At 44.6% G+C, this 72,089-nt stretch overlaps 2 pseudogenes; one reads left to right on the forward strand and one right to left on the reverse strand.

The window, feature by feature from the left end:
* Positions 1 to 20,132: 20,132 nt before the first annotated feature.
* Positions 20,133 to 21,989, forward strand: LOC149979865 (uncharacterized; annotated as a pseudogene).
* A 6,507-nt stretch (positions 21,990 to 28,496) lies between these two features.
* On the reverse strand, positions 28,497 to 31,269 carry LOC149979866 (uncharacterized; annotated as a pseudogene).
* Between the last annotated feature and the right edge of the window lie 40,820 nt (positions 31,270 to 72,089).

Below are 72,089 nucleotides of genomic sequence, written 5' to 3' on the forward strand. Positions count from 1 at the left end.
AGGATTTTGCCTGTGTTTATAGCTGTTTTACATTTATTTTTATCCCCAAAAACATCCTAGTTCTTACCAATGACAAGCATACCCATAACATGATGCAGCCACCACAATGCTTCAAAATATGAAGAATGGTACTCAGTGATGTGTAGTGTAGGATTCGCCCCAAACATAACGCTTTGTATTCAGGACAAAAATTTCTTTGACAATTTTTTTTCAGTATTACTTAAAAACCTCTTAATGATCGGACCCTTTTTTTCAATTTTCGCCTAAAATGACATACCCAAATCTAACTGCCTGTAGTTCAGGACCTGAAGCAAGGATTTGCATATTCTCAATACCATTTTAAAGGAAACACTTTGAGGTTTGTGAAAATGTGAATTAAATGTAGGAGAATATAACACATTATATCTGGTAAAAGATAATACAAAGAAACGTTTTTTTTTGTACCATCATCTTTGAAGTGCAAGGCCATAATGTATTTTTCCAGCCCAGGCGCAATTTTGGCAACTAGATGACAGCAGTGTATGTGCACTTTTTTTGACTGATCCAATGAACCATTGCATTTCTGTTAAAAATGTTGAATCGAGACTGCCCAAATGTGCCTTATTTGTTTATTAATAACTTTTCAAGTTCATAATTGTGCACTCTCCTTAAACAATATTATGGTTTTCTTTCAATGTAATAGCTACTGTAAATTGGACAGTGAAGTTAGATTAAAACTTCTTCAGGCTAGGGTCTATTTTTCTCCATTTCCACCTGACTGACATTCCCAAAGTAAACTGCCTGTTGCTCAGGCCCTGAAGACAGGATATGCATATAATTGGTACCATCGGAAAGAAAACACTCTGAAGTTTGTAGAAATGTTATAATAATGTAGGAGACTATAACACAATAGATATGGTAGGAGAAAAGCCAAAGAAAAACCAACCAGAATTATTTTTTTTGAGAGCACATGCTCTTCCAATGGGGGAAAAATGTAATCTAGCTCCCAGTATGCAATTCCTATGGCTTCCACTGGGTGTCAGTAGTCTTTGTTCAAGGTTTCAGGCTTGTTTCTTCCAAAGCGAGGAAGAATAATGAGTTTTGACACAGGGACACAGACTTGGAAATTTGTGTGTGCGCACACGACGAAGAGGAAACGTACCTGCTAATATCGTTTTCCTATTGAACATACTTATTTCTGTATGAAATATTATAGTTTACTTAAATTTGAGGGTATCTGAGGATTAAATAGAAACATATTTTGACTTGTTTTAACAAAGTTTAGCGGTAGCATTTGGATTCCTTTCCCCGCATGTTGAACGAGTGGATTTTTTAAATCGATGGCGCCAACTAAATTTACTTTTTGGGATATAAAGAAGGATTTTATCTAACAAAATGACACTACATGTTGTAGCTGGGACCCTTTGGATGACATATCAGAGGAATATTTTCAAAAAGTAAGTGAATATTTAGTTGCTATTTGTGAATTTATGAAACCTGTGCCGGTGGAAAAATATTTTGATGTGGGCGCCGTCCTCAAATAATCCCATGGCCTGTTTTTGCTGTAAAGCCTACTGCAAATCGGACTATGCGGTTAGATTAACAAGAATTTAATCTTTTAACCGATAAGACACTTGTATGTACCTAAAGGTTTACTATCCATAATTTGTATGATTATTCATTTGAATTGCACGCCCTCCAGTTTCACCAGAAGTTGTCCCGCTAGCGGGATGCCTAGCCTTTACTCTGTAACTGTTTTAAAATCATCATTGGCCTCATGGTGAAATCCCTGAGCAGTTATCTTCCTGTCCGGCAAGTTAGGAATGAGGCCTGTATCTTTTTTAGTGACTGGGTGTATTGATACACCATCTAAAGTGTAATTAACAATCACCATGATCAAAGGGATATTCAGCTTCTTTTTTTGTTTGTCTTTTTTTCCATCTACCAATTGGTGCCCTTCTTTGCGAGGCATTTAAAAACCTTCCTGGTCTTTATAGTTGGATCTGTGATTAAAATTCACTACTCGGTTGAGGGAACTTACAGATAATTCTATGTGTGGGGTACAGAGATGGAATTGTATTTCAAAAATCATGTTAACCACTATTGTTGAACAGACCAAATGAGTCGATTTAACTTATTAAGCAATTTGTTAAACACATTTTTACTCCTGAACTGATTTATGCTTGCCATAACAAAGGGGTTGAATACTTATTGAATCAAGAAGTTTCAGCTCTAAAAGGGTTCTTCAGCTGTCCCTATAGGAGACCCTTTTTTGTTCCAGGTAGAACTCACTTGAGTTCCATGTAGAGACCCTCTGTGAAAAGGGTTTGACCTGGAACCAAAAAGGGTTCTTCAAAGGGTTCTCTAATGGGGACATCTGAATAACCCTTTCAGGTTTTAGATAGCACCTTGTTTCTAAGAGTGCATCATCCATCTTGGAGGTGCTCGGAAATACATAAAGTATGTTTCGTATGGCTCTGAAGCCAGGCTGAAAGTTTAAAATGTTTGTTGTCACAGTACCCAGTCCCACCACACAACACACAGCTTGTAAAGCCTGGTAAAGCCTTCCCCCTATGCCCCAAGCAGAGTACTAGCTGCCACCTGGAGCCGCACACACACACGACAGGGAGCAGGGATCTGTGAGCCAGCCGGCACACTGGCACTTATTCACAGAGCCGGAGGGCAAGGCACACACCCGCTTGACTGCTGTCATTGACAGCCTCGTGCAACACTATGCTGCCTGGTGTGGAAGTGTGTGGGATGTTCCCAGTGCCTGCCCTGCTCTCTCCTCTAAACCGCATAATGAGCGTCTCTCTCTCTCTCTCTCTCTCTCTCTCTCTCTCTGCTCTGAGCTTGACATGGAGTGAAGCTGCATGGCACCGAGAGAGAGAGACAGAGAGACAGAGAGAGACTTAGAGAGACAGAGGCAGAAAGAGAGAGAGAGAGAACCCTAACACAAATAGACAGACCAGAGAGGCGAGGCCCGGTACTTATGGAGCAATTGCATTGGGGAGGGTGGGTGGGTGGGTGGGTGTGTGTGTGTGTGTGTGTGTGTGTGTGTGTGTGTGTGTGTGTGTGTTTTTTTTGTTTCGGGGGGGTGTACCGCTTGAATGTCAACAGAAGGTAGTCCTCTATTGTTCTGAACCCATGGTTAAACCATTTGATCTATCACTCTCAACAAAATACAGTATATCCATATCCCCATATCCACACATCACATACGTATTCAAACACAAGGATGCATCATGTATGGGTTTGCTTAGGTAGTTGGAACTGAAGCACTATCTTGTGGAAAGATGGGAATATCATGGAACTAAATGTCTGTACATGGAATTTTGAGGTTTAAAAAGGCTTCTAAAGTTTGTCATTTCCACTTTGGAAAAAACAAACATTTTAGCTATCAACCTCTACAAAAATGTCCATTAATTATAATCCACATAATAATTTAAATTTCCTGTTGCTGCAGGATTATTTTCCTGCTGTAGCAAACTGCCTCAAATTAAGATCCTACATCTGTAGATGCACACAGAAGTTATGAAAGCACTTCTAATATTTTTTTTATTTTGTGTCCCTTTGTTACATAGCGTGAAATCAATTAGTCACCGACAGAACCATGACATGACATTCCAGAACCATGTCTTAATCAAAGATGACAGGGTATATGGAGAATATCTAGATTCAGCTATAAGCTGTCTCCACTTGTGGTTATAAGAGAATGCACATCTTCTGGTACTTAGCACAAGACAGAATGGGCCTGTCTATCCTAGTCTCTCAAGACAGAATGGGCCTGTCTATTCTAGTCTCTCAAGACAGAATGGGTCTGTCTATCCTAGTCTCTCAAGACAGAATGGGTCTGTCTATCCTAGTCTCACAAGACAGAATGGGTCTGTCTATCCTAGTCTCACAAGACAGAATGGGCCTGTCTATTCTAGTCTCTCAAGACAGAATGGGCCTGTCTATCCCAGTCTCTCAAGACAGAATGGGCCTGTCTATCCTAGTCTCACAAGACAGAATGGGTCTGTCTATCCTAGTCCCTCAAGACAGAATGGGCCTGTCTATTCTAGTCTCTCAAGACAGAATGGACCTGTCTATCCTAGTCTCTCAAGACAGAATGGGCCTGTCTATCCTAGTCTCACAAGACAGAATGGGTCTGTCTATCCTAGTCTCACAAGCCAGAATGGGTCTGTCTATCCTTGTCTCACAAGACAGAATGGGCCTGTCTATCCTAGTCTCTCATAACAGAATGGGCCTGTCTATTCTAGTCTCTCAAGACAGAATGGGCCTGTCTATCCTAGTCTCTCAAGACAGAATGGGCCTGTCTATCCTAGTCTCACAAGACAGAATGGGTCTGTCTATCCTAGTATCACAAGACAGAATGGGTCTGTGTATCCTAGTCTCTCAAGACAGAATGGGCCTGTCTATTCTAGTCTCTCAAGACAGAATGGGCCTGTCTATCCTAGTCTAACAAGACAGAATGGGTCTGTCTATCCTAGTATGTCTTGCCAGACTCCTGCTTCTTGGGAAGAGGCTATGTGAACAGTAGCTGGGCCTACCTCAGATGGTCCAGAAGGTAAGCCTGGCAAGTTTAGTTCTTCCGGCGTGTGCTCTCTTCTCTCCTCTCCTCAGGGTCATTTTATGGTTGAAATGGATTGCCTTGAACAATCTTAGGATAAATTCATAGAGATGAAACCTGAGATGTAAATGTAAGATCTTGTTTTTTACTCCATTTATGGCTGGCTGCACTATCCTTTCCTAAAGGACAGAATGGTGGCGTTCTGGGGAAGTGAGCGTGAAATATTGTGTCAGTTGATGGAATGCTGGGCTCTAGTAAATAAACATACAGATAGATGTAGGATCTTAATTTGAGCCAGTTTTCTACAGCAGGAAAATAATCCTGAAGCAACAGGAAATATGAATTATGTGGATTATAATTAATGGACAATTTTGTAGGTGTTGATACGTTTTTCATGAGGGAAAATCATCTAGTGAAAAAGTGAAAATTACAAACTTCAGAAGCCTTTTTAAACCTCAAATACACTACAAGTTTAAAATATCCTGCATTGCAGGAAAGTTCTCCTGCAACAGGGTGATCAAAATAAGATCCTACATCTGTAGTCTGTGGTGTAGACCTGGGTTCAAATACTATTTGAAACATTTCAAATACAATGAGCATTTCTTCTAGCTTACCTAAGAGTACCAGATGGGCAGTGTATGCAGTTTTGGGACTATTCTATTGGACATCTAAAGTACTTGAAATTATTTGAAATAGTACTTGCATCCAGGTCTGCGGTGGTGCTGTTTGTTCTTTAGAGGGGACTACTTCACCTGTGTAATTCATTGTATCTGTTATGTGATTTACCGACTGGAGCCCAGACAGGGGGCTTTATCGTTTCCTTGCCTGTTAAATGAATTCCAAATGGCACCCTGCCCAGGTATTTGTCAAGAGCATTTGTTATCACTGACAACCACAACCCTTCTTTATATAAATATAAATCAGCCGAAACAATCGCTGAGCCCGACACAGCGTAACCTTTTGAAATATCACACTGGCCATCAGTTTTTGAAACAGATCATTTACCCCAAAGACATGAAATAATGCATGCGTAAGTTATGGAAAAGAAACAAAGTATTTCCCATGTAGCTTATAGTTCCATGAATATCTGAAAGCAACGCAGCAACAAAGTCAAACCAAGACTGCAAACTCCTATACAAAAGTAGAGCAGCTGTAAGTAAAGAATACAGTAATGTATTTACATAGTAATAACACTGTAATATGTCCCTCTTGGTTAGTACACAGCATTTCTATATATTGTAATGATTATGGCATGCTTAATCTCTAAAAGTCTAAACCGCTGGGGGGAGGGGTTCCTCTAAGCTAACTTTTGGAGTTGTTTTAAGATGGTCATACTGTAAGGGGTGCGTATTGGCGGCAGGGAAGTCAGGCGCAGGAGAGCAAAAACTGTGTTACAACGGCGCAGTTTAATAATAAAAATCACCGTAAACAAAACTATAATGGGTACAACACCCGTCGCACACCAGACATAACGTGCACAAGCACTTACAATAAACAATTCCGGACAAGGACATGTAATGATGGAATTGAAACCAGGTGTGTGGGAAGACAAGACAAAACAAATGGAAAATGAAAAGTGGATCAATGATGGCTCAAAGACTGGCGACGCCGACCTCCGAATGCCGCCTGAACAAGGAGAGGAACCAACTTCGGCGGAAGTCGTGACACACACCATTTAGCTATTTGATGTAACATTTTAGGACCCCTTTAGTTATTAAAAAAAAAGTACAAATTTGATAAAATATTGAATTTGACCTTTACTACTATAGCCCATAGAAAAGCATTGAATAACACATTCATGACAAACAAAATACAGTAAAAAAGTAAATCATAAGGATAAGGAATACGGTTTTGAAGTCTGTTCATTATCTTGGAGATACAATAAAGTTCAAGATTTTTTACTTTTTCGGGGCACATTTGACCCGTCAAAAGTTTGGACACACCGACTCATTCAAGGGGTTTTCTTTATTTTTACTATTTTCTACAATGTAGAATAATAGTGAAGACATCAAAACTATGAAATAACATATGGAATCATGTAGTAACCAAAAACATGTTGAACAAATCAAAGTATATTTTATATTTTACAGTGTCTCCTGACACCTCCTGTCTCAGCCTCCAGTATTTATGCTGCAGTAGTTTATGTGTCGGGGGGCTAGGGTCAGTTTGTTATATCTGGAGTACTTCTCCTGTCCTATTCGGTGTCCTGTGTGAATCTAAGTGTGCGTTCTCTAATTCTCTCCTTCTCTCTTTCGTTCTCTCTCTCGGAGGACCTGAGCCCTAGGACCATGCCCCAGGACTACCTGACATGATGATTCCTTGCTGTCCCCAGTCCACCTGGCCGTGCTGCTGCTCCAGTTTCAACTGTTCTGCCTTATTATTATTCGACCATGCTGGTCATTTATGAACATTTGAACATCTTGGCCATGTTCTGTTATAATCTCCACCCGGCACAGCCAGAAGAGGACTGGCCATCCCACATATGCTCTCTCTAATTCTCTCTTTCTTTCTCTCTCTCGGAGGACCTGAGCCCTAGGACCATGCCCCAGGAATACCTGACATGATGACTCCTTGCTGTCCCCAGTCCACCTGACCGTGCTGCTGCTCCAGTTTCAACTGTTCTGCCTTATTATTATTCGACCATGCTGGTCATTTATGAACATTTGAACATCTTGGCCATGTTCTGTTATAATCTCCACCCGGCACAGCCAGAAGAGGACTGGCCACCCCACATAGCCTGGTTCCTCTCTAGGTTTCTTCCTAGGTTTTGGCCTTTCTAGGGAGTTTTTCCTAGCCACCGTGCTTCTACACCTGCATTGCTTGCTGTTTGGGGTTTTAGGCTGGGTTTCTGTACAGCACTTTGAGATATCAGCTGATGTACGAAGGGCTATATAAATAAATTTGATTTGATTTGATATACTTCAAAGTAGCCACCCTTTGCCTTGGTGACAGCTTTGGTCACTTTTGGCATTATCTCAACCAGCTTCATGAGGAATGCATTTCCAACAGTCTTGAAGGAGTTCCCACATATGCTGAGCACTTGTTGGCTGCTTTTCTTTCACTCTGCGGTCCAACTCATCTCATACCATCTCATTTGGGTTGAGGTCGGTATGATTGTGGAGGCCACGTCATCTGATGCAGCACTATATCACTATCCTTGGTCAAATAGCCCATACACATCCTGGAGGTGTATTTTGGATCATTGTCCTGTTGAAAAACAAATGATAGTCCCACTAAGCCCAAACCAGATGGAATGTCATATTGCTGCAGAATGCTGTAGTAGCCATGCTGGTTAAGAGTGCCTTAGATTCTAAATAAATCACTGACAGTGTCACCAGCAAACCACCCCTACACCATCACACCTCCATGTGTAGCCTGGCAAAAGTAAAACCAGCACAGGACACAAACTAATTTGGGGTTGTTTATTCTGTTGAAGCTTACATTTAAAAAAGGATAATGTAGAAGGGAAATCACCACAAGATGATGTCACCATAAAGTAAAGTTCAGTCTAAATCACCATCTAGTAAAATAAATCTGTTAGTAAAGTGCATAGAAACAATCTGAGTACCATAAGTACAAAGTGAAATGCCTTAACGGTAGTGGCTCCGCTTTATACAGAAAAACATAAGAAAATATCAGAGACCACAATCCTCACTGAATGGACTTTCTAACATTTCAAATATCTGGGTACAAGATGTCCATAAATACAATTACATTGTGCATGAAAAACAAAAATACACTTTGTCATAAAACAGTAGGAATAATTACAAACACACTGTCCAGGTGATGCCCTAACCCCACATGGAACAGTAAATCCTCATCTCTCCCATACTGCACTGGGGGTAATGTCATATCAACAGATAAGTTACAATTAAAAAATGAAACAAAAATCAACACCCTGAAGCTTTACACGAAATAGAATGTCAATCTGATAATTGCTCACACTACAAATAATGTTGTCATCAACTCCACAACCTGGTTCTGAGAGCACTGTTATTCAGCTAGCAAGGAGCAAACATCCTCATGTCAATCTGAAAGTATCAATAGGCTAACACGACCATCTGACATAAATATTACAAAATAACTCTTATACACTGCAGATTATGCAAAATATAATATATTCTGGCACAAGAGTAAGATAAAACGTATTATATACCCATCTGAAGTAACATTGGACCCACGATGGATTTCAACAGCTCTCCAGTGTAATTGCTTGCTCTCGCTCTTACACACTGCACATGCGCAACCCAATAAACACTTGCACACATTATTTATGTTTCTCTTAAAGGGACAGTGCCATTTAGTGGACATAAATGAATACAGCTATGCACTTTTACCACCTGGCAACACAAGCTTCATGGTGGGTACCACATATGCAGAGATCATCCGTTGAGATCAAAATCTCAAATTTGGACTCATCAGATCAAAGGACAGATTTCCACCGGTCTAATATCTATTGCTCATGTTTCTTGGCCCAAGCAAGTGTATTTTTATTGTTGTCCTTTAGTTGTGGTTTCTTTGCAGCAATTCAATCATGAAGGCCTGATTCACGCAGTCTCTCTAAACAGTTAATGTTGAGATGTTAACTCTAATGAATTTATTCTCTTCAGCAGAGTAACTTTCTTTCCTGTGGTGGTCCTCATGAGAGCTAATTTCATCATAGCGCTTGATGGTTTTTGCGACTGCACTTGAAGAAACTTTCAAAGTTCTTGAAATGTTCCAGATTGACTGACCTTCATGTCTTAAAGTAATGATGGACTGTCATTTCTCTTTGCTTATTTGAGTTGTTCTTGCCATAATATGGACTTGGTCTTTTACCAAACAGGGCTATCTTCTGTGTACCACCCCTACCTTGTCACAACACAACTGATTGGCTCAAATGCAGGAATAAGGAAATAAATTCCACAAATTAACTTTTAACAAGGCACACCTGTTAATTGAAATATATTCCAGGTGACGACCTCATGAAGCTGGTTGCTAGAATGCCAAGAGTGTGCAAAGCTGTCATCAAGGCAAAGAGTGGCTATTTGAAGAATCTCAAATATAAAATATATTTTGATTTGTTTAACACTTTCTTGGTTACTACATGATTCCATATGTGTTATTTCATAGTATTGATATCTTCACCATTATTCTACAATGTAGATAATAGTAAAAATAAAGAAAAACCCTTGAACGAGTAGGTGTGTCCAAACTTTTGACTGGTGCTGTATGTATTAAAATAAAAATATTTGTGGGATTGGAAATGATGCAAACAATTACATTGATAGAAGCTACAATCTATCTGCAAAATTAAAGCTGATCTACCCTCTAAAAACATAGGCGGATGTTTTGGTTTGAGACACAGCCCATGCAAAGAAAATGATATATCTAGCTTAAACTGCCGTATTTTGATGGGGATTTTTTTCATGTGTTACTTAGATTGACACACTGGTGCGTCAATAAACTCTTAAGGATTTTTAAGGATCCCAAAAATCCAATTGGTTTTCATTACGCACCTTAGGGTAACTGGGCTTTGATCACATAGTACAAACAAACAAACATCTAATCACCACCTGTAATGTATTCGCCCGCAAACAATCCAGGGACAGACTGACTTATGACAGGTGTTGTTGTGGAATGCCACACTATAGTTCCACAGTTCTAGAATGCAGCCCTGGGCAGGGAATCCATCAATCAGTCTTTCCTATGGAAAATCAGTTGCATCATATGGAATCCTGATGACGACACCAAACAGAGACCCATGGGTGGGTGGTGCTGGGCAAACCCTGGACCGGGGACCGACAGAGTCTCCCTTGATCCTCTTTAACTCATCCAACTACACAATGTTATGTAAGAGGTGATTCTCTTCTTTTTCTTTCAACTCTTTTATTATGTATAATCAAAGAGTGGATGAGAAACTATTTCAAGGTGCACAACAGAGGCTGGGGAGCATGTTCTCGTTTGACTGAGTGATTGGACCACATTTCAAGCACCAAAGAAGAAACCAAAGACAATTATGCGTAATTCAATTTTAAAAGCTCTCCCGTTTGCCAACTACACATTCCAACAAGCCCGAGGGTCTTTCTGGCTTTTGTTGGAAAAATCCCCATCAAACAAAGAAAATATAATCCCACTTTACAGTCTGGGCTGCATGCAAGTTTGAATTTCATCTGCAGCTAAATCAGAGTGAATGTAAAACCAAACAGAATGCTAAGAATGAACAAACTGGCAACGGCGGAGTGGACTAGATGGGATACATTATTCAGTGAGGCAGACGGACAGTCGATGTCTTGATAGGCATTTATCAAGTTGTTCAGAAGAGTCTCTCTCTCTATCTCTCTGTCTTTTTCTCCCTGCCTTACAGCAATGGGACTTGTTAGAGTTTATTGTGAGGCTCTGTTTTGAATTATCCCCAATGAGGACATGGCATCCTGGATAAAGATCTCCTAATCAGTGTTGGGGAAGCTACTCTGAACATATAGTTTACCAAGCTACCAATTACTTCACACTGGAATTAATTAAGCTACTCTAAAGCTACCCTTATAAAACATGTTTACTTAACTAAAGTTTACTACATCCAAACTACTTTGTGAACAATTATCATATGTAAATCTGAAATGTCATAGACAAAAGACTGCAAGAAAAACTCACCTTGGGCTCAAATGTTAACAATGTGTAATTTAGCTTAAAAACGTAAATACATTGAGAAGTGAAAATTAGGCAGGTCTGAAGTCGAAATAGAATGGAAATTATTGCTTACTTTATCCATATTTTATTTTATTTTTTGCAAAAACAGTAATTAGCTCCACATGGTAAAACAGTAGTGTGTAGTTCAAGTAGTTAGCTCCACCGCTATATGGTTAAACAGTAGTGTGAAGTTCCCGTAGTTAGCTACACCACTACATGATAAAAGAGTAGTGTGTAGTTCCAGTAGTTAGCTACACCGCTACATGTTAAAACAGTAGTGTGAAGTTCCCGTAGTTAGCAACACCGCTACATGGTAAAACAGTAGTGTGTAGTTCCAGTAGTTAGCTACACTGCTACATTGCAAAAAAGTTATTAACTACTGAAAACAGTACCTATATTTGTATTTAAATCAAATCAAATCCAATTTTATTTGGCAAATAGGAGTGGCAAAACCATGAGACAGTCATGTAGACAAAGGGGAAGTGTTCTAGCAGAGGGAGCAAGTCTCATTAGTACATTATGTGACTTTAGTTAAATGCATAGATACACAGCAATTTTTTTGCCACCATACTTGCCAATGAAAAAACAATTAAAGTAGTTGGCAATATCAGTGGGTTTTGTGATGAATGAGCCATCTGATTCAATGAATGTTGGAGCTGAGTTTGCCTTTTTGCCCAACATATCATTTAAGGTGCTCCAAAGCTTCTTACTATCATTCTTTATATCATTTGTTTCTGTTTCAAACTATATATTTTTATTCAGTTTAGTCACATGATTTTACAATGTGCAGTACGTTTGCCAGTTTGTTGTGCTGCTAGAATTATTTGCTATACCTTTTGCCTCATCCCTCTCAACCACACAATTTTTCAAATCCTCATCAATCCAAGGGGATTTAACAGTTGTTGCAATCATTTTCTTAATGGGTGCATACTTATTAGTAACTGAAATAAGTAACTTCATAAATGTGAAGAGTCTGGTTGCTCCTCATTCCACACCAAAGAACAGCAAATATTCTTTACATTCCATACTTTCCTTCCTTCCCGTGGCCTCCAATTGCTCTTAAATACAAGTAAAACTAAATGCATGCTCTTCAACCGATCGCTACCTGCACCTGCCCGCCTGTCCAACATCACTACTCTGGACGGCTCTGACTTAGAATACGTGGACAACTACAAATACTTAGGTGTCTGGTTAGACTGTAAACTCTCCTTCCAGACCCAAATCAAACATCTCCAATCCAAAGTTAAATCTAGAATTGGCTTCCTATTTCGCAACAAAGCATCCTTCACTCATGCTGCCAAACATACCCTTGTAAAACTGACCATCCTACCAATCCTCGACTTTGGCGATGTCATTTACAAAATAGCCTCCAATACCCTACTCAACAAATTGGATGCAGTCTATCACAGTGCAATCCGTTTTGTCACCAAAGCCCCATATTCAACCCACCATTGCGACCTGTACGCTCTCGTTGGCTGGCCCTCGCTTCCTACTCGTCGCCAAACCCACTGGCTCCATGTCATCTACAAGACCCTGCTAGGTAAAGTCCCCCCTTATCTCAGCTCGCTGGTCACCATAGCATCTCCCACCTGTAGCACACGCTCCAGCAGGTATATCTCTCTAGTCACCCCCAAAACCAATTCTGTCTTTGGCCGCCTCTCCTTCCAGTTCTCTGCTTCCAATGACTGGAACGAACTACAAAAATCTCTGAAACTGGAAACACTTATCTCCCTCACTAGCTTTAAGCACCAACTGTCAGAGCAGCTCACAGATTACTGCACCTGTACATAGCCCACTTATAATTTAGCCCAAACAACTACCTCTTTCCCTACTGTATTTAATTAATTTATTTATTTTGCTCCTTTGCACCCCATTATTTTTATTTCTACTTTGCACATTCTTCCATTGCAAATCTACCATTCCAGTGTTTTACTTGCTATATTGTATTTACTTTGCCACCGTGGCCTTTTTTGCCTTTACCTCCCTAATCTCACCTCATTTGCTCACATCGTATATAGACTTGTTTATACTGTATTATTGACTGTATGTTTGTTTTACTCCATGTGTAACTCTGTGTCGTTGTATGTGTCGAACTGCTTTGCTTTATCTTGGCCAGGTCGCACTTGTAAATGAGAACTTGTTCTCAACTTGCCTACCTGGTTAAATAAAGGTGAAATATTTTTTTTTTAAAATAAACATCCTCAACATAAGAATCAACACAAAATTAATTCTATGAACGACAGATTTTTACCTTGTCAGCTCGGGGATATGAACTTGCAACCTTTCGGTTACTAGGCTACCCTGCTGCCCCACTTTCTTCAGCAAAGATGACTGACAAAACATTACAGTGGAAGCAAATTTAAGTAGTTATAACATCATAACGAGTTAAGCAAAACCTTTACAATTGAGAGGAATATGTTAGTTAATGTAGAGACAAACGATTGTGCATATTTTTTTGTCAATGTTAATTTACGAAAAAAAGGCAAACTGCAGCAGCTTCCCACAAAAATGGGCTTTAGGTGAGTCAGATGAATCTGTAGCCATATTACTTTAACAGTATTTAACATGAGATCCTCTCTAAGCTTTACAGGAATCTGGGTTATAGACCACAACACTGCCCCCATTGGCATTTCTGTCTTTTCTATAGATGTTATAACCATGTATTGCTACCACTGTATCATCAAAGTTATTATCTAAGTTCGTTTTTAGAGTCAGAAGATTAATGTTATGTTACTAGCAAGTTATGGACTTCATTAACCTTGTTTCTTAGGCTACATATGTTAATTTGGGCTATTTTTAGCACTTTTCTGGAATGCTTGATGGTTTTCATTGCTTTACTGTGAAGCTTAGCAGAAGTAGATATGCTCATGCTATTTATGTAAGTGCAGGGTGAGCTGCACAATGTGGACTTCCTACTAGGCCACACCGCCTCAGTGTTAACAGTATAACTGTGGTTCAAAAGCACATGATTACTGCATACAATACTGTGGGATCAGCAGAGGCATTCAGAGCAGTTAGAGGGATATACATTAGGTAATTTACATTGTGTTTTCCAACACCCCTTGGATAATGTACATTTGCTGAAGCATTATGGTAGCTAAGTGACACAATGGTAGGGATTAACTGAGCTGGACTTGGGTCATTGATAAGGCATTGTCTCGATGCAGCCTTACAATGCTGTGAAAGGATCCAGGAACCCAAATGATTTGGGTGGCTCCCATCCTAATAAAAGCTCTGTTTCCAGAAGGTATCAAAATTGTCAATAAATGTTACATCCACAGAGCTGCAATAGTCTTGTAACCAGTTATGGAGGGATAAAAGTCTGCTGAAATGTTCAATGCCACGATTTAGGGAGGGCAGAGGCACAGATATTATGGGGCGTTTGTTGTCAAGCAGTGACCCAATCAGTTCTTTAAAATCCATCTTCAACTGTTCTGAGATGCCCTTCATCATGTAATTGAATACCACATGAACTATAATTGACTAAATTTACTGATGCTGGTTTAAAATGTTTGGGAGCAGCTTATTGATGTCCTGTGCTCATGCTCCTAGTTAGCACAACGTTTTTGCTGCAGGGACTAAGACATTTCTCACCATTGAACTGCCCACTACAATGGCTGGAGAAAGGAATGGAGAAATCCGCTTGAACCTGAGGGAACACACTTAATGTGTTGTGAAAAGTGTTATGAAATGTAATGTCATGTAATATTTGAAATTGTATATCACTGCCATAATGTTGCTGGACTCCAGGAAGAGTAGATGCTGCCAGGGGATCCTTAATAATGGGGATGCTTAATAAAAACAAATACAAATTGACCTTGACTAATGTGAGAGAAACAGGGTAGAATGCCAAATGGTACCCTATTCCCTATTTATGGCACTACTTTTGACCAGGGCCCATACGGCTCTGATCAAAAGTAGTGCACTATGTAGGGAATTGGGTGCAGTTTGGGACGCAGGCCAGACTTTGTAGGAGGTGTTTTGGAATTCATGTATTCACCTCTGGAGGAGTTTAGGTGCAGAGATGCAAGGGGTTGTGTTTGTGAAAATGACTGCATGCCGAGAGAGAGAGAGAGAGAGAGAGAGAGAGGAGAGAGAGAGAGAGAGAGAGAGAGAGAGAGAGAGAGAGAGAGAGAGAGAGAGAGAGAGAGAGAGAGAGAGAGAGAGAGAGAGAGAGAGAGAGAGAGAGAGAGAGAGAGAGAGAGAGAGAGAGAGAGAGATGAAGGCCTGGTCAGGACTACTGCTCATCCAGACAGGTGAAAGGGGTACACATAAAAACCACCATAGAAATGGTTGCCAACACCACAGCAACAGACTGACTGACTGACAGGCAGATAAGTTGAACTGGGAGTTTTGAGCTCTCTCCATTTGATTTTCTCTCAGTATGAGTACTGCATTCTGGTCTCTATTTATTGCACATCAAAGCTACAGTTTACATAACACAAATGAATGCCGTAGGCACCACAACACATTACAAACAGCAATGGAATTTATCTCCACGATACACTGATAGTCCCTTCGACATATCCCCTTATGATCCCGATACTGGAGCATTTGGTACCCTGATCCTCATTATAAAGCATGTGTGAAAAGCAAATGAGCCATGACTGACATAAATCCTGAACCTGCGTGAGTAGCGGGTTCAAGATCCAGGACCAGAGTACCAGGTATTGTGATGCGGCAGAGCGAGTTTCGTGGAACTTTTTTGCCCATTGTAAATACGCTGGCTAGATAACGGCATGTAGAATGTGTGTCTTGCTAATCACACCCTGAAACTGTTATTTTTCATTACTTGAGAAAGCAAAATGTATTCTGTAGAATTCTCACAAACTTTCCAGGAAACCGGGTACCAAATATAATATGTGAATACTACCTTATAGTGGTCAGATTGGGCATTACAACACATTGTTATTCACCACTGTGAGGTCATCCATGGTCTCGTAATAACTCTGTCTGTCAGAGGAAGGCCCAAAAAATTGTCAAAGACTCCAGTCAGCCAAGTCATTGACTGTTCTCTCTGCTACCACTCAGCAAGCTGTGCCAGAGCAGCAAGTCTAGGACCAAAAGGCTAATTTGCAGCTTCTACCCCCAAGCCAAAAGACTGCTGAACAATTAATCACACTGTTATATTCGGCACGTGATAAATAACATGTTATTTTATTTTCTTTGAACATCCTTTAACTGAGAGAGACGAACCCTTCCCAAATAACACTCTTAAAATCAAATTAAATTGTCACATGCGCTGAATACAACAGGTGTAGACCTTACATTGAAATGCTTACTTACAAGTCCTTAACCAACAATACTTTAAGAAAAATAAGTGTGAAGAAAGTATTTAGTAAAATAGACTGAAGTGAAAAATAAAGAAATAAAAACAAAAAACAAAAGGAAGAAAATTTAAAAATAACAAATAATTAGAGAGCAAAAATGAAATAACAGTAACAAGGCTATATACAGGGGGTACCGATACAGAGTCAATGTGCGGGGCACATAATATGTACATGTAGGTAAAGTGCCTATTTATAGATACTCAACAGAGAGTAGCAGCAGCGTAAAAATGGGGGTGAGGTGGTGTCAATGAAAATAGTCTGGGTAGCCTTTTGATTAGCTGTTCAGGAGTCTTATGGGTTCGGGGTAGAAGCTGTTAAGAAGCCTTTTGGACCTAGACTTGGTGCTCTGGTACCGCTGCCGTGCGGTAGCAGAGAGAACAGTCTATGACTAGTGTGGCTGGAGTCTTTGGTCATTTTTAGGGTCTTCGTCTGACAAAAAATTGAAAAATAAATAATTACAGAGCAAAACTAAAATAAACAGTAATGAGGCTATATACAGGGGCACCAGTACAGAGTCAATGTGCAGGGGCAAAAGTTAGTCAAGGTAATTGAGGTAATATGTACATGTAGGTAAAGTGACTATTCATAGATACTAAACAGAGATTAACAGTAGCGTAAAAATGGGGGTGAGGGGGGGGTCAATGAAAATAGTCTGGATAGCCTTTTAATTAGCTATTCATTTAGCTGTGAGTCTTATGGGTACGGGGTAGAAGCTGTTAAGAAGCCTAGAGCATAGAGAACAGTCTATTACTAGTGTGGCTGGAGTCTTGGGCAAGTTTTAGGGCTTTTGTCTGACATCGCTTGTTGCAGAGGTCCTGGATGGCAGGAAGCTTGGCTGTGATGTACTGGGCCGTACATACGACCCTCTGTAGCGTCTTATGGTCGGAGGCCGAGAAGTTGCCATACCAAGCGTTGATGCAACCAGTCAGGATGCTCTTGATGATGCAGCTGTAGAACCTTTTGAAGATCTGAGGACCCATGACAAATATTTGCAGTCTCCTGAGGGGGAATAGGCGTTGTCATGCCATCTTCACCACTTTCTTGGTGTGTTTGGACCATGATAGTTCGTTAGTGATGTGTACCAAGGAACTTGAAGCTCTCAACCTGCTCCACTACAGCCCTGTCGATGAGAACGGGGAGCATGCTCTGCCCTCCTTCTCCTGCAGTCCATGATAATTTCCTTTGTCTTGATCACATTGAGGGAGAGGTTGTTGTCCTGGCACCACATTGCCAGGTCTCTGACCTCCTCCCTATAGGCTGTCTCATCGTTGTCATTGATCCCTATATAGTACACTACTTTTGACAAGAGCCATACAAGGAATAGGGTACCATTTGTACTGCTGCCTCTCTAACTCTGCCTGTCAGACAGATTTACACTCATCTGTCATTATCCAAGCCTATCTAAATGTCTGTTTAACCTCTGGACCTGGCAAGGGGCTGTTATTACTTTCAAGCCCTCGACGGTGACTTCCCTGAGACACACGCATACACACACACAGACATACACGCACAGACATGCACACACGCCTCATTGACAGGCTTAGCAGGAAATGTGCTCATAAACTCAGCCTCCACGCTGTGTTTGTGCCCTGATTAATAGTGTCAGTTAGTTCCAGGGCCAGGGGAAAGCTGTTTGTGTGTGCGCACATGGGCAGAAGTTGAGTTGAATCTCTGCAAAACAGGAGATCTTGCCCTACCATTAGTCTGTCCCTCTGACTAAACCAACATTAACGGAGGAAGTGTGTGTGTGTGTGTGTGTGTGTGTGTGGCCGTATTCATTCATACATGATTGATTTCAAGGAGAAGTAAAAACATCACCCCTCTTTTGATCAGCAAAATCTGATTTACATTGAGCAAAGAAACTCATCAGCATATTAATTCATTGTCTAGCTGCAGAGATTCTGAACTTACCCCTGAAGCTGCAAGTATTCAGTTTGATTAAAAAGCCCCCCTGTTCTTCGCAATGTAAGATTTTAATGGCCCATGTTGTCAACATTTTGTCATAAATGTTTTTGCATTGTTTTACTGGAAGAGGATCAGCTTATGCTTTCAAATACTGACAGAATAACACAGATGGATTTAGTATTTTGTCATTTAACAGCATAGAGGTGAAGTCTCTCACGATTTGCTGTTTATGCATCCTGCAGTTGGTGCTGACGATTATCTGAGTGTTAATTTAACTACAGCCACGAGCCAGTTAAAATGACACTCTAGTCCACGCTATACCCCCCTCTTAAAAAATACTATTGTCTGATCTGTCATTTCAACAGCACATTTTCCACAGAATAAAAATTGGAAAATTAATCTGCATTTTACCACGCTGTCCAAGGAATGGTCTAGAAACGATTTCGAGATAAGAGACTGAGAATTCATCTCAAATTACCCCTGACACACAGCTCATCACAATACATCGTAATTCAGAGACATTGACTGCTGTTATAATTACTTCCTCAAATGAGAGAGGTTCAGTCTATTAACTAGCAGACTGTGTGGTTGGGAACGTTTCTAAAGCTGGGTGTTGTGTGACAGTTGTCGCTCACTGGAGAGTCGGAGTGTTATTCTCACCCCATTATCGAGCTGGATCTGTTATATCTACCATCTCAGTCCCAGCTTCCTGTGAGTCACACCGTGTGAGAACAAGAGAAGAATTGGTGGTTGAGCTCATGTAAAACGACTGTGTGACTATGACTAATAACACAGCTAACCAAACAGACGTTCGTACCCAATCATAAGCTGTGACAACTATTGGCATGGAAGCATCCATTGATGGCATAGCCAGGTGTTGCAGGAAGTCCAAAACAATCATTGGGTACCTCAGCCACCAAGCCATGGCCTGTTCTCCCCGTTTACATCACATTGAATAGCCGCCACTAGTCAGCTACCTGTTCCCCTGTTCCCCCAATGGACATTTATCATTGTAAATGGGTATTTTATTATTGTCCCATTTACTTATCTTGACCTGCACTGTTGGAGCTCAACACTTAAGAAATTCACTGTACCCTACAATTACATATGTGCATGTGACTAACACCTTAACCTTTATTTAACTAGGCAAGTCAGCTAAGAACAAATTCTTATTTTCAATGACGGCCTAGGGACAGTGGGTTAACTGCCTTGTTCAGGGGCAGAACGACATATATTTTTTAACCTTGTCAGCTCAGGGATTTGATTTTGCAACCTTTCAGTTACTAGTCCAACACTCTAACCACTAGGCTACCTGATTCTTAAGTAGATTTGATCAATTTTCTAAATTTTCTCAAACTTTTTCCCTTTTTTTCTGACGTGTTTAATCACAGAAGCCTTTTATCTATTTGCTGATGATAACACAATGATGATAGAGCACTGAAGTGCTACAGTTCTATGTGGCCAATTTCAAGCCATATGTATCGAATTTAAAATAAAATAAATCGTAACATGAAAAATAAAGTTGAAAATGTAATCTTGATATTTTCGAGGGAGCAATGGATATTGAAATAAAAAAACAACCAATCAAATGGCTTTTTCTCTATTGGCTACTTAATCAGAAGGTCTGATGTCACCACTATACGTAAAATCGTTCCCTGTGTCTGCATGTTCTAAACATGGTGAACCAGTTACCAAAACCTGTGCCGAACTTGGGCAACAGGTAAGTCATATGTTTACCAAAGTAGTTACATGGATTGTCATTAAATGTATTAGATAGACATGCTTCTAATGTTCGAGCATTATTGATCCGTGACAATTTTGAAGTACACTAGCTTATTTGACTGGCTTTGGTGTCAGACTAGCTAGCCAAATGGAAATGGAATAAATCACAAGACTGTATGCCTGTAACGTTACAGCGACCCACTGTCAATCGTAGTGAAAGGTTTGTCCGTATGTTCTCCCAGAATAAATAAATGAATGAGTGAGTGAGTGAGTGAGTGAGTGTGTGTGTGAGAGTGAGTGTGTGAGAGTGTGTGAGAGTGAGTGAGTGAGAGTGAGTGTGTGAGAGTGAGTGTGTGAGAGTGAGTGTGTGAGAGTGAGTGTGTGAGAGTGAGTGAGTGAGAGTGAGTGAGTGAGAGTGAGTGTGTGAGAGTGAGTGTGCGAGAGTGAGTGCATGAGTGAGAGTGAGTGAGTGAGTGAGTGAGTGTGAGTGAGTGAGTGTGAGTGAGTGAGTGAGTGAGTGAGTGAGTGAGAGAGAGTGAGTGAGAGTGAGTGTGTGAGAGTGAGTGAGAGTGAGTGCGTGCGCGCACGTATGAGATGAAACAGAAACAACAATAAATAGCTATTCCCATAACAATACCTGATAATCTTTCCTGATACCAGCTGGTTGGTTGACAATTTTCCACATTTCAAATGACCGTATTCACAGGGAGGCGCATTATGGAGATGCTTCTGTACAGGTTGAGTTGCAACACCTTCCTCTGGATCTTGATTACTTACAGTTTATCTGCACCAATGAGATTATATGTATCAACTCACTAGCAAATCAAGTAGACTTGCCTCAAGAAGTAGTGCAGGGTCTGTGTAGCCTAGTCAGTGCTGAAATGGAAGAAAGATGTGCCTCATCAATTGTTGTTGTTGGTGAAATGGATCTGCCTGTACCTTGCATCGCCAAACTGCTTGGCATCTCAACACAAACTGTTCAACGCAGAATGCAGGAATACAGTATCGCGGTGAGGGGAACATACCACCAAATGACAGATGAGGAGCTGGACAATGTGGTGGCCACAATTATGACAAGTTCACCACCATTAAGCTACGAAATGGCGAGAGGACGTCTGAAAGCACTAGGTCATCGAGTCCAGTGGATTTGAGTGTGGGACTTAATGCATCGTGTCAATGCTGCAGGAGTACAGGAAATATTGGCACAACTTGGATGTGTTGTCAGAAGAACATACTCTGTTCGGAGTCCTCTTTCCTTCCTACATGTGGACACCAACCACAAGTTGATCAGGTAAGCTCAGACCACCTTCATCTTAGGGGTACACATTTAGTCATGTAACTCATTGCCCATATAATGCTGCATATTTTATATTTCACCACAAGATGGCTGATTTGGCAAGTATACAAAATGTTCTTTCAACAGATATAGCTTTGTAATTTTTGGTGGCATAGACGGCTTCTCATGAAAGGTAATTGATGTAGAGAAGCATGGCTTTCCATTAAGGTAACAGCTTCATTCCCTCAGTAGTGCTTTGTGGAATCAGGCATTTGTTTGTATATGGACACCGTTGGTTGCTTTGTATATGGTCTCGAATCAGACCATATGCCAGGTCTGACTGAGGCCTTGTCTATCAAGACAGATACATATTTACATTGACCGAGTTTCATACACCACATAGAGGAGACTGATTCAACTGCACATTGAATTATGATGGAAAGTTGTCTTAATTTTAACCCTTGTGTGTGTGTCTTTCAGTATGTAAACCTCTAGGGTGAGAGCAGACCAAGGCTTGGAGAATGTGGACAGTTAGCTAGCTAGGTAACGGTACATATGGTCACCATGACGACACTCTTACATCATGAGATTGAATTCACATTTCACTCTTTATGGACAGCTACTTGGTTTACTGAAAGCACACATTCAAACTAGTCATACAGATCTGATTGTATCTGAATTATCCTTAGCAAAATGTTCTGGACTAGCTGGCTGTTTATGATAGAGACATTCAAATTTGGTCAAGTAGGTTAATGCTTTTCCCTTGTCCATTCATCAAGCTAATGTTCACCTTGTGTTCAGCAGAGAGATTATTCAGAGGTGGTTTCGGCTGCACACAGCCTCATCTCTGTGCTGACCCGGACTGTTTATCAGGGTCAGAGTCCAGTGCCACTGCATCAGCAAGCTCAGGTGCATCAATTTCATGATAAGGGGCATCATCAGCAGACAGAGAGCTGCATTCCTCCAGTAACCAGGAGATGGCCAGGTGCATATCAATGGTCCCAGAATACAGGAAAAAAATCATTTTACTGTCTAAATGCAAAACATCATAGGGTCTAGCCACTGTGCTGATGATTGATCAATTCAGCCAATAATCTGTAAATGATGTATTACTTTTCTCATTACCATACTTCTCTCTCTCACCCTTCTTCCGGGAACACCAGGCAAAGACTACATAGGTCTGGAAACCTTTTATTGTCATTTTATACGTCCTAAATTGGGCCAGGAACCGAAAGGTTGCTGGGTCAAATCCCAGAGTTGACAAGGTAAAAATATGTAATTCTGACTTGCCTTGTTAAATAAAGATTAAATAAATAAAAATATATTATAATAATATATTGTGCAGCTTCCTGGACATCCTTCAGATGCAGTCAAATCTCTGCAGTAGTCTCTTTTTCCCTGGGGAAGATTCCACAGTTAGTGAATTGGTTTTATTACTAGTTATGTTGTACGAGACAGTCAGATATATTTCTAAATTTAATTGATCCTTTTTCAGCCAGATGTTGACTATATAGACTATGTGAACCTCCAGGGCTGCCATAGAGTCAGATAATAAACTACTTTCAGGACTTTGTTCAAGATGTGGAAACTGCAGGTGAGCTTCAGTCTTGTATTTTCTTGTTGTTGAAATTGTCAACATTAATGGTCATAAACCAACAGGATTGAGAAGATAACCAATAATGTGTTCAGTTGCTGATTACCAGTTTATTTCTTTTTTTCTTTTTTCTTTCACCAGGTAGGCCAGTTGAGAACAAGTTATCATTTACAACTACGACCTGGCCAAGATAAAGAAAAGCAGTGCGACAAAAAATAACAAAACAGAGTTACTCGTGGGATAAACAAAAGTACAGTCAATAACACAATAGAAAAATCTATATACAGTGTGTGCAAATGGAGTAAGGCAATAAATAGGCCATAGCAGCGAAGTAATCACAATTTAGCAAATTAACACCGGAGTGATAGATGTGCAGATGATGCTGTGCAAGTAGAAATACTAGTGTGCAAAATAATTAAAAAGTAAATAAAAACAATATGGGGATGAGGTAGGTAGTTGGATGGGCTATTTATAGGTGGGCTGTGTACAGCTGCAGCGATCGGTAAGCTGCTCAGATAGCTGATGCTTAAAGTTAGTGAGGGAGATATTAGTCTCCAACTTCAGCGATTTTTGCAATTTGTTCCAGTCATTGGCAGCAGAGAACTGGAAGGAAAGGCGGCCAAAGGAGGTGTTGGCTTTGGGGATGACCAGTGAGATATACTTTGCTGGAGCGAGTGCTACGGGTGGGTGTTGTTATGGTGACCAGTGAGCTGAGATAAGACGGAGCTTTACCTAGCAAAGACTTATAGATGACCTGGAGCCAGTGGGTCTGGCGACGAATATGTAGCAAGGGTCAGCCGACGAGAGCATACAGGTCGCAGTGGTGGTTGGAATATGGGGCTTTGGTGACAAAACCGATGGCACTGTGATAGACTGCATCCAGTTTGCTGAGTAGAGGGTTGGAGGCTATTTTGTAAATGACATCGCCGAAGTCGAGGATTGGTAGGATAGTCAGTTTTACGAGGGTATGTTTGGCAGTGTGAGTGAAGGAAGCTTTGTTGCGAAATAGGAAGCCGATTATAGATTACATTTTGGATTGGAGATGCTTAATATAATCTCAAATGAGAGTTTACAGTCTAATCAGACACCTAGGTATTTGTAGTTGTCCACATATTCTATGTCAGAAACGTCCAGAGTAGTGATGCTAGTTGGGCGGGCGGGTGCGGGCAGCGATCAGTTGAAGAGCATTCATTTAGTTTTACTAGCGTTTAAGAGCAGTTGGAGGCCATGGAAGGATAGTTGTATGGCACTGAAGCTCGTTTGGAGCTTAGTTAACACAGTGTCCAAAGAAGGGGCAGATGTATACAGAATGGTGTTGTCTGCGTAGAGGTGGATCAAGGAATCACCTGCAGCAAGAGCGACATCGTTAATGTATACAGAGAAAAGAGTCGGCCCGAGAATTGAACCCTGTGGTACCCCTATAGAGCCTGCCAGAGGTCCGGACAACAGGCCCTCCGATTTGACACACTGAACTCTATCTGAGAAGTAGTTGGTGAACCCAGCGAGGCAGTCATTTGAGAAACCAAGGCTGTTGAGTCTGCCGATATGGTGATTGACAGATTCGAAAGTCTTGGCCAGGTTGATGAAGATGGCTGCACAGTACTGTCTTTTATCGATGGCGGTTATGATATCGTTTAGTACCTTGAGCGTGGCTGAGGTGCACCTGTGACCAGCTCGGAAACAGAATTGCACAGCGGAGAAGGTACGGTGGGATTCGAAAAGGTCAGTGATCTTTAGAAACACCGGGCAGGATGGATATAGGTCTGTAACAGTTTGGGTCTATAGTATCACCCCATTTGAAGAGGGGGCAGCTTTCCAATCTTTAGGAATCTCGGACAATACAAAAGAGAGGTTGAACAGATTGGTAATAGGGGTTGCAACAATGGCAGCGGATAATTTTAGAAAGAGAGGGTCCAGATTGTCTAGCCCAGCTGATTTGTATGGGACCAGGCTCTTTCAGAACATCTGCTATCTGGATTTGGGTGAAGGAGAAGCTGGGGAGGCTTGGACAAGTAGCTGCGGGGGGTGCGGAGCTTTTGGCCGGGGTTGGGGTAGCCAGAAGGAATGCATGGCCAGTCGTAGAGAAATGCTTATTGAAATTCTCGATTATCGTGGATGTATCTGTGGAGACGGTGTTTCCTAACCTCGGTGCAGTGGGCAGCTGGGAGGAGGTGCTCTTGTTCTCCATGGACATTACAGTGCCCCAAAACTTTTTTGGAGTTAGTGCTACAGGATGCACATTTCATTTTGAAAAAGCTTTCCTTTGCTTTCCTAACTGACTGAGTGTACTTCCCTGAAAGTTGCATATCGGGGGGCTATTCAATGCTAATGTAGAATGCCACAGGATGTTTTTGTTCTAGTCGAGGGCAGTCAGGTCTGGAGTGAACCAATGGCTATATCTGTTCTTAGTTCTACATTTTTTGAAAGGGGCATGCTTATTTAATTAAGATGGTGAGAAAATTACTTTTAAAGAACAACCAGGCATCCTCCTCTGATGGGATGAGGTCTATATCCTTCCAGGATACCCAGGCCAGTTCGATGAGAAAGGCCTGCTCGCAGAAGTGTTTTAGGGAGCGTTTGACAGTGATGAGGGGTGGTTGTTTGACCGCGGACCCATAATGGATGCAGGCAATCAGGCAGTGATCTCTGAGATCCTGATTGAAAACAGCAGAGGTGTATTTGGAGGGCAAGTTGGTCAGGATAATATCTATGAGGGTGCTCATGTTTACTGATTTAGGGTTGTACCTGGTGGGTTCCTTGATAATTTGTGTGAGATTGAGGGTATCTAGCTTAGATTGTAGGATGGCCGGGGTGTTAAGCATATCCCAGTTTAACAGAACCTAACAGAACAAACTCTGAAGATAGATGGGGGCAATCAATTCACAAATGGTGTCCAGGGCACAGCTGGGAGCTGAGGGGGGGTCTATTACAGGCGGCAACTGTGAGAGACTTATTTCTGGAGAGAATAGTTTTTAAAATTAGAAGCTCGAACTGTTTGGGCACAGACCTGGAAAGTATAACAGAACGTTGCAGGCTATCTCTGCAGTAGATTGCAACTCCTCCCCCAACTCCTCCCCCTTGTTGTAGTTGGGGATGGAAATCTCAGAATTTTTGGTGGCCTTCCTAAGCCAGGAATCATACACGGCATGGATATCAGGGTTGGCGGAGTGTGCTAAAGCAGTGAGTAAAACAAACTTAGGGAGAAGGCTGTTGATGTTAACATGCATGAATCCAAGGCTTTTACTTTTACAGAAGTCAAGAAATGAGAGGACCTGGGGACACGTAGGCCCTGGGTTAACCTCCACATCAGCCGAGGAACAGAGGAGGAGTCGGATGAGGGTGCGGCTAAAGGCTATCAAAACTGGTCGTCTAGTGCGTTGGGGACAGAGAATAAAAGGAGAATATTTCTGGCCGTGGTAGTATAGTTTCAGGGCATAATGTACAGACAGGGGTATGGTAGGGTGCGGGTACAGTGGAGGTGAACCTAGGCATTGAGTGATGATAAGAGAGGTTGCATCTCTGGACGCATTAGTCGCATGTGTGGGAGGTGGGACAAAAGAGACTTCTGAGGCATGTTGAGTGGGACTAGGGACTCTACAGTAAAAAGCATTATCATGGTAAAATCTTTTGGATTACTTACTCAGTAACATAGTCCAATTACTTTGTTACTTTTAGCTTACTTTGCTTTGAAAAGCCATAGAACATATTATGAACACAGCATTGTTTTTCACATGGACATTCTCACATTGTCACTATCACAAACACACACCGGTAACTGTGTTTCAGGAGAAATGAAGAAAAAGGAATCAGCAGGTGAACAAGTAGGAGAGGAAGAAGATGGACAAGAAGTGGATCCATCCAGACTAACCGTTCCCACTGTCCTTAAAGTTATGCAATGGCTGATGGGTCAGGGGTACAAGCCACTACTGCTGTCTGAACAGGAGGTCTATAAAACTGTCTTCAAATTTGACCATGAGTGTCGAGTCGAATGCCAGTGCACACCCTAGCACTACAGTCAGTGCTAGCTCAAACATAATCACATTCCTCACAGCACACCAAACCTCTTATGAAGATTTTAAAACCATCATGATACAAGCCATCACATCAGGTGGAGCATTCCACAGTGTGAATACTCAATGGCCTTACACGTTGAATGAAACTTGTCAGATTTTTCAGTTTTCTCCTTCTGGTCTTAAGTAATTGTCACACACTTAGTGGATAATGGATTGCTAGTTTTCATTGGGAAGGCAGATGAAGCGTTTTTATCAAAAGTAATCACTTTTGCATGTGAACACAGAATCCTACTCATTAGTCGACATACTCAACATGCACATGCTTAATTGCATCACTTTTGTTTTGTTTCTACGTTACATATTGTATCACATGACATTCAGATTGTTGACCGTTTCTATTTCAAGGGTTATTTTCCTTCAATATTATCACTTTTTCCCATATAGCAAAAACATTTTTGAGAAGGAACATTTTAAGTTCTCACATTTAATGAATGATGACTGCAGCTCTTTTGTATTTAAACACTTAGATTTTAGACTACATTTTTGTCATTTAAATTAACATTGATTCTGTTGCCCATAGTTTGTAGGCAGATTGTGGAGGAAGCTAACTTCTTGAGGGATATGCTCAGTGTTAGACTGTGATGTCATGCCTTCCACAGACTCCAGGTATGTATGCACCCTAACACAAGACAATTGTGTTCCGGAACTATTGCTTGTATAAAATAACTGTTGTGTAAACAATATGATTGTATTATCACCTACCAATATGTAACCATTTACTCTTTCCGTTCTTCCCTGTGAAATCAGAAATAGATTTCCCCTGCAGCTGCTTCATTAAAGATGTTTCTGTTATACAATTAAAAAGTCTCTGCCTCAATCTTTGGAAAAAACTTTCCACAACATTAGTAACCAATCAAAATCAGCCAATTGATCTCAGTTTGCCCGGAACACATTTCATAACATTGCAGCAATTTTAAAATGACTGGACTAAATAGATATTCCTTGCAACAGTATCAAGCAGAGATCCATCAGACATAAGCATCATTCAGTAAGTAGCAGCAGGTAGTTCAGGACAGATGCAGAAATATCTTGTCCATAGGCTCGAGCTGGTGAGGTTGGGTCGATGGCTGCTCTGAGCAGTGTCATATCCTGCTCTGTCACCGGGCAATCCACTGGTGGGACCACAATTCCCTGGCCATGTTCCTCCGGCAGGCAGGCGTCGTCCCCATCCAAGTTGTTTAAATCATATACATGGAAATCATGTTAATTTACAAACAACCACCTTTTTTCAGATAAGACTAATAGCTTTTTCAATACGGCTCCTTTAAATCTATACCTCCACATTGCCAAGGACGGTGACAGGATGCTGTGCTTGTCTTATTTCCCATGGCTGGTTGGGGGTCAGATTTTGCTCTGTGCGCAGGGAATGGTTATCTTATCCATTAGTAAAGGTGTCTAGGTCTGCTTGGAGGTGCGGGAGGAATACAGCGTGCACACAGAATAGGTGAAGGCTGTTTGACTGGTCAAGGGAGCCCTCATCTTCCAAAGTGTAGGACATTGTAAAATATGTGTGACACGGCCATCCACATGTCCTGCCATAACCGTTCAAACCTGAAAGCGAGATGGAACGTCATACACAGTCCTCTGCCCTACACAACTCACTATTATTATTTTAACCTTTCTGAGCATAAGGAGATGTAATTGGTCAAGGTATTCTAAGGCACTTTGCATTTCTACTTCACCTTCTCCTGTTGAATTGAACCGTTTCTATACTCAGTCGCATGTGAGAGATTGAATTGACATTGGATTCTATAGCTGGGTTTCCATCCAACTGACGAAAGATTTTCATGCAAATATAAAAAAATGTGCATAAAGAAAACATGCAAAATTTCCCATAAGTTCGTCTTTCCATCAAACGGACTTGTAGAACATACAAAATCAGTGCGTGTTGACGTAGTGTACACAAAATGCATCACATTTTCAAGTCTACGCATAGTTTTGTCACAAAAACTGTTGTGTTAAATAGCAAATGTGCCCACTCTGGTCTTGACACGTGCTCTCTAGCTAAAATACAACAGCTTCACGCACTGTAGGCTGTGCAGGTAGACTAGTCTATATGATGAGATTATTATGGATGATATATTTTTATTTGTGAAACGGCAGCCATGTATCAATCGTCATGTCCCCAGAATAAGACTCTAAATATTTATAGCAAATTTGCATCAAGATAACTGTGCACATTCACCATGCTGTGAAGTTCAGAATTGACTTAATCTGTAGCCTAATAAACTGCATGGTTTCCTGAGGCATACAGAACATACTGTATCATCGGGTGACTAATTTGACTTCGATATGATGGTTATTATATCAATATTTGCGCACAAAAGCGTCTCCACTGACATTTCTCGCATAATTAATTTTACCAGCAAAAAGATCGCACCATGTCGAACAAACTCCTTGTTTGAATAAGGCACTCCTTTGCGAAACATTCAGATACCAATTATGCATGAAACAGCACAGCTTGTCTTCTCTACTCAGTGTAGGGATTATAATCAATTGATTATGGGAATTACAAGTTAAAATCAAATGACATTCAGTGTGTGCACGTGAACTATGCGTATGGATCTGCATGTAACAACCGCAGAATAAAAACAGGAAGAAACCAAAACATGAAACAAGGGGGGTAGGGCTTTAAGAAGGGAAAATAGTGGGATGTGTCTGTGTATGAGTGAGTGAGCAGGTGTTGTGTGGGAGGGAGAGCGTGTACACGGGACTTAAGCAGGTGTTGTGTGTGTGTGGGGGGGAGGGGGGGGGGGGGGATACGGGATTTAAGTGTAGGCCACCTGCCTAACTATACTTCAGAAAGTATAGTACCAGTCAAATTGTAATAATATGTGGTCATACTCTATGTATTCAGCATACACACGAATAGTGGAGATAAAGCTTCCCCTGCCACAACCACAAACATGAAACATGACACAGACACAAGGGTTATAATCAAGGCAACTGTTCATCATAATTCAAGGTTTAAATCAATCAGTGTGGTGTATGAAACTCGGTCAACGTAAATATGTATCTGTCTTGATAGACAAGGCCTCAGTCAGACCTGGCATATGGTCTGATTCGAGACCATATACAAAGCAACCAACGGTGTCCATATACAAACACATGCCTGATTCCACACAGCACTACTGAGGGAATGAAGCTGTTACCGGAAAGCCATGCAAGGTCAGTTGATGCTTTGTTGTTGGTTGCTGCACCTAGGTACATAATCTATAGGATATCATTGTGAAACTGATTGTGTAATACAAAAAAATAACACATGTATATAAAACTGCTGTTGTGTAATTCAAACCCATTTTGAATAGAAAGCATTGGATTACCTACATTGAGTCAGATGAACATTACCGACTTCAAATACCATTGGAAATCAATCGGTTACCTTTCTTGAGAAGCCATCTATGCCACCAAAATTTACAAAGCCAAATCTGTTGAAAGACTGTTTTGTACTGTTTTGTATACTTGCCAAATAAGCTATCTTGCAGTGAAATATTACAGAGACAGCATTGAGTGGGCAATGAGTTACATGACTAAATGTATACCCCTAAGATGAAGGTGGTCTGAGCTTACCTGATCAACTTGTGGTTGGTGTCCACATGTAGGAAGGAAAGAGGACTCCGAACAGAGTATGTTCTTCTGACAACACATCCAAGTTGTGCCAATATTTCCTGTACTCCTGCAGCATCGACACGATGCATTAAGTCCCACACTCAAATCCACTGGACTCGATGACCTAGTGCTTTCAGACATCCTCTCGCCATTTCGTAGCTTAATGGTGGTGAACTTGTCATAATTGTGGCCACCACATTGTCCAGCTCCTCATCTGTCATTTGGTGGTATGTTCCCCTCACCGCGATACTGTATTCCTGCATTCTGCGTTGAACAGTTTGTGTTGAGATGCCAAGCAGTTTGGCGATGCAAGGTACAGGCAGATCCATTTCACCCAACTCATCAACAACAATTGATGAGGCACATCTTTCTTCCATTTCAGCACTGACTAGGCTACACAGACCCTGCACTACTTCTTGATTTGCTAGTGAGTTGATCAATATAATCTCATTGGTGCAGATAAACTGTAAGTAATCAAGATCCAGAGGAAGGTGTTGCAACTCAACCTGTACAGAAGCATCTCCATAATGCGCCTCCATGTGAATACGGTCATTTGAAATGTGGAAAATTGTCAACCAACCAGCTGGTATCAGGAAAGATTATCAGGTATTGTTATGGGAATAGCTATTTATTGTTGTTTCTGTTTTGTCTCACTCTCTCATACGTGCGCGCACGCACGCACTCACTCTCACACACTCACTCTCACACACTCACTCTCACACACTCACTCTCACTCACTCACTCTCACTCACGCTCACTCACTCACTCTCACTCACTCACTCACTCTCACTCACTCATTCATTTATTCTGGGAGAACATACGGACAAACCTTTCACTACGATTGACAGTGGGTCGCTGTAACGTTACAGGCATACAGTCTTGTGATTCATTCCATTTCCATTTGGCTAGCTAGTCTGACACCAAAGCCAGTCAAATAAGCTAATGTACTTCAAAATTGTCACGGGTCAATAATGTACGGACATTAGAAGCATGTATATCTAATACATTTAATGACAATCCATGTAACTACTTTGGTAAACATATGACTTACCTGTTGCCCAAGTTCGGCGTAGGTTTTGGTAACTGGTTTACCATGTTTAGAACATGCAGACACAGGGAACGATTTTACGTATAGTGGTGACATCAGACCTTCTGATTAAGTAGCCAATAGAGAAAAAGTCTTTCATTTTTATTTTTATTAATTTAAACTTTTGTCACGTTCTGACCTCTATTTCTGTTGTTTTGTATTTATTTAGTATGGTCAGGGCGTGAGTTGGGTGGGCAGTCTATGTTTGTTTTTCTATGTTTTGGGGCATTTCTATGTTTTCGGCCTAGTATGGTTCTCAATCAGAGGCAGGTGTCATTAGTTGTCTCTGATTGAGAATCATACTTAGGTAGCCTGGGTTTCACTGTGTGTTTGTGGGTGATTGTTCCTGTCACTGTGTTTGTTGTCACAGGATAGGCTGTATAGGTTTTCACGTTCCGTTTGTTGTTTTGTAGATTTGAGTTATTTCATGTATCGTTCAGTTTTCCATTAAAGAACATGAATAACCACCACGCTGCTTTTTGGTCCGCTTCTCCTCCTACAGACGAACGTCGTTACAGAATCACCCACCCAAACAGGACCAAGCGGCGTGGTAACGGGCAACAGCAACAGCAGCAGCAGGAGAAGGAACAGAGGCAGCAGCAGCAGGAACAGCAACAGCGAGATCAGGATTTTGGGACATGGGAGCAGAATCTGGACTACACAACTTGGGAGGAGATAGACAGGTGGGCGGTCGACCCAGGGAGAGTGCCGGATCCCGCCTGGGATTCGATGGAACAGTGCGCAGAAGGTTACAGGAGAATGAGGTTGGCGACGCAAGCACGGCGGCGCGGACGGAAGCCCGAGAGTCAGCCCCAAAAATGTATTGGGGGGGGGGCACAGGGGGAGTGTGGCAGAGTCAGGAGTCAGACCTGAGCCAACTCCCCCCGTTTATCGTGAGGAGCCAAGGAGGAGCTCAGAACCAGAGCTGGTGTTGGAGGTGAGCGAAGCAGAGACTGTGAAGGAGTTAATGGGGAAATTGGAGGAGAGAGATATGAGGGATTTGCTGGTTTGGTGCATGAGGCACGACATTCGCCCGACGGAGCGTGTCAGGGATTTAATGGCACCGGGGTCAGCTATCCATACTCATCCTGAGGTGCGTGCGAGGGGTCTGGTGAAGACTGTGCCAGCCTCACGCACCAGGCCTCCTGTGCATCTCCCTAGCCTTGCACGTCCTGTGCCATCTCAGCACTACGGTGCTCCTAGCAGTGCTAACTGTGGCGGGCGTGGTGCTGGTCAGGCACCGTGTTATGCAGTTGTGCGCACGGTGTCCCCAGTACGCGTGCTTAGCCCGGTGCGCTACATCCCAGCTCCCCACATCTGCCGGGCTAGGGTGAAGATCCAGCCAGGGCGGTTGGTGCCAGCCCTGCTCTCAAGATCTCCAGTACGCCTTCACGGTCCGGTCTATCCGTCACCACCTCCACGCACCAGCCCTCCGGTGGCAGCCCCCCGTACCAGGCTGTCTCTCCGGCCCATCCTTACAGGGGCTTCCTCCTCTCCAGCGCTGCCGGAGCCTCCCACCTGTCCGGCGCCTCTGCCGGAGCCTCTCGCCTGTCCGGCGCCGCTGCCGGAGCCTCCCGCCTGTCCGGCGCCTCTGCCGGAGCCTCCCGCCTGTCCGGCGCCTCTGCCGGAGCCTCCCGCCTGTCCGGCGCCTCTGCCGGAGCCTCCCGCCTGTCCGGCGCCGCTGCCGGAGCCTCCCGCCTGTCCGGCGCCTCTGCCGGAGCCTCCCGCCTGTCCGGCGCCTGTCCGGCGCCGCTGCCGGAGCCTCCCGCCTGTCCGGCGCCTCTGCCGGAGCCTCCCGCCTGTCCGGCGCCTCTGCCGGAGCCTCCCGCCTCTCCGGCGCTACCAGGGCCTTCCTCTTCTCCAGCGTTGCCGGAGCTTCCCGTCTGCCCAGCGCCAGCTGAGCTTCCCGTCTGCCCAGCGCCAGCTGAGCTTCCCGTCTGCCCAGCGCCAGCTGAGCCTCCCGTCTGCCCAGCGCCGCCAACGCCGCCCGTCTGCCCAGCGGCGCCAGCGCCGTCCGTCTGCCCAGCGCCGCCAGCGCCGCCCGTCTGCCCAGCGCCGCCAGTGCCGCCCGTCTGCCAGGAGCCGCCAGTGCCGCCCGTCTGCCAGGAGCCGCCAGTGCCGCCCGTCTGCCAGGAGCCGCCAGTGCCGCCCGTCTGCCAGGAGCCGCCAGTGCCGCCCGTCAGCCAGGGGCCGCCAGTGCCGCCAGTCAGCCAGGGGCCGCCAGTGCCGCCAGTCAGCCAGGGGCCGCCAGTGCCGCCAGTCAGCCAGGGGCCGCCAGTGCCGCCAGTCAGCCAGGGGCCGCCAGTCAGCCAGGGGCCGCCAGTAAGCCAGGGGCCGCCAGTGCCGTCAGTCAGCCAGGGGCCGCCCGAGCAGCTGCCCCTCTGTCCAGAGCAGCTGTCGCCCCTCTGTCCCAAGCTGCTGCCGCCCCTCTGTCCCGAGCAGCTGTCCCTCTGTCCCGAGCAGCTGCCCCTCTGTCCCGAGCAGCTGCCCCTCTGTCCCGAGCAGCTGCCCCTCTGTCCCGAGCAGCTGCTGCCCCTCTGTCCCGAGCTGCTATCGCCCCTCTGTCCCGAGCTGCTATCGCCCCTCTGTCCCGAGCAGCTGCCCCTCTGTCCCGAGCAGTTGTCCCTCTGTCCCGAGCAGCTGCTTCACCTCTGTCCCAAGCTGCCCCTCTGTCCCGAGCAGCCCCTCTGTCCAGTGGGGTCATTGAGAGGGGTGGCCATGGTGAGTAAGCCAGGGAGGCGGACAATAAGGCGGACTAAGACAATGGTGAAGTGGGGTCCGCGTCCCGCGCCAGAGCCGCCACCGCGGACAGACGCCCACCCAGACCCTCCCCTATAGGTCAAGGTTTTGCGGCCGGAGTCCGCACCTTTGCGGACAGCAACATGGTAGCAACATGGTAGCAACACATGGTAGCAGCACAAAACATGGTACAAACATTATTGGGCACAGACAACATTGATTCCTCATTGATTGGGTTAAGATGAACCGTCACCTCAAAACTAGTGGACCAATGGATACTCATTGTCTACGCCTCCCTCCAAACTCTTCAAGAGAAGAAAATTGCCAAAACTCGCAATTGAAAAAACTGGCAGTGAAATCAAAGAAACAGACATGGAAAGCAAAGATACGTGTAGCGTAACCAAAATATACTAAATGCAGGCAAGAGCAAAGGCTAAATGGATTTAAAAGGATTGGTTGATGGGAATGTTTAACTTCAAACAATTTTGGCAGTCGTTTTCAAAATGTTTTAAAAATATAATTTGACAGAATTTTGCTCTCGCTTTAAAAATGATTTTTTTTAAAATTCTATACATTTTGCTTTTAATTTAATTTAAAAAAAAATTAAACATCCATAATTTAACCCTCCTTCGATAATATAATGCTTACCGTTTCAACTTTATTTTTCATGTTTCTGATTAATTTGATTTTAAATTCAATACATATGGCGTGAAATTGGGCCCATACAGTTCCTAGCTCTCTTTAGTCAGCGAGTGAGGGGCATGTTGAACATCTTGGAAGTCATCATTCCTTTGAACAGTATCTCTCTCTCTCTTCTCTCTCTCTCTCTCTCTCTCTCTCATAGAGCTGAATGCAGTCAGCCCAACAGTATTTTTGTTTTCTATTTCTCTCTTCCTCTACTAAGGTACATTATTCCTGATAGAGAGAAAGGAATTATCCGCCATGATTTTATTCTTATTATCTTGCGGGCTAGATCACTCTGTGGTGCTTGCTGGGAGCTCTGCGTGCCGCTTGACAGCTTCGGCTTATTTAAATGAGCGTGTCACTAAGGCCAGGTGTGTGTGTGTATGCGTGTGTGTCTGTGAGTGTGTGAGTTGTGCGTACGTGTGTGTGAGTGTGTGCGTGAGTGTGTGTGTGTGAGAGAGTGAGTGTCACGTCCTGACCTTAGTTCCTTTTTATATCTCTATTATGGTTTGGTCAGGGCGTGAGTTGGGGTGGGCATGGTTCCCAATCAGAGGCAGCTGTCATTCGTTGTCTCTCATTGAGAACCATGCTTAGGTAGCCTGTTCCCACCTGTGTTGGTGGGTAGTTGTTTTCTGTTTTGTGTATTGCACCTTGCAGAATTGTTTGTTTGTTGTTTTTGTTCAAGTGTTCGTATTTATTAAACGTATTATGAAAACTTACCACTCTGCACCTTGGTCCTCTTCTCCTTCTCCCGACGACATTCGTTGCAGAACTACCCACCACCAAAGGACCAAGCAGCGTGTAATGGACTCCTGGACATGGGAGGAAATATTGGACGGCAAGTGAACCTGGACACAGCCGGGAGACTATCTCCATCCGAAAGAGGAGCTGGAGGCAGCTAGAGCAGAGCGGCGACACTACGAGGAATTGGCTCGAGGTAACGTGCACGAGAGGCAGATTAGCGAAGTCAGGTAGGAGACCTGAGCCAACTCCCCGTGCTTACCGTGGCGAGAGAGTGACCAGGCAGGCACCGTGCCTGGTGAGTCCTGTGCCTGCTCCCAGAACCAAGTCTCCCTCCTGTCCGGAGCTGCCAGAGCCGCCCTCCTGACCGGAGCTGCCAGAGCCGCCCTCCTGTCCGGAGCTGCCAGAGCCGCCCTCCTGTCCGGAGCTGCCAGAGCCGCCCGTCTGTCCGGAGCTGCCAGAGTTTCCCGTCTGTCCGGAGTTGCCAGAGCCGCCCATCTGTCCGGAGCTGCCAGAGCCGCCCGTCTGTCTGGAGCTGCCAGAGCCGCCCGTCTGTCCGTAGCTGCCAGAGCTGCCCGACAGTCCGGAGGCGCCAGAGCCGCCCTTCACTACGGAGCCGCCAGAGTCTCCCGCCTGTCCGGCACCGCCAGAGTCTCCCTCCTATTCTGGACCCGCGGTGAGGGTACTTTCACGTCCTGACTTTAGTTCCTTTTTATGTCTCTATTTTGGTTTTGTCAGGGCGTGACTTGGGGTGGGCATTCTATGTTTTTCATTCTATGTTTTGTTCTGTGTGTTGTATTTCTATCTGTTTGGCCTGGTATGGTTCCCAATCAGAGGCAGCTGTCAATCGTTGCTTAGGTAGCCTGTTCCCACCTGTGTTGGTGGGTAGTTGTTTTCTGTTTTGTGTATTGCACCTTGCAGAACTGTTCGTTTGTTGTTTTTGTTTAAGTGTTCGTATTTATTAAACGTATTATGAATACTTCCCACGCTGCACCTCGGTCCTCTTCTCCTTCTCCCGACGACATTCGTTACAGTGAGTGAGTGAGTGGTGCTGTGATGTAGGGAGGTAGGAATTAATACCCTCTCGTGGACCGTGGTTCAACGTAATCACAATCACAGGACCTGCAGCAGGCAGCAGCCCTCCAGGCCTGTTTTCTTTAAGTCTCATAGAGATCATTGTCCAGCTTTTTCAGGCCTCCTTAATAATTTGCAGGTCTCAAATCACCTGTTTATGCAAAATTGTGTGGGACATGAGTAACACTTTAGTTATAACATACAGGTCTAATCTATCATGTTTTTAAATTCTCACTCAAATCAACATGGTAATGAACAAGGTAATCAACAAGGTAATCAACAAGGTAATCCTTGACCGAACATAATGGCAAACCAAGGCATGGGCATGCTAACACTATTGTTCTATGCAGAATAAGGGCGGGAATCAATCCGTACCACAGAAGTATCGCGTTATAGATGGATTGAAATGTAAAGCCGATGTTCCTGCGGATCTTCCACGATACTTCAGCGATAGGGATGGATTCCAGCCCAAAATGTTATACAACAGGCAAAGTTAATTGTAAACATGCAACATTTCAAGTACATGGTTGGATGTTTGATCAGGCTGTCTGTAAGGTCAATTAGAGCAGGTTAGCATCACAGTCAATTCTCCTATATTTGTCATATAGCCACTGAATCATTCATGCCTTACAACTCAGAACAGTGTTCCAATATTAGGAACAGCAGCACATTCCTTGAGGCTAGGTAGAATTGTAATGCGGGAGGGACCTTAGGATTGTACACAGTTGGCTGTCTCCGGGGAGCCTGATGTGTCCCTTTATAGTGAAGCATTTTAAATAGGACCAACCTCTGCAACATTTGTACTTCATCTATCTGGGTCATGCTGATAAGCTCAATCTGCTGTTAATACATCTCAGGAAAATAGCCACAAATCTGTCATATGCTAGGCTGACAGCCAAATACAGGGCCCCCTTCTCTGAATTTTTCACTCATTTTTTACTGCATCGCAGTACCCCGAAAAATGTTAGGAATACCCATGTATCTATTTTATCTCTAAAATATACATCTTGTTCCCAGTCATTATTTGCTATTGAAATGTGCCATATGGTTGACAACATCTTGCAGTGCAGCATGGGTAAATGAATGCAGCCCTTCAGGGAAAAGCTTTCCAAGATGTTCATTATCAACATTAACACTAAACTACCGTTTCAGGTGACAGCTAATCCAAGATTATTATAATTTAAAAAATCATAATTAATGTTAGTCATTTAAAATGACCTTTTTTTGCATCTGTTACCAAATCCAGTAACCAAAATATTTGAATGAGAGATTATTACAGTGGAGCAAAAAAGTATTTAGTCAATTTGTGCAAGTTCTCCCACTTAAAAAGATGAGAGAGGCCTGTGATTTTCATCATAGGTACACTTCAACTATGACAGACAAAATTTTAGAAAATTACATTGTAGGATTTTTAATGATTTATTTGCAAATTATGGTGGAAAATAAGTATTTGGTCAATAACAAAAGTTTATCTCAATACTTTGATATATACCCTTTGTTGGCAATGACAGAGGTCAAACGTTTTCTGTAAATCTTCACAAGGTTTTCACACACTGTTGCTGGTATTTTGGCCCATTCCTCCATGCAGATCTCTTCTAGAGCAGTGATGTTTTGCGGCTGTTGCTGGGCAACACGGACTTTAAACTCCCTCCAAAGATTTTCTATGGGGTTGAGATCTGGAGACTGGCTAGGCCACTCCAGGACCTTGAGAGGCTTCTTACGAAGCCACTTCTTCTTTGCCCGGGCGGTGTGTTTGGGATCATTGTCATGCTGAAGGACCCAGCCACGTTTCATCTTCAATGCTGTAATGCTCCGGGTGTCGTGGGTGTGGAGTCAAATGCAGGAGACAGAGAGTTCAATGCTGCGCGTCTTTTAATCGCACCAATGCACCACAGGGTGCTCACAAAAACGTTACGTTCCCAAAACACAGGGAAATCAAAATGTACAATGGGAAACAATCCCGACCGGACACTAACACGTGCCTATACCACAGAGCCGAAGGTTTACATAGAAATAATCCCGCACAACAACCAGGCGGGCCGGCTGTCTAATAAAGACAAACTAATCAAACATTCACAGGTGCTACCACTCAACATACAAGGAGGGGAAGGAAAAACAATCAGTGGCAGCTAATAGGCCGGTGACGACGACCGCCGAGCGCCACCTGCCCGGGAAAGGGAAACACCCTCGGTCGGACTCGTGACAGTACCCCCCCCCTGACGCGTGGCTCCCGCAGCGCGCCGACACCGGCCTCGAGGTCGCCCCGGAGGACGAGGCGCAGGGCGATCCGGATGGAGGCGATGGAAATCCCTCAACATGGAGGGATCCAAGATGTCCCCCACCGGTACCCAGCACCTCTCCTCCGGACCGTACCCCTCCCAGTCCACGAGGTACTGCAGGCCCCTCACCCGGCGTCTTGAGTCCAGAATGGCCCGGATCGTGTACGCCGGGGACCCCTCGATGTCCAGCGGGGGGGGAGGGACCTCCGGTACCTCACTGTCCTGCAGGGGACCAGCTACCACCGGCCTGAGGAGAGACACATGAAACGAGGGGTTAATACGATAATAGGAAGGGAGTTGTAATCGATAACACACCTCGTTTATCCTCCTCAGGACTTTAAAGGGCCCTACACACTGCGGACCCAGCTTCCGGCAGGGCAAGCGGAGAGGTAGGTTTCGGGTCGAGAGCCAGACCCTGTCCCCCGGTACAAACACGGGGGCCTCACTGCGGTGGCGGTCAGCACTCCTCTTCTGCCGTCCACTCGCTTGTCGTAGAGATTCCTGGACGGCCCTCCAGGTCTCCTTGGAGCGCTGTACCCATTCCTCCACCGCAGGAGCCTCGGTCTGGCTCGGATGCCATGGTGCCAGGACCGGCTGGTACCCCAACACACACTGAAAGGGGGACACGTTAGTAGAGGAGTGGCGTAGTGAGTTCTGAGCCATTTCAGCCCAGGGAATGTATCGTGCCCACTCCCCTGGCCGATCCTGGCAATACGACCGCAGAAACCTACCCACCTCCTGGTTCACTCTCTCCACCTGCCCATTACTCTCGGGGTGATAACCGGAGGTCAGGCTGACAGAGACCCCCAAACGTTCCATGAACGCTCTCCATACCCGGGACGTGAATTGGGGGCCCCGATCAGAAACGATGTCCTCCGGCACCCCGTAGTGCCGGAAGACATGGGTGAATAACGCCTCCGCAGTCTGTAGGGCTGTAGGGATACCGGGCAACGGGAGGAGACGGCAGGACTTAGAGAACCGATCCACAATTACCAGAACCGTGGTGTTCCCCTGAGACGGCGGGAGATCGGTTAGGAAATCTATGGACAGATGTGACCATGGCCGCTGTGGAACAGGGAGGGGTTGTAGCTTCCCTCTAGGAAGGTGCCTAGGAGCCTTACTCTGAGCGCACACTGAACAGGAGGAGACATAACCCTTAACGTCCTTAGCCAACGTAGGCCACCAATACCTCCCCTGAAGGCTCCCCACTGTCCTCGTCACCCCAGGGTGACCCGAGGAGGGTAGGACGTGAGCCCACCGAATCAGTTTGTCCCGAACACCAAGCGGCACGTACCTTCGCCCCACTGGACACTGAGGAGGCGCGGGTTCAGCCCGTAACGCCCGCTCGATGTCCGAGTCCACCTCCCATACCACTGGGGCTACCAGCTTCGAGGCGGGAAGGATGGGAGTAGGTTCGGTGGACCCATCCTCCGTGTCATAAAGGCGGGACAGTGCGTCAGCCTTCACGTTCTGGGAGCCCGGTCTATAAGACAAAGTAAATCGGAACCGGGTGAAGAACATGGCCCACCTTGCCTGACGTGGGTTAAGTCTCCTAGCTGCCCGAATATACTCCAGATTCTGGTGGTCGGTCCAGATGAGAAAGGGGTGTTTAGCCCCCTCAAGCCAGTGTCTCCACACCTTCAGAGCTCTAACCACCGCTAGCAACTCCCGGTCCCCCACATCATAGTTACGCTCCGCTGGGCTGAGCTTCCTTGAGAAGAAAGCGCAGGGTCGGAGTTTTGGTGGCGTACCCGAGCGCTGTGACAGCACGGCACCCACCCCAGCCTCGGACGCGTCCACCTCCACTATGAATGCTAGAGAGGGGTCCGGATGCGCCAATACGGGCGCATCAGTAAACAGCGCCTTCAACTTGTTGAATGCTCCGTCCGCCTCTGCTGACCACTGCAAACGCACCGGGCCCCCCTTCAGCAGTGAGGTGATGGGAGCCGCTACCTGGCCAAAACCCCGGATAAACCTCCGGTAGTAGTTGGCAAAACCCAGAAAACGCTGCACCTCCTTTACCGTGGTCGGAATCGGCCAATTACGCACGGCCCTAATGCGGTCACCCTCCATCACTACCCCCGAGGTGGAAATGCGATATCCCAGAAAAGAGACGGCTCGTTTAGAGAACACGCATTTCTCAGCCTTGACGTATAGGTCATGCTCCAGCAGTCTACCAAGCACCTTGCACACCAGAGACACATGCGCGGTGTGAGTGGCCGAGTAGATCAGAATGTCATCGATATAAACCACCACTCCCTGCCCGCACAGGTCCCTGAGAATCTCGTCTACAAAGGATTGGAAAACGGCTGGAGCATTCTTTAACCCATACGGCATGACGAGGTACTCATAGTGGCCTGATGTAGTACTAAATGCGGTTTTCCACTCGTCTCCCTTCCGAATACGCACCAAACTATACGCGCTCCTGAGATCCAGTTTTGTGAAGAACTGCGCTCCGTGGAACGATTCCACCGCCGTAGCGATGAGAGGTAGAGGGTAACTATACCCCACTGTGATGGCGTTTAGACCTCTATAATCGATACACGGACGCAAGCCTCCCTCCTTTTTCCTCACAAAAAAGAAACTTGAGGAGACGGGTGAAATGGAGGACCGAATGTACCCCTGTCCCAGCGCCTCCGTGACATATGTCTCCATTGCCAACGTCTCCTCCTGGGACAGCGGGTACACGTGACTCTTGGGAAGCGCAGCGTCTACCTGGAGATCTATCGTACAATCCCTTCCCGGTCGATAAGGTGGTAATTTAGTCGCTTTCACTTTACTGAAAGCGATTGCCAAATCGGCATACTCGGGGGGAATGCACACCGTGGAACCCTGGTCTGGACTCTCCACCGACGTAGCACCGATGGAAACTCCCAAACACCTTCCAGAACACTCCTCTGACCACCCCTGGAGAACCCCCTGTTTCCACGAAATTTTAGGATTGTGCCGGGCCAGCCAGGGAGTCCCCAGCACCACTGGAAACGCAGGCGAGTCAATAATAAAGAAACTGATACGCTCCCTATGATTCCCCTGCGTCACCATGTCCAGTGGGACCGTGGTCTCCCTGACCATCCCTGACCCTAATGGCCGGCTATCTAGGGAGTGCACGGGGAAAGGAGAATCTATCGGCACCAGCGGAACCCCTAATTTAAGGGCGAGTCCGCGATCCATAAAGTTCCCAGCTGCGCCTGAATCGACGAGCGCCCTATGCTGGGAAGAGGGAAAAAAGCGAAGGAAAAAAGTTAAGACAAACATGTGGCCAACAGGGGGTTCTGGGTGAGTTTGATGCTGACTCACCTGGGGTGACCGAGAAGCGTTCCGCCTGCCATCTCTACTCCCAGACGGACCCCCCCAGCACCGATCAGACGTGTGTCCTCTCCGACCACAGTTGGTGCAGGGAAGGCCTCCTCCGGTACCCCTCGGCGCAGCCCCTCCCAACTCCATCGGAATGGGAGCGGAGGGGCTGGGTGGTGGAACGCACAGGACCCTCTCTGAACGCCCGCGGGCAGCCAGCAGATTATCCAGTCGAATGGACATGTCAATCAGCTGATCCAGTGACAGAGTGGTGTCCCGACACGCTAACTCCCGGCGGACATCCTCTCGGAGACTACACCTGTAGTGGTCCATGAGGGCCCTGTCGTTCCACCCAGATCCGGCTGCCAAGGTCCGGAACTCCAGCGCGTAATCCTGGGCGCTCCTCCTCTCCTGCCTGAGGTGAAATAGTCGTTCTCCCGCCGCTCGGCCGTCTAGAGGGTGATCAAACACGGCGCGGAAGCGACGGGAAAACTCTGGGTAGTGCTCCCGCGCTGAGTCTGGACCATTCCAGACCGCGTTCGCCCATTCCAGGGCACGACCCGTGAGGCAGGAGATGAGGACACTCACCCTCTCCTCTCCTGAGGGAGTGGGTCTGATGGTGGCCAGGTATAGCTCCAGCTGGAGCAGAAACCCCTGGCAACCCGCCGCCGCTCCATCATAAGCCCTCGGTAGCGTCAGACGGAGGGTGCTGGAGTCGGGAGATGGGGAGTCCGGAACCGTGGGTGCCGAAGGCGGAGAGAGGAGCCCACTCCTCTCCCATCTGTCCATTCTCTCCATCACTTGATCCATCGCGGATCCGATCCGATGAAGGACGGTGGTGTGGTGGAGAACCCGTTCCTCCATCGATGGGAGAGGGTTGGCTGCTGCTCCTGCTGACTCCATCAATTTGATTGGTGCGGGATTCTGTAATGCTCCGGGTGTCGTGGGTGTGGAGTCAAATGCAGGAGACAGAGAGTTCAATGCTGCGCGTCTTTTAATCGCACCAATGCACCACAGGGTGCTCACAAAAACGTTACGTTCCCAAAACACAGGGAAATCAAAATGTACAATGGGAAACAATCCCGACCGGACACTAACACGTGCCTATACCACAGAGCCGAAGGTTTACATAGAAATAATCCCGCACAACAACCAGGCGGGCCGGCTGTCTAATAAAGACAAACTAATCAAACATTCACAGGTGCTACCACTCAACATACAAGGAGGGGAAGGAAAAACAATCAGTGGCAGCTAATAGGCCGGTGACGACGACCGCCGAGCGCCACCTGCCCGGGAAAGGGAAACACCCTCGGTCGGACTCGTGACAAATGCCCTTGCTGATTGAAGGAGGTTTTCACTCAAAATCTCACGATACATGGCCCCATTCATTCTTTCCTTTACACGGATCAGTTGTCCTGGTCCCTTTGCAGAAAAACAGCCCCAAAGCATGATGTATCCACCCCCATGCTTCACAGTAGGTATGGTGTTCTTTGGATGCAACTCAGCATTCTTTGTCCTCCAAACACGACGAGTTGAGTTTTTACCAAAAAGTTATATTTTGGTTTCATCTGACCATATGACATTCTCCCAATCTTCTTCTGGATCATCCAAATGCTCTCTAGCAAACTTCAGACGGGCCTGGACATGTACTGGCTTAAGCAGGGGGACACGTCTGGCACTGCAGGATTTGAGTCCCTGGCGGCGTAGTGTGTTACTGATGGTAGGATTTGTTACTTTGGTCACAACTCTCTGCAGGTCATTCACTAGGTGAGATCTTGCGTGGAGCCCCAGATCGAGGGAGATTATCAGTGGTCTTGTATGTTTTCCATTTCCTAATAATTGCTCCCACAGTTGATTTCTTCAAACCAATCTGCTTACCTATTGCAGATTCAGTCTTCCCAGCCTGGTGCAGGTCTACAATTTTGTTTCTGGTGTCCTTTGACAGCTCTTTGGTCTTGGCCATAGTGGAGTTTGGAATGTGACTGTTTGAGGTTGTGGACAGGTGTATTTTATACTGATAACAAGTTCAAACAGGTGCCATTAATACAGGACAGAGCCTCTTAAAGAAGAAGTCTGTGAGAGCCAGAAATCTTGCTTGTTTGTAGGTGACCAATTAATTTCCACCATAATTTGCAAGTAAATTAAATAGATTTTTTTTCTCATTTTGTCTGTTATAGTTGAAGTGTACCTATGATGAAAATTACAGGCCTCTCTCATCTTTTTAAGTGGGAGAACTTGCACAATTGGTGGCTGACTAAATACTTTTTTGCCCCACTGTATATATATTTTTGAAATCATAACAACTCAGTTCTTTATGCTAAAACTTTGTTTATATATGTTGGTATCCACCTTGAAAAGCATTGAACACTTCCCAGGATAATCCGACAAGAGAATGGTAATTTATACAGCAAACTACAGCGGGGGAATATAACAGGTACAATAGATCCATACTGCATACACAACCAGACACATCACATACATGTCCAGACAAATAGAGACAGAAATCTGCCAGAAAAAACAGAGATGACGAGAGAGAGAGGAGAGAGAGAGAGAGAGAGAGAGAGAGAGAGAGAGAGAGAGAGTAGAAAGAGAGCAAATACCCAAAGCACTTCTGCACAATGTTTCCCTCAGGGAGCCTCTGTGAGGAACAAGACAAACCAGAACCACAGAGGAAATTCTGCACCTGCAGTTTCTATTTCTAATCGAAAGCAAAGTGAATATATGTGTTGTTGATCTAGAGCAAAGTGAATATAGGTATTGTTGATCTAGAGCAGTGGTTCCCAAACTATTTATAATCTCGTACTCCTTCAAACATTCAACCTCCAGCTGCGTACCCCCTCTAGCACCAGGGTCAGCGCACTCTCAAATGTTGTTTTTGGACATCATTGTAAGCCTGCCACACACACTCTATACGATACATTTATTAAACATAAGAATGAGTGTGAGTTTATGTCACTACCCGACTCGTGAGAAGTGACAAAGAGCTGTTATAGGACCAGGGCACAAATAATAATAATCGATAATTTTGCTCTTTATTTAGCCATCTTACATATAAAACTGTATTTGTTCATTAACAATTGTCAATAACTCACCACAGGTTAAAGAGAAGGGTGTGTTTGAAAGGATTCACACACGATATGCAATGTCGGGTTGTATTGGAGAGAGTCTCAGTCTTAAATATTTTCCCACACAGTCTGTGCCTGTATTTAGTTTTCATGCTAGTGAGGGCCGAGAATCCACTCTCACATAGTTACACTGTTGCAAAGGGCATCAATGTCTTAACAGCGCGATTTGCCATGGCAGGATACTCTGAACAGAGTCCAATCCAGAAACCTGGCAGAGGATTCTGATTCAATTCAATTTTCACAGAACCGCTTGTTGCAATTTCAATGAGGCTCTTGTTCAGATATCGGTAAGTGGACTGGAGGCAGGGCATGAAAGGGATATCAAATCCAGTTGTTTGTGTCCATCCGTTTCGGGAAAGTACCTTTGTAATTGCGCACCCAACTCAATCAGGTGCTTCACTATATCACATTTGACATTGTCCGTGAGCTTCAGTTCATTTGCACACAAAAAAATCATACAACAATGGAAAGACCTGTGTGTTGTCCTTGTTAATGCAGACAGAGAAGAGCTCCAATTTCTTAATCATACCCTCAATTTGACCCGCACATCAAATATAGTTGTGGAGAGTCAGATCATTCAGGGAGAAAAAACATCACCCAGATAGGCCAGTCCTGCGAGAACCACGTCATCAAGTGAAAATGATGGTCAGTAAAGAAAACTTTAAGCTTGTCTCTCAATTTAAAAACATCTTGTCAATACACTGCCCCTTGATAACCAGCGTACTTCTGGTTATGGTGAGTAATTCACCATTTTTAATGAACAAATACAGTTTTATACGTAAGGTCGCTAAATAAAGAGCACAATTATTGATTATTATTATTATTATTTGTGCCCTGGTCCTATAAGAGCTCATTGTCACTTCCCACGAGCCGGGTTGTGACAACAACTCATTTTTATGTTTAATAAATGTATCGTATAGTGTGTGTGTGTGGCAGGCTTACAATGATGGCAAAAAACAACATTTTGTGAGTGTGCTGACCCTGGTGCTAGAGTAAGCAACTGGAGGTTGAATGTTACGGGACTATAAAAGTTTGTGAACCACTGTTCTAGATCAACAATACCTATATTAACTTTGCTGTAGATCAACAACACATATTTTCACTTCGCTCTAGATCAGCAACACATATTTTCAGTTTGATCTAGATCAACAACACATAGAGTATATTCAGTTTGATCTAGATCAACAGCACATATTTTCAGTTTGATCTAGATCAACAATACCTATATTAACTTTGCTGTAGATCAACAACACATATTTTCACTTCGCTCTAGATCAGCAACACATATTTTCAGTTTGATCTAGATCAACAACACATAGAGTATATTCAGTTTGATCTAGATCAACAGCACATATTTTCAGTTTGATCTAGATCAACAGCACATATATTCAGTTTGATCTAGATCAACAGCACATATATTCAGTTTGATCTAGATAAAACTGAATATGTGTGTTGTTGATCTAGAGAAAACTGAATATGTGTTGTTGCTTCTCTTCGAAGTAGAAATCAGTCTGGCCTGACTTGTTTTCCAGGAAGCAGAACAATGACACCAAGCTGTGTCCAACAAATTGGTTTGAGTCATACCGAGTTAATGGCAGAGACCTCCCTGTGCTGGGGAGGGTGGGAGCCAACAACCATCTCCCCATTCCCCTGTAGCACAGCCAGCTGAATTAGATGGCTTAATAGTCTCCTTTCCCACTGATATGGGTTGTCCCAAATTACACCCTATTCTCTCGATAGTGCACTACTTTGATCAGAGCCCTATGCACCCTGGTCAAAAGTAGTGCACTATAAAGGGTATAGGCTGCCATTTGGGACGCTGATCTGACAGAGCCCAGAGCTGTGCTGCAGTTGTAACTAATCAAAACGGTGGCCACTGACTTTAAGAGAGGACATGAAGCTAGCAGAGCATGCTCTCAATAGGAGATGTTGTTAGGGGTGAGGGAGTGAGCCATGGTTGGGTGGAACCGTTATCTGGTGATTTTGTTCTAAATTGAAATGTTTAAAGCAGCGATTTGAGCGAAGACTAGCTCGACAACACGACACCATGCTGTGAATCACAAGGATTATCTAAGCCAGGGATGGGTAACTTTGTTGGGGGTGGAGGCCACAAAAATCTGAACTCATCATGAGGGGCTGTAGTGTATGGATGTGTATGTGTATGTGTATGTGTATGTGTGCTTACCCACATTCATACACATCCACAGCAAATTTCCTGCAATTCTATACATTTTGCCATAGGGTGTTTTCAGTTTTTAATGTGATATCTGGGTGAGAGTGACTATCAAAATCAATGGGCCCCCCCAGTCGGTAATTAGATAGTTGGCTCAACTAATTTACAAATCAATCACATTTTTGCTGACATGGGCTAATTGAGTGACTGTCAGTGACTGAAATAAGAAAAACTGCTGATGCACAACCACATTTCTAAATTGCACTTTGTGTATTCTACTATTCTAACTCACAACAGTAAGGTAAGATCTTGACTGATCATGAACAGAATTATTATAATAATGATTGATTGATCCGTGGCAAGCCAGTTGCCTATCCCTGATCTAAGCAGTGTGTGTTCTAGTGGTATGTGTGTGTAGGGAGAATCAATTACAAATATAATCCTGATCAAAAGAATCTTCCAGGATTCCTGGATTAGAATAGAAACAATAAAACAATATATATATTATCCTCACAACACAGTGCTTTAATTAAGCTAGTAAAACCAAGCCATCAGCATGTTGTTGGGAAGGTGGCTGGGCTTTAGAGAGAGAAGCTTTGTGAATTAAAGGCACCGCAGCAGTGGGGGAGAGATGAGACCAGAGACCGGACTTGATGGAGAGCTGAAGCTACAGTATACAGGGAGGCGAGGTAAAGGAGAGGATGCCATTTTTAGGGCAGCACCAAGAGTTATGATCATCTGATGTTTTCCATTACTCTCTGGGAAAATGTATTTGTCAAAACCAAAACAAAATAAAACACATTGTGAAAAGAAATACACACACAGACAATAAACTGTAGCTTTAATTCAAGATTACAAGAACACGTCCAAAGGCGAACAATGTGCTCTTTACTGTAGAATCCGTACAGTAGACGACAGGGGAAGAAGGTTAGTAGAATGGATTGTTGCAATACTGTATGTAAACTGTAAACAATGTACAGTTGAAGTCGGAAGTTTACATATACTTATGTTGGAGTCATTAAAACTCGTTTTAGACCACTCCACAAATTTATTGTTGACAAACTATAGTTTTGGCAAGTCAGTTAGGACATCTACATTGTGCATGACACAAGTAATTTTTCAAACAATTGTTTACAGACAGATTATTTCACTTATAAATCACTGTATCACAATTCCAGTGGGTAAGAAGTTTACAAACACTAAGTTGACTATGCCTTTAAACAGCTTGGAAAATTCCAGAAAATAATGTCATGGCTTTGGAAGCTTCTGATAGGCTAATTGACATAATTTGTGTCAATTGGAGGCGTACCTGTGGATGTATTTCAAGGCCTAGCTTCAAACTCAGTGCCTCTTTGCCTATTTGCTTGACATCATCATGGGAAAATCAAAAGTTGTAGACCTCCACAAGTCTGGTTCATCCTCGGGAGAAATGTCCAAATGGCTGAAGGTACCAAGTTCATCTGTACAAACAGTAGTACGCAAGTATAAACACCATGGGACCACGCAGCCGTCATACCGCTCAGGAAGGAGACACGTTCTGTCTCTTAGAGATGAACGTACTTTGGTGCAAAAAGTGCAAATCAATCCCAGAACAACAGCAAAGGACCTTGTGAAGATGCTGGAGGAAACAGGTACAAAAGTATCTATATCCACAGTAAAACGAGTCCTATATTGACATAACCTGAAAGGCCGCACAGCAAGGAAGAAGCTACTGCTCCAAAACCGCCATAAAAAAGCCAGACTACTTTTTGAGGCTGCACACAGATGAAACTTTTTGGCAAAATGTCCTCTGGTCTGATGAAACAAAAATAGAACTGTTTGCCCATGATGACCATCTATGTGTTTGGAGGAAAAATGGGGATGCTTGCAAGCCGAAGAACACCATCCCAACCGTGATGCACGGGGGTGAAAGTATCATGTTTTGGGGGTGCTTTGAAGCTGGAGGGACTGGTGCACTTCACAAAATAGATGGCATCACGAGGGAGGAAAATCATGTGGATATTTTGAAGCAACATCGCAAGACATCAGAGGTTAGAGCTTGGTTGCAAATGGGTCTTCCAAACGGACAATGACCCCAAGCATACTTCCAAAGTAGTGGCGAAATGGCTAAAGGACAACAAAGTCAAGGTATAGGAGTGGCCATCACAAAGCCCTGACCTCAATTCTATAGAAAATGTGTAGCAGAACTGAAAAAGCGTGTGCGAGCAAGGAGGCCTACAAACCTGACTCAGTTACACCAGCTCTGTCAGGAGGAATGGGCCAACATTCACCCAACTTATTGTGGGAAGCTTGTGGAAGGCCACCTGAAACGTTTGACCCAAGTCAAACAATTTAAAGCAATGCTTTCAAATACTAATTGAGTGTATGTAAACTTCTGAGCCATGGGGAATGTGATGGAAAAAATAAAAGCAGAAATAAATAATTATCTCTTCTATTATTCTGGTATTTCACATTCTTAAAATAAAGTGGTGATCCCAAATGATCAAATACAGGGCATTTTTACTCAGATTAAATGTCAATTGTGAAAAACTGAGTTTAAATGCATCTGGCTAAGGTGTATGTAAACTTCCGACTTTAACTGTATGTATAGTAGCTTATTTGTTGCAGTGATTGACTTATGTTTAAAAATAGTTCAGAATGATACAACATAAAACTGACATGAAACAGATTTGTTATAGTCTAAGAAATGTTGTCATTGCTCTAGTTAATTTATCCTTGCTGTTTTCCTTTCTATTTGATATGCCTCCCCATCTTCCCCTTCTGAATGCCCTGTTTCTTCCCTCCTCTCTTCCCTCCTCTCTTCTCTCCTCTCTTCCCTCCTCTCTTCCCTCCTCTCTTCTCCCCTCTCTTCCCTCCTCTCCTCCCTCCCTCCCTCCCTCCCTCCCTCCCTCCCTCCCTCCCTCCCTCCCTCCCTCCCTCCCTCCCTCCCTCCCTCCCTCCCTCCCTCCCTCCTCTCTTCTCTCCTCTCCTCTCTTCCCTTCCTCTCTTCTCTCCTCTCTTCTCTCCTCTCTTCCCTCCTCTCTTCCCTCCCTCTCTTCCCCCCCTCTCTTCCCCCCCTCCCTCCCTCCCTCCCTCCCTCCCTCCCTCCCTCCCTCCCTCCCTCCCTCCCTCCCTCCCTCCCTCCCTCCCTCCCTTCCTTCCCTCCTCTCTTCCCTCCCTCCCTCCCTCCCTCCCTCCCTCCCTCCCTCCCTCCCTCCTCTCTTCTCTCCTCTCTTCCCTCCCTCTCTTCCCTCCCTCTCTTCACTACTCTCTTCTCTCCTCTCTTTCCTCCTCTCTTCCCTTCCTCTCTTCCCTACTCTCTTCCCTCCCTCTCTTCCCCCCTCTCTTCCCTCCCTCCCTCCCTCCCTCCCTCCCTCCCTCCCTCCCTCCCTCCCTCCCTCCCTCCCTCCCTCCCTCCCTCCTCTCTTTCCTCCTCTCTTCCGTGCTCTCTTCTCCTCTCCACCCGCCTGTCTTCCCTCCATTCTTTTCACAACCACACCAGCTCTTTTTTTATGAGACAAACGCACTTTTGCCCTCATATTGCCTTCAAATGCACTTTTGCCCTGATATCTATTTCTTAATACTGCACCACGTGCCTTCTGGGAACCCGGACTGTTAAAACTGCAGATATTAATACTGCACCACATGCCCTCTGGAAAGCCTGGAACGTTAACCATGCATATGTTAATACTGCACCACATGCCCTCTGGAAAGCCTGGAACGTTAAACATGCATATATTAATACTGCACCACATGTCCTTCGGGAAGCCCAGACTGTTTACCATGCAAATATTAATACTGCACCACATGCCCTCTGTGAAGCCCGGAATGATAACCCTGCAGATATTAATACTGCACCACATGCCCTCTCGGAAGCCCAGAACGTTAAAAATGCAGATATTAATACTGCACCACATTGCCACTGGGAAGCCCGGAACGTTAAACATGCATATATTAATACTGCACAACATGCCCATTGGGAAACCTGGACTGGTAACCATGCAGATATTAATACTGCACCACATGCCCTCTGGGAAGCTCGGAACGTTAAACATGCACATATTAATATCGCACAACATGCCCATTGGGAAACCTGGACTGGTAACCATGCAGATATTAATACTGCACCACATGCCCTCTGGGAAGCTCGGAACGTTAAACATGCATATATTAATACTGCACAACATGCCCATTGGGAAACCTGGACTGGTAACCATGCAGATATTAATACTGCACCACATTGCCACTGGGAAGCCCGGAACGTTAAACATGCATATATTAATAATGCACAACATGCCCATTGGGAAACCTGGACTGGTAACCATGCAGATACTAATACTGCACCACATGCCCTCTGGGAAGCTCGGAACGTTAACCATGCAGATATTAATACTGCACCACATGCCCTCTGGGTAGCCTGGACCGTTAACCATGGCTACAGATTTTATAGCTGGTGAAATTAAGTACATCCATTTCCCATACAGCCCCCAGGATGATTTGAGTCTGTAGGACCAGGGTATGAGGCTCTGAGGCTCTTTCAAATGGAGGATATGAGGCTCTGTTCTACTGGGTTATGTGTCTCCCCCTGTCTCCCTGTCATAACAGAGTCCCTGTCTCCCAGTCATATCAAAGTCCTTGTCTCCCTGTCATAACAGGGTCTCTGTATCATGACTTCTGCCGAAGTCGATGCCTCTCCTTGTTCGGGCGGTGCTCAGGAAGTCGGTGTCACCGATCTTCTAGCCATCATTGATCCATTTTTCATTTTCCATTGTTTTTGTCTTGTCTTCCTACACACCTGGTTTTAATCCCATTCATTACCTGTTGTGTATTTAACCCTCTGTTTCCCCTCATGTCTTTGTCAGAGATTGTTTGTTGTTCAGTATTCGTGTTGTTTGTATAGGTGCGTGAGGGGTCCTCATACCCACTTTTTTTTATTGTATTCAAGGTTTTGGAGGTTTTTCAAGTTATTAAACAACTTCATTCACTAAGTTTGATTCTCCTGCGCATGACTTCCCTGCCACCTATACACACGACTCTGACAGAATCTCTGACCCAACATGAAGTCATCAGGAGAAGGTACCCCGGCCACATGGAGGTGGAGGAGCGCGTCATGGAACATAAGGAGATGATTTACAATCTGAGCGCCGCCATGGATCGCGTTGTCCAGAATATGGGCCGCTGGGAGATACAGAAAGTTTTTCCAGCGCCTCCACCAGCACAATCGGGGTGTCCCCTGAGCGCCCCTTTCCCGTGAGCGCCTCTACCATCTAAGGCAGGAGACGAGGAGTGCCCAGGAGTTTGTGCTGGGGTTTAGGACTCTGGCTGCCGGCGCTGGATGGAGCAACAGGGCCCTGATCGACCATTACCGCTGTAGTCTACGCGAGGACGTCCGTCGGGAGCTGGCCTGCAGAGACACCACCCTCACCTTCGACCAGCTGGTGGACCTGTCCATCCGGCTGGACAACCTGCTGGCTATTCGCGGACGTCCAGATCGGGGTCTGGTTGTTCCATCCTCCCGCACACCCTCTCCGATACCCATGGAGCTGGGAGGGACGGTGCGCAGGGAGAACGGAGAGGGTTCCCGCTTGTGCACCATATGTGGTCGCAGAGGTCACACTGCTGGTCGGTGCCGGGTTGGTTCCTCTGGGAATCGAGGTAGCAGGCAGGGCACTCTGGCGTCACACCAGGTGAGTAGGCACCATTCTCATCCAGAGCCCTCTGTTGCATATATGTTTGTCTCTGTCACTTTTCCTGAATTTTCCCCGCATTCCCCGCATAAGGCGCTAGTAGATTCAGGCGCAGCTGGGAATTTCATTAATAAAGTGTTAGCTTAATAGGGATCCCCATTGTTCCTGTGGATGTGCCTTCCCCGTTCACACCTTAGATAGTCGACCATTAGGGTCAGGGTTTATCAGGGAGGCTACCGCTCCTTTGAGTATGGTAACGCAGGGGGGTCACAGGTGAAAGATTAGTATTTTCCTTATTGATTCTCCTGCATATCCCATGGTGCTAGGCCTACCCTGGTTAGCTTGTCATAACTCCACTGTTTCTTGGCCACAGAGGGCTCTCACGGGGTGGTCGCGAGAGTGCTCAGGTAGGTGTTTAATGGTTTACGTTGGTGCTACTACGGTGGGAAGTCCAGACCAGGTCTCCCCCGTGTGCATTCCCCCAGAATATGCAGATTTGGCTCTCGATTTCTGTAAAAAGAAGGCGACTCAATTACCACGCCATCGACGGGGTTTGTGCGATAAACCCCAGGTAGACGCTGCCCTTCCCAGGAGTCACGTGTATCCCCTGTCGCAAGTGGAGCCGGTGGCTATGGAAACATATGTCTCCGAATTCCTGCGTCAGGGGTACATTTGGCCCGCCATTTCACCCGTCTCCTCGAGTTTCTTTTTTGTGAAGAAGAATGGAGGTTTGCGCCCGTGTATTGATTATCGAGGTCTCAATCAAATCACAGTGAGGTACAGTTACCCTGAGGGTACCTCTTACCTCTTATCGCCACAGCGATTCAGTCAATGCATGGGGCTCGCTTCTTCACTAAACTGGATCTCAGGAGTGCGTACAACCTGGTGCGTATCCGGAAGGGAGAAGAGTGGAAGACAGCATTTAGTACCACCTCAGGGCATATGAGTACCTCTTCATGCCGCATTGCTTGATGAATGCTCCATCAGTCTTCCAATCCTTTGTAGACAAGATTTTGAGGGTGTAGTGGTGTGTATCGATGACATTCTGATATACTCCGCCACACGCGCCGAGCAAGTGTCTCTACCGGAGGTTTATCTGGGGTTTTAGTCAGGTTGCTGCTCCCATTACCTCACTGCTAAATGGGGGCCCGGTGTGCTTGCAGTGGTTAGCTGAGGCTAACAGGGCTTTTAGGCATCTGAAGGCTCTGTTTACCTCGGTTCCTGTGTTGGTTCATCCAGATCCCTATTTGCCGTTCATAGTGGAGGTGGACTCATCCGAAGCTGGGATAGGAGCAGTGCTCTCTCAGCGCTCGGGTACGCAACTGAAGCTCCGCCCCTGTGCCTTCATTTCGAAGAAGCTCAGCCTGGGGGACCGGGATCTGTTGGCTGTCGTCAAGGCTTTGAAGGTGTGGAGACATTGGCTTGAGGGGGCTAAACACCCTTTTCTCACCTGGACTGACCATCAATCTGGAGTACATCCGGGAGGCGAGGAGACTGAATCCTCGCCAGGCAAGGAGGGCCATGTTTTTCACCCATTTTGTGTTTACCCTCTCTTACAGACCAGGCTCCCAGAACGTTAAGGCAGACACACTGTAACGGCTGTATGACATAGAGGAGCGGTCCATGGATCACACTCCCATACACCCAGTCTCTTGTTTGGTGGCTCCGGTAGTGTGGGAGCTGGACGAAGACATTGAGCGGGCGTCACGTGCAGAGCCCACTCCCCCCTCAGTGTCCAGCTGGGCGTCTGTACGTTCCGTCTGCTGTCTGCGACCGACTGATCTATTGGGCCCACACGCCACCCTCCTCTGGTCATCCTGGGATAGGTCGGACGGTGCGCTGTCTTGATGGGAGGTACTGGTGGCCCACTTTAGCTAAGGACGTGAGTGTTTATGTTTCCTCCTGCTCAGTGTGCGCCCAGTGCAAGGCTCCTAGACACCTGCCCAGAGGTAAGTTACAACCCTTACCCGTTCCACAACGGCCGTGGTTGCACCTGTAGGTGGATTTCTTAACTGATCTTCCACCTTCACAGGGTAACACCACGATCCTGGTCATTGTGGATAGTTTTTCTAAGTCCTGTCGTCTCTCCCTTTGCCCGGTCTCCCTACGGCCTTACAAACTGCGGAGGCCCTACATGTCTTCCAGCACTATGGGGTGCCTGAGGATATAGTGTCTGATCGGGGTCCCCAGTTCATGTCAAGGGTCTGGAAGGCATTCATGGAATATCTGTGGGTCTCGGTCAGCCTTACCTCAGGTTTTCACCCTGAGAGTAATGGGCAGGTGGAGAGAGTTAACCAGGAAGTGGGTAGGTTTCTGTGGTCTTATTGCCAGGACCGGCCGGGGGAGTGGGCGAAGTTCGTGCCCTGGGCAGAGATGGCCGAGAACTCGCTCCACCACTCCTACACTAACCTTTCTCTCTTTCAATGTGTATTGGGGTATCAGCCGGTTCTGGCTCCTTGGCATCAGAGTTAGTCCGAGGCTCCTGCGGTGGACAATTGGTTCCGGTGCGTCACCGCAGAGGCCCCGGTGTTCGCACCAGGGGACAGAGTCTGGCTCTCGATCCGAAACCTGCCCCTCCGCCTGCCCTGCTGGCAGCTGGGTCCGCGGTTTGTGGGGCCATTTAAAGTCCTGAGGAGAGTGAACGAGGTATGTTATAGGTTACAGCTACACACCAATTACCGTAAAAAAAACCCTCCTTCCATGTGTCTCTCCTCAGACCGGTGCTGGGTGGCCCGCTCCAGGAGGCTGAAGTGCGGGATGTTCCTCTAGCCCCTCTGGACAACGAGGGGGTCCTGGCATACTCCGTTCGATCCATCTTGGATTTGAGATGTCGGGCGAGGGGCCTTCAGTACCTTGTGGACTGGGAGGAGTACGGTCCGGAGGAGAGATGCTGTGTTCCGGTGGAGGATGTGTTAGATCCTTCCCTGCTGCGAGAATTCCACCGTCTCCATCCGGATCGCCCTGCGCCTCGCCCTCCGGGTCGTTCCTGAGGCCAGTGACAGCCGCGCTTCAGTATTCGTGTTGTTCGTGTTGTTTGTATTGGTGCACGACGGGTCCTTGTACCCAGTTTGTTTTATCGTATTCATGGTTTTGGAGGTTTTTTTCAAGTTACTAAACAACTCCATTCCACTAAGTTTGATTCTCCTGCGCCTGCCTTCCCTGCCATCTATACACACAAAGACAAGGAGTCTCTGTCTCCTTGTCATAACAAAGTTTCGGTCTTCCTGTCATAAAATAGTCTCTGTCTTCCTGTCATAGCTGAGTCTGTCTTCCTGTCATAACAGTCTCTGTCTTCCTGTCAAAACAGTCTCTGTCTTCCTGTCAAAACAAAGTATCTGTCTTCCTGTCATAACAGTCTCTGTCTTCCTGTCATAACAGAGTATCTGTCTTCCTGTCATAACAGAGACTCTGTCTTTCTGTCATAACAGAGTCTCTGTCTTCTTGTCATAACAGAGTCTCTGTCTTCCTGTCATAACAGAGTCTCTGTCTTCCTGTCATAACAGAGTCTCTGTCTTCCTGTCATAACAGTCTCTGTCTTCCTGTCAAAACAAAGTATCTGTCTTTCTGTCATAACAGAGACTCTGTCTTCCTGTCAACAGAGTCTCTGTCTTCCTGTCATAACAGAGTCTCTGTCTTCCTGTCATAACAGAGTCTCTGTCTTCCTGTCATAACAGAGTCTCTGTCTTCCTGTCATCACAGAGTCTCTGTCTTCCTGTCATAACAGTCTCTGTCTTCCTGTCAAAACAAAGTATCTGTCTTTCTGTCATAACAGAGTCTCTGTCTTCCTGTCAAAACAAAGTTTATGTCTTTCTGTCATAACAGAGTCTCTGATTAGAAGAAGTGATTAATACTTCAGCTTTTCCTTTCTTAAACTGTACCTGTGTTCTGTTTTGTGTGTGTTCTGTGTTCTATGTTGTGTGTTCAGTGTTTTCTGTGTTCTGTGTTCTTTGTGTTTGTGTGTACATGCATGCGTGCCTGCCTGAATGTGTGTGTGACTGTGTGTGTGACTGCGTGTGTGTGTGTGTCTGCCCGTGTGTGTGTGTGTGCGTGCATGTGTGTGTGTGCATGTGTGTGAAACTGAATGTGTGTGCTACTTTGGCTGATTGAAGGGTTTTAATAATCGGCTTACAGCAGCTACCATACAAACTCAGCAGTTTTTCTTCTCTATCTGCAGGGCACAAAACATTAATATCTACAGAACTAGCATGCAACTCTCTGTTGATAGGGGGAATAAATTATATGTATTGTTGTATTGTGGATTATGATTTTGACACCCTGGAGCAATCAGGGAAACAACTGTCCCAGTGTACATGGTTAACCCATTACAGCAATTGGGAGACCGATGTTGAGGAAAGAGGTGTTGGGTCTACCAGGGGAGACAGATGGGGAGGAAATAGGTATTGGGTCTACCTGGGGAGACAGATGGGGAGGAAAGAGGTATTGGGTCTACCAGGGGAGACAGATGGGGAGGAAAGAGGTATTGGGTCTACCAGGGGAGACAGATGGGGAGGAAAGAGGTATTGGGTCTACCAGGGGAGACAGATGGGGAGGAAAGAGGTATTGGGTCTACCTGGGGAGACAGATGGGGAGGAAAGAGGTATTGGGTCTACCAGGGGAGACAGATGGGGAGGAAAGAGGTATTGGGTCTACCTGGGGAGACAGATGGGGAGGAAAGAGGTATTGGGTCTACCTGGGGAGACGGATGGGGAGACATTAGCAAACGAGAGTGATGGACTACATGGTCGTTTCCATGCCTCAAAGAGTCAGACAAAACTGTGTTTGCACACACACACACACACACACACACACACACTCACACACACTCACATACACTCACACACACTCACACACACACACACACACACACACACACACACGCACACATGTACACACACACACACACGCACACATGTACACACACACACGCACACATGTGCATACATACACACGTACACACAGTAACTGGTTGGAGTCCTTTGACAGGAACACTGCATTGAGTGCAGTTCTTTAAACACAGCCTCTCTCTCCTGTTACTAGCAGGTCTCCCAGGATTAGTGGAAGCAAAATCAATGCCCTCTGTGGTCTAAAGCTATCACAGTGAGCTATCTGCAGCAGATAGTAGCACCGCCAGCAGCATTTCCTCTCTATACAACACAGAGACTACAGACCTCAGGGATAGATTTTAACAGATGTGTAGCTCATTAACACCTGTCTCTGGTTGTACAGCAGGGTATTCATCTCACTGATAATTTCATCTGGATTCATATCACCCCATATAATTAATAACACGCACACCCATACACACACACCTTCCTCCCTCTGCTGTTTCTCATGGAAAGCTACACAATATGACCAAAAGTATGTGGACACCTGCTCGTTGAAAATCGCATTCCAAAATCATGCGGTTTAATATTGCTGCTATAACAGCCTCTTTTCTAGGAAGGCTTTCCACTAGATGTTGGAACATTGCTTCGGGGACTTGCTTCCATTCAGCCGCAAGAGCATTAGTGAGGTCGGGCACTGATGTTGAGCGATTAGGCCTGGCTCGCAGTCGATGTTCCAATTCATCCTAAAGGATATTCAATGGGGTTGAGGTAAGGGCTCTGTGTAGGCCAGTCAAGTTCTTCCACAACGATCTCGACAAACCATTTCGGTATGGACCTCGCTTTGTGCCCAGGGGCATTGTCATGCTGAAACAGGAGAGGGCCTTTCCTCAAACTGTTGCCACAACGTTGGAAGTACAGAAACGTCTAGATTGTCATCGTATGTTGTAGCGTTAACATTTCCCTTCACTGGAACTAAGGGACAGATGCATCTATGGAGCCAGCACTTGGTGATGATGTGATGGAGATACTGACGTCTCTGAATGGAGAGAGACCTGACACTCAACACATCCCCAATGTGGGACTGAAGGTGATTACTAATAATACAGTACAGCAGAAATGTCCCGTATTTGCAACACCCTTTTCATTCCATGCGTCATTGTTGACCTCTGCCTCAACTCTACCTATTTTTGAGAGAGGACTGTAGAGGTTTTCGCCAGATGCCAGCCTCGGTCGTTTGATGGGGAGACCATAATTGGGTAAGTTTTACCTGACCTGTTCAAAATTCAACATAGTAGCTGTTTGTGTGTCAGATATTACCTATCCTAACTGCCATTGGTAATAGAACAACGACTGTGTGTGTATGTCTTCACAGAAACATGTATGGTGATACTGATGTCTCTGAATTGAGAGAGACCTGTCTATTCTGTGTATTCTGCACCAGGATCAGTTATCAGTCAATATGGGGAGGGAGGAACCCTGTGTATTCTGCACCAGGATCAGGTATCAGTCAATATGGGGAGGGAGAAACCCTGTGTATTCTGCACCAGGATCAGGTATCAGTCAATATGGGGAGGGAGAAACCCTGTGTATTCTGCACCAGGATCAGGTATCAGTCAATATGGGGAGGGAGAAACCCTGTGTATTCTGCACCAGGATCAGGTATCAGTCAATATGGGGAGGGAGAAACCCTGTGTATTCTGCACCAGGATCAGGTGCCTGTTTCATATGGGACACCACACAGGAAGGTATGACCACTCTTACATGTTTGCCAACGTAGCCCCATTACCACCAGACAACATGCCGATAGGCACCGTATCTGTTTCGACTGGGAATGCACATTGTTATTTTTGGAGAACACTGATGCTATGGTATTATGTAAAGGGTTGTTTATTGTTCAAAACATTTAGTTTAGAATATCTACGTAAATTCAGCAATTGCATTCTTCTCATATTACTCTGTAGGCCACTGACGTATTCAAAGACTCCTCCGGCATCTCACCATACATCTGCCTGTAGTGATTGAACTCAATCTGCAGGAGGTTGGTTTGTTGTGATTGAGTGGGGAGTAACAGCTGCAGGTAAGGTTCTGACAGATGAGTGTGCCTTGGTGGTGGCAAGCACACACCGAAAAGAAACACGCACATCAAACCACACCCCCAAGCCAACTCACATTTGGCTTCTGTCATGGCTGCCAGCATTTCTTGAGGAGCAAGACAAAAAAACGGTGCCAAATCAATGGGTGCAGCTCCCTTTTAAGCCCCACAGTGTTTACTTCAGGACAGAATCCCATGAGCTCTGGGTTCCTTGTTTAACTAGTGGCTCTCCTGGGACTGCAGCAGAGAGACAGTGAGCGATGGAGGAAGAGAAGAAAAACAGAAGAGGAGAGGCTTTCAGGAAGAGAGGCTTTCAGCCTGCTCTACCATGACCAAAGTGGTTCCCATATGGAAAGCCATCGCCTTGATTGGACCACATTCGATCAGAACTCATCAGGTATTCACACAGCCACCCACCTCTCCTCCTCCTCCTCTCCTTTCATCCTCTCACCAGATAGAACAGCTCTGTCAGTCAGTGCCAAATGAGAGGCTCAGCCTATTGTAGCTCCATATCCCTGTCACATTTCAACATGACAGTCTTTAACTTTCAGGGCCACTTTGTCTCCCATGTAATGTATTCTTCTCATGCTCAGCACAAAGGTGGAGGTCATAGGCTGCATCCCACATGGCACCCTACATAGTGCACTACATAAGGAAACAGGATGCCATTTGAGATGCAAGCATAGTCATACCTGAGCTTTGTCATCTCTCTCTCTCTCCCTCTCTCTCTTTCTCTTTCTCTCTCTCTTCTCTCCATCTTCCCCATCTCTCTCTCTCCCTCTTCCCCATCTCTCTCTTTTCCCATCTCCCTCTCTTCCATTATCTCTCTCTCTCTCGCTCTCTCGCTCTCTCTCTCTTTCTCTCTCGCGCTCTCTTTCTCTCTCTCTTCTCTCCCTCTTCCCCATCTCTCTCTTTTCCCATCTCCCATCTCCCTCTCTTCCATTCTCTCTCTCTCTCTCTCTCTCTCTCTCTCTCTCTCTCTTCCCATCTCCCTCTCTTCCATTCTCTCTCTCTCTTTCTCTTCCCCATCTCTCTCTTTCCCTCTCTATCTCTCTCTCCTCTCTTTCTCTCTCTCTCTTTCTCTCTCTTCTCTCCCTCTTCCCCATCTCTCTCTTTTCCCATCTCCCATTCACTCTCTCTCTCTCTCTCTCTCTTTCTCTCTCTTCTCTCTCTTCCGCATCTCTCTATTTTCCCCTCTCCTTCTCTTCCCCCCTCTCTCTCTCTCTCTCTCTCTCTCTCTTCCCCCCTCTCTCTCTCTCTTTCTTCCCCTCTCTCTCTCTTCTCTCTCTTTTCCCCTCTCCTTCTCTTCCACTCTCTCTCTCTCTCTCTCTCTCTCTCTCTCTCTCTCGCTCTCTTCCCCCTCTCTCTCTCTCTCTCTTTCTTCCCCTCTCTCTCTCTCTCTCTCTCTCTCTCTCTCTCTCTCTCTTCCCCTCTCTCTTCCCCATCTCTCTCTTTTCCCCTCTCCTTCTCTCCCCCCCTCTCTCTCTTCCCCTCTCTCTTCCCCCCTCTCTCTCTCTCGCTCTCTCTCTTCCCCTCTCTCTTCCCCCCTCTCTCTCTCTCTCTCTCTTCCCCTCTCTCTTCCCCCTCTCTCTCTCTCTCTCTTCCCCTCTCTCTTCCCCCCTCTCTCTCTCTCTCTCTCTTCCCCTCTCTCTTCCCCCCCCTCTCTCTCTTCCCCTCTCTCTTCCCCCCTCTCTCTCTCTCTCTCTTCCCCTCTCTCTTCCCCCCTCTCTGTTTCTGTGCTGGACATACCGTATACCAGAGGGATGCATGTCTTTTCATGCAAATCAATACATACAGCATGCATGACCAACTGTAACCCCTGAAAGCGTTGTGTTGTTTGACTGATGAATTGTTTATGCAGCTATCTGATCCTTTGTGTGTTGATGTGATATGTTTTCCCCTCTTTTGTCATCATCAAAGCATGTGCTGATATGGGTTTCGATCCTGAGGGAGATGGCGATAGCCGCACCTGGCTTGCCTGCACATCATTCTTGGGTAATTGAAATGGATCGTATCAATCTGCTCCATCCAGTATAGTTCTGGAGATCACGGGACACAACAGGGCTAAGAGGAGATCAATAACTCAGGGAATGAGGAGACTGGAGCAAAGACAGTCCTTACGTTGAAGGAGAATAAAACAAACATGTACAGCAGTTATAAAGCATCCTGGATTATTTATTGGTTATTTTATGGGGACCTTAAAGAGCTTTGAATCAGCCATGAGGTTGTCACTACTCTACTAATCCCTTAGGCATATAGCAGGGTTGATGTATCTGTCAGTCCTCACGTACCCCCTAAGTCGGCAGTGAAGCACAGTGAATCATTTGGTTTGAATCATGTGCAGAGTAAAGTTTAGCTGTTAGCCGTCATGTGTCTATCAGCTGTGTTTACTGCTGTGAAGCAAAGCTATACTCTTTGGACAGCTTCCTCTAACATATCATCCATCGTTGCTTCTCTAGTTTTCAACAGTCCCCCTAGCCTGAGATTGAATATCTTGGTCAAAGCTTATTCCCAAAAAATGTCCATCTTGTTGTTACACTGTTGCCAAACAACTGAAGTTGAGTAGGTTGTATAGTACGACTACTGACCACTATTGATGATTGATGATGCCCATGGACAGGCCAGAGGTTCAGAGGTTCTGTCCCATTTCATATGTCTCATTGCTATGAACATGTGGGGACATTGCTTACATCTGATATGACAGGCTCATTGTCCTCCCTCCCTCTCAAAAGCCTGCAAGTGATGAGAAAGCCAAGTCTATGGTTCGTAGCTTCAACTCCACAGCACACACACCCTTACACACACCAACTGATTAATGGAAGGCTGAATGTTTTTCTCTTGCTTTGTTTGCTCTTTTCCATATTATTATTATCTCTGAAAGTTACCCAGGAAAGGACTGAAAATAGCCCATATTAATGTGTGTAGCCTTAGAAATAAGGTCAATGAAATCATTAGCTTGCTAACATCAGATAACAATGTATTAGCCATATCTGAGACTCACTTAGATAATTCATTTGATGATACAGCAGTAGCAATACAAGGAAATACTGTAACATCTATAGAAGAGACAGGAATGCTTATGGGGTAGGTGTTTCTATATTCAGACCCATATCCCTGTCATGCTTAGAGAAGATCTTATGTCAAGTGTTATTGAAGTGTTGTGGTTGCAGGTTCACCTGGCATATCGAAACCTTTTAACCTTTCAAAGATATTGGTTCCCATTTGGGACTCTACCCTCCCACGTTCAGCTGGAACGGTGGCGCATGGAACGCAAGTCCAACAAGTCCAATAGCTCAAATGAAAGATAAACACCTTGTTCATCTAGCCAGCAAGTCAGATTTCTAAAATGTTTTACGGCGAAAACATAGCACATATATATGTCAAACCACCACCAGACACAGCTCATTTGAATAGCCAAAACATGCAATCAACAAACGCAGGATTAAAAAATAAATCGTTCACTAACCTTTTGAAAATCTTCATCAGATGACAGTAATAGGAAATGTTACACAGTACATTTTTGTTTTTCAATAATATGCCATTTATATCCATAAATGTCCATTTACATTGAGTTCACGTTCAGAAATTACTAATCTAGGTAGCGCGGCAAGATAACGTAAATAGACATCATAAACTTTGACTAAATATACATGTTCTACATATAGTTAGAAAGATACACTGCTTCTTTATGCAACCGCTTTGTTAGATTTATTTTTAACGTTACAGAAATCGCACACTATTCAATATGCTGAGACGGGGCTCAGATACAAGCTACATTTCTCCGTAATGTTGGAGTCAACAGAAACACAGATTTCAGCATAAATATTCCCTTACCTTCGATGGTCTTCGTTCAGAATGTTCTGGAAGGCTTCATACTTACCCAATACATCGTTTGGTTTCAAGTCTTGCGTCTTTGTATTAGCTACTGCTAATAACATCAGCTGAAATGCACCCAAAATGTCCTCTGGTCCGTAAAAGTTGCGCATCAAAACTTCAAAATTACATATTATATGTCGACTAAACAGGTCAAACTAAGTGCAGAAGCAAGCTTTATGATGTTTTAAACACACAAAACAAACTTCAATTCAATCGGTCATCGTCTGTCCTTCTCTTGAGTGCTGGAACAAAGGAATGGCTGGGACCAATTCGCGCCACAACGCACAACATATTTTCTCATGGCACGCACTAATTTCACTCCCATAGGGCCAATTCTCGCTGGATTTGAACGATTTAAAGCTCTACTGAATGATGACATCTAGTGGAAGACATAGAAAGTCTCCCCAGAATCATAACTGGTTGGGAAGGGTGGGGGCGATGACGTCAAAGTTGCTCCAACTTTCATGACCACAAAAACTAGTTTGGAAGAATGCCTGCCCTGTGAGTTCTGCTATACTTACAGACATAATTCCAACGGTTTTAGAAGCTTTAGAGTGTTTTCTATCCAATAATAATTATTATATGCATATATTAGCAATTTTTGACAGATTTTTTTTTCAGTTTACTAGGGGTACCCAATCTCTCCAAAGGGGGCATATGTCTGCCATATCCTTAACAGGTTTTAATTTGGGGTGTCACCAAATGCTAACAGTCAGTATCCAAATAATATGTGTGACTGGTTTTCATCAAGCTGCCTGCTCAAGAGGAAACTTCTTAATGTAACCAGCAGCCTTTGATATTATTGACCATAACCTGCTGATGAGAAAACCTATTTATTTGGCTTTCAACCTCTGCCATATTGTGGATTCAGAGCAACATATATAATACAACTCAGAGGTTTTCTTTAATGAAAGCTTCTCTAATGTCAAACATGTAAGGTGTTGTGTACCACAAGGCAGCTCTCTAGGCCCTTTTCTATTTTTATCAATGACCTGCCACTGGCATTAAACAAAGCATGTGTGTCCATGTATGCTGATAATCCAACCATATACACATCAGCAACCACAGCTAATGAAGTCACCGAAACACTTAACAAACAGTTGCAGTCTGTTTAGGAATGGGTGTCCGTAATAAAGAGATGCTTTGCTTTTTTGACACCACACTCCACAAAGAAAGTCCTGCAGGCTCTAGTTTATCGTATCTTGATTATAGTCCAGTCATATGGTCAAGTTCTGCAAAGAAATACCTAGTTAAGCTGCAGCTGGCCCAGAACAGAGCAGCACGTCTTGCTCTTCATTGTAATCAGATGGCTAATATTAATACTATGCAGAACAGTCTCTCTTGGCTAAGAGTTGAGGAAAGACTGACTTCGTCCGTTCTTGTTTTTTTTAAGAAACATTAATGTGCTAAAATTCCAAATTGTTTGCATAGTCAACTTACACACAGCACTGACACACACTTACCCCACCAGACATGTCACCAGGGGTCTTTTCACAGTCCCCAGGTCCAGAAGATATTCAAAGAAACATACAGTATTATACAGACCCACGAGTGCATGGAACTCCCTTCCCTCTTAAATAAAGCAAGTGAATAAAAAACCTGGTTTAAAAAAACAAATAAAGCAACACCTCTCCCTATGTGAGCTACTTGTTATGTGTATGTACTGACATTTACATGTAACATAGATGCACACACACACGGTTAATGTCTTTAAATGTATGTACATATTCAAGTATTTTGTCTGTAATGTCTTTTTCGTTATACTGTATGTCGGAACCCAGTAAGACTAGCTATCGCCATTGACATTGGCTAATTGGGGATCCTAATAAATCCAATCCAATCAAATCATGCAGGGGCCTGTCTGACAGCTTGCGGGAGTTTCCTCTGTCTAATTACCATAAAGGGGCCTTCTGACAGCTAGCGAGAGCTTCCTCTGTCTAATTGCCATGCAGGGGCCTGTCTGGCAGCTAGCGAGAGTTTCCTCTGTCTAATTGCTATGCATGGGCCAGTCTGGCAGCTGGCGAGAGTTTCCTCTGTCTAATTGCTATGCAGGGTCCTGTCTGACAGCTAGCGAGAGCTTCCTCTGTCTAATTGCCATGCAGGGGCCTGTCTGGCAGCTAGCGAGTTTCCTCTGTCTAATTGCTATGCAGGGGCCTGTCTGACAGCTAGCGAGAGTTTCCTCTGTCTAATTGGACCGACTCTCTTCTCTGTATACATCAATGATGTCGCTCTTGTTGCTGGGGAGTCTCTGATCCGCCTCTACGCAGATGACACCATTCTGTATACTTCAGGCCCTTCTTTGGACACTGTGTTATCAACCCTCCAGGCAAGCTTCAATGCCATACAACTCTCGTTCCGTGGCCTCCAATTGCTCTTAAATACAAGTAAAACTAAATGCATGCTCTTCAACCGATCACTGCCTGCACCTGCCCGCCTGTCCAACATCACTACTCTGGACGGCTCTGACTTAGAATACGTGGACAACTACAAATACCTAGGTGTCTGGTTAGACTGTAAACTCTCCTTCCAGACCCACATCAAACATCTCCAATCCAAATTTAAATCTAGAATTGGCTTCCTATTTCGCAACAAAGCATCCTTCATGCATGCTGCCAAACATACCCTTGTAAAACTGACCATCCTACCAATCCTTGACTTCGGCGATGTCATTTACAAAATAGCCTCCAATACCCTACTCAACAAATTGGATACAGTCTATCACAGTGCCATCCATTTTGTCACCAAAGCCCCATATACTACCCATCATTGCGACCTGTACGCTCTCGTTGGCTGGCCCTCGCTTCATCCTCGTCGCCAAACCCACTGGCTCCATGTCATCTACAAGACCCTGCTAGGTAAAGTCCCCCCTCTCAGCTCGCTGGTCACCATAGCATCACCCACCTGTAGCACGCGCTCTAGCAGGTATATCTCTCTGGTCACCCCCAAAACTAATTCTTTCTTTGGCCGCCTCTCCTTTCCAGTTCTCTGCTGCCAATGACTGGAATGAACTACAAAAATCTCTGAAACTGGAAACACTTATCTCCCTCACTAGCTTTAATTAAGCACCAGCTGTCAGAGCAGCTCACAGATTACTGCACCTGTACATAGCCCACCTATAATTTATCCCAAACAACTACCTCTTTCCCTACTGTATTTATTTAATTTTATTTATTTATTTATTTTGCTCCTTTGCACCCCATTATTTTTATTTCTACTTTGCACATTCTTCCACTGCAAGTCTACCATTCCAGTTTTTTACTTGCTATATTGTATGTACTTTGCCACCATGGCCTTTTTTTTGCCTTTACCTCCCTTATCTCACCTCATTTGCTCACATCGTATATAGACTTGGTTATACTGTATTATTGACTGTATGTTTGTTTTACTCCATGTGTAACTCTGTGTCGTTGTATGTGTCGAACTTCTTTGCTTTATCTTGGCCAGGTCGCAATTGTAAATGAGAACTTGTTCTCAACTTGCCTACCTGGTTAAATAAAGGTGAAAAAAATCAAAAATCAAAATAATAATTGCTATGCAGGGGCCTGTCTGACAGCTAGTGAGGGTTTCCTCTGTCTAATTGCTATGCAGGGGCCTGTTTGACAGCTAGCGAGAGCTTCCTCTGTTTAATTGCCATGCAGGGGCCTGTCTGACAGCTAGCGAGAGCTTCCTCTGTCTAATTGCCATGCAGGGGCCTGTCTGACAGCTAGCGAGAGCTTCCTCTGTTTAATTGCTATGCAGGGGCGTGTTTGACAGCTAGCGAGAGAATCCTCTGTCTATTTGCCATACAGGCGCCTTTCTGACAGCTAGTGATAGCTTTGCTCGACTCATGCCATCGATAACCAGTTAACCCTGAAAATTCGGTAGGAACTCATTACAAAGGATGCAGCTTGGGTGGAAATGATCCACTTAACCCTGATTAATGACTTAAAAAGTGTGTGTGCTGTGTGTGTGTGATCCTGACGTTCACACCTTTGCTCTATTACAATACCTTGGTATTGAAATATGTATCTATACCAATTCTGTTTACTTACATGGAACACACACACACACACACACACACACACACACACACACACACACACACACACACACACACACAGACAGATCAAAGGGAGCTCCTGCTCAATAAACATCAGAGTCCTCTCTGGCTTCTGGAGAACAGATTGATGGAATCATTGGCTATGAGAGAAGCAACAACATGAAGCCACTTTAAATTGTCTGCTTGTAGAGGTGCGATATTGGAGGTTTTCTGTCGTTCTAGTTGAAAAATGTAGACAGCCTTTTCAAATTGTGTCCATCAGTAATTTAAGGTATAAAGTCTCTGTTGATGTAGAAATATCTATGGATGCAGAACAGACTCCTTAATTCTCAACAAATCCACTGTATGCCCAGGGCTATAAAGTGTGACCATTCTGCTCGCATATGCTCCTAAATATTTTCCTATGCGACTTGGTATTTTAATTTGGGAGCACAAGTGCACCTAGAAAGTAAATCTGCCAGATAATAATTGTTGTAATGATTAGGCTTCGCTGTACTGCTGTTTCTGAGTGCCCTGTAGGAAAAAGAGAGTGCAGATTCATGACCTTGGTGGTGGTACTATTACTACAGAGAAACCTGCTTGTCTCTAGCCCAAACCGTTCAAAGTTTAGACCATATTACCACTATGTTTTTTCCTTCTATTTTTCCCGAGTTGGTGCTGCAGCTGGATGCATCACTGTTGGCGGGCCACATTTTACATTCATAAACCATGGGCCATTATGTCACGTTCTGAATATAGTTCTGTTATTTTAGTCTTTGTTTTAATATGGTCAGGGTGTGAGTTGGGGTGGGCAATCTGTTTGTTTTTCTATGTTGGTTTTTGTGTTTGGCCTAGTATGGTTCTCAATCAGAGGCAGGTGTCGTTAGTTGTCTCTGATTGAGAATCATACTTAGGTAGCCTGGGTTTCACGTTTGGTTTGTGGGCGTTTGTTTTCCGTGTGAGTGTTTGGTCCACACGGTACTGTTTCGGTTTTCGTTCGTTCACTTTATTGTTTCGTATTTCAGTGTTCAGTTCGTTTCATTAAATATTACATAATGAATACTTACCATGCTGCGCTTTGGTCCGATGCTTTGTCCGATCCTTCTTCCACCTCTGAATGCCTTTACACATTAACACCTTGTTCAGTCATATTACCTCATTAGGTAGCTAGCTAACAACCTGGTAGCGTTTTGTGGAACAGAAAGAATGGTAAAAGCAAACCTTCTTCAGGAGATCAATGATAACCCAGAGGCGCAACATCACAAGACTTTTGGGAACGCTTGCGAAACAAGCAAGGTTTGGGGTTTGTGAAGTCAATGAGAGCAGTGAAAAATGAGTTCCTTAGTTCTCTAACTAAGGACTCTAACTTTAAAGGCAAAACCTTTGATTCGAGATTCAATCCAATGTCTTAAGTAATGTTATTACTCCAACCTTGTGAAAGTGACAAACTGACACGTTTTAATTTACATTAAAATCTACTTTATATTGAAGGAGTGGCTTTGATTTGACGGCCTGCACATGCACAGTTCAGTGCGAGATGACCGTTAGACCTGATGAGGTGTTTCTACGCATGAGCTTATCTAGCCAACATCGCCATGACATCGACTACAAATGTGAACCAGGATTTCTATTGGAGAAGCAGTTTCTGCCTATCCTCATACTTTACTGTCTTTTATCATAGCAATGAATGAATGACAGATTTGCATGTTGTTACACACACACTTGACATTCTTAAAGAGACAGTGTACAATAAATAGGAAACAGTGCTTTTTACAAAATGTAGAAACTTAATATTTATATGATGCATGATGCATTTCGAATCATATGATGCTGCATTTTCTGATGCATTTGCATCACATGATGCTGCATTGTGGATCATTTTTGTATTTTGAAAGTTAGATATCTTGAAAACCTGAGTGGTGACAAGCAAAACATTTTGGGACTATGTCAACAATGGAGTAATGAAACATATACCAAAAGATCGTTTTTGGGTGGATTTTAACATAATGGAAAAGGAGGAGCCTTTCAGTGTTGTGAAAATGTCCTAAATATATTTGACTACGTACAGTACATGAAGTCAAAGGCAGGAGCACTTTTGTTGGTCCAAGTATACCTAGGAGTTTTTTTCTTCTTCTCCATATTGGATAAGAACATTCCCTCCCTCTCTTTGTGCATTTGAAAGTGTGTCAGCAACATTGTGCAGAAGTAGGCCATTGGGGGGCACAGAGTACCAGGATGTCACTGCAATACCTGTCTCCTGAGAGGGAGTGGAGGTTTATAAATAAACAGCTAAAACATTCATGGGGTACGTTGTGTATTAAAACATGTCCTACCTGTGCCCGTGACCATTCCATCAAATACAATATCAGACAGCCTATATTTTCTCAGTGTTTCAACCCTTGCGAAGTAAAAAATATGTTTTAGGGTTTGAGGTTGGTGCTGGCTTGTCCTGCAACAAGTAAAATCATAAGGCAAACAAAATTAAGAAACATTTTCATTTATATTAAATGTTAATAAAGTGAAATGACTGATTCCTTGATTTTCATTTAGGTCAATTAAAGATAAGAACCCTGCAGGTGACAGGTAGCCTTGCTGTTCAGAGCGTTGGGCCAGTAACCAAAAGCTTGCTGGTTTGAATCCCGGACCCGACTAGGTGAAAACTCTGTCGACATACCCTTCTGTAAGGCACTTAACTATAGTTGCTCTGCATAAGAGAGTCTGCTAAATTACATAAATGTACCCTGGCGTCCTTCTATTTTCCAAAGGTTTGCTTGGGGTATATATTTTTTTCTGTATAAGAGGGCATAGGGAAAATGTATATTTTCATGAAAACTAAGAAAGCTGCTTGCCTTTTGAGTAGCTTCCAAAATGAGTCATCCATAAACCGGGACGTGAACATACACTCTTTGAAAAAAAAGATGCTATCTAAAACCTAAAATGGTTATTCAGCTGTCACCATATGAGAACTATTTGAAGAACCCTTTTTGGTTCCTGGTAGAACCATTTTGGGTGCTATGTAAAACCCTTTCCACAGAGGGTTCTACATAGAACCCAAAAGAGTTACACTTGGAAACAAAAAGGGTTCTCCTATAGGGACAGTTTTTCTAAGAGTGTATCATTGTACAGTAGTGTATTTGTATTTTGTATGTATTATGGATCCCTATAAGTTCCTGCCAAAGCAGCAGCTACTCTTGCTGGGGTCCAGCAAAATTAAGGCAGTTTATACAATTTAAAAAAACATAGTGTTGCTAAGAAGGCAGAGCATCACTTTATTATAGACAGACTTCTCCCCATCTTAGCTATTACTGCATCAATATGTTTTGACCATGACAGTTTACAATCTAGGGTTACTCCAAGCAGTTTAGTCACCTCACCTTGCTGAATTTCCACATTATTTATTACAAGATTTAGTTTAGAGTGTTTTGTTCCAAATACAATGCTTTTAGTTTTAGAATTACTTAGGGCTACCTTATTCCTTGCTACCCACTCCGAAACTAACTGCAGCTCTTTGTTGAGTGTTGCAGTCATTTCAGTTGCTGTAGTAGCCGAAGTGTATAGTGTTGAGTCATCCCCATACATAGACACTCTGGCTTTACTCAAAGTCAGCGGCATGCAATTAGTAAAAATTGAAAAAAGCAAGAGGCCTAAACAGCTACCCTGGGGAATTCCTGATTCTAACTGGATT

The sequence above is a fragment of the Oncorhynchus mykiss genome, chromosome 11 (assembly GCF_057628025.1).
Source record: "Oncorhynchus mykiss isolate SJ-2025 chromosome 11, ASM5762802v1, whole genome shotgun sequence".
NCBI lineage: Eukaryota > Metazoa > Chordata > Actinopteri > Salmoniformes > Salmonidae > Oncorhynchus > Oncorhynchus mykiss.